The sequence below is a fragment of the Sparus aurata genome, chromosome 15, assembly GCF_900880675.1.
Source record: "Sparus aurata chromosome 15, fSpaAur1.1, whole genome shotgun sequence".
NCBI lineage: Eukaryota > Metazoa > Chordata > Actinopteri > Spariformes > Sparidae > Sparus > Sparus aurata.
Genome location: NC_044201.1, coordinates 754741 through 826829, shown reverse-complemented (window position 1 = coordinate 826829; position 72089 = coordinate 754741). Strand labels below are relative to the sequence as shown.

General features: G+C 42.2%; 1 protein-coding gene across 2 annotated transcripts; it reads right to left on the bottom strand.

Moving 5' to 3' along the window:
• Positions 1–12736: 12736 nt before the first annotated feature.
• Positions 12737–41571, bottom strand: macroh2a2 (macroH2A.2 histone). 2 transcript variants are annotated; one of them, XM_030441830.1, is made up of 9 exons: positions 41298–41561; positions 40150–40327; positions 39222–39328; positions 35964–36161; positions 22474–22572; positions 22234–22333; positions 22042–22131; positions 16329–16503; positions 12737–13283 (listed from the first exon to the last, which is right to left on the bottom strand). In XM_030441830.1, exons 2-9 carry the CDS (start codon positions 40319–40321, stop codon positions 13118–13120), a joined length of 1107 nt encoding a protein of 368 aa, XP_030297690.1. In that variant the 5' UTR covers positions 40322–40327; positions 41298–41561; the 3' UTR covers positions 12737–13117. The 2 variants fall into 2 exon arrangements, with proteins under 2 accessions (XP_030297690.1, XP_030297691.1); XM_030441831.1 differs by lacking the exon at positions 16329–16503 and having other exon boundaries at positions 41298–41571.
• Positions 41572–72089: the final 30518 nt, after the last annotated feature.

Genomic DNA, 72089 nt, shown 5'->3' with positions numbered 1-72089 from the left:
GACAGTATATGTATAACGACTTCTGTTTGTGTTTCTGTTGTATGTCTTAAGTCTGATAATAGTCCTGATGATGTCATTGTGCGTCATAGTGATGTCATCGGGGTTTTTAAATGGAGAGTCTAAACTACAAACTATGATGCATAGTTAAGAGGAAGCTGACACATACCAGACAAGAAGGATCGAATGTTTTAAGAGCCCAACTCTTACTGGTGGCTAAAGTCGGAAAATTATTTTTTGTTGTTTTGACACACAAAGGTAATTGAGCATCTAACAGTGAAAGTGTCATTGAGAGAGTAGCAGGCAGGTGGAGTTCTAAGTTCTTCACACCCTATTCTTTCAAACAAACACAGTAATTATTTACTTGTTCCAGCAGTGCTACTCCTTGACATAAGTCAGAACGGATATTATGGAATAATTTTGGTTCAATGTGTGGGTCAACCACATTGCCTTGACCTGGGCACCTACCCCCTGTGGATAGCATGTGGCTGGTTGGGCTTCCACATAGCAAGGTAACCTATTTATAAATGTTATGAAACTAAAATATACATTAAATAATATTAAAATATATCACAACTACCCTAGGGTACATATCACAACAACTACTTCATGTTATCTTGAAGTTACAGGTTAAATGAGGAAACTATAAACAGCTAAAAATAATTGTGTGTGTGTGTGCGGGGGGGGGGGTTAATGTAGGCAATAGCTTAGTTTTTTCCTGTATTCATGCTCAAGCATGTAGACCTTTTAAAGGTTTTTTTTTTTCTTTTTAATATTACGTTTATAATTCTCAGGGAGAAACAAGTAGCCTAGATCGAGAATATGAACAAAACAGTTTTACCAAAATAAAAAAATGTATGTGGGCAACAGGGTCCAAGTTACAAAAAATGATCAGCATTTTATCAGAGTAATGTCAATGATGGAGGAAAGAAAAGACAGCACTCAGACAAACATACTGATTGAAACATACTCATTGGAAAGTTTTCTGAGCGAGGAGAGGAGAGGAGAGGAGAGGAGAGTTTTGTGAAAGTATTGCGAGCAGACTGCGCACGCTCGAGCTGTTTTTCTCCTGGCAGGCCACAATATTGCTCCAGGGGGCAGAGTTGCAGGATAAAAAATAGCTTGCGAGTGCTTGGAAAAGTGCTTGGGGAAAAAAAATGCGCGCGAGTCTCAATGTGCAATTTATGGCAGTATTCTATGCCCATAGCTAGCCCCCGTCTGACCTACTTGACACCGATTTTCTTTACTTAACAGAAAAATACAACCGTACACCGTATGAATTCAAGTTTCTCTCTTTTACTGAACTCAGAAAAGCTTCATCTCCTGTTGACCCTCCTGTTGTCTTAACATTCTGTATACGCCCCTCGTCCTCTGGGTGAAAAAATGACCCGCTCTCACCGAAGATCTAAAATAAAGCAATTTCATTTCATTTTAATGCCAAATCTATTTAGCATTTTTGTTGTAACACAGCTCATATGTTTTCTTCACTAATGAAAAATAGATTTTATTGTTATTATTTGTAGTGTGTTGGATGCATAGTTGGTGGAGTGATTAAGAGCGCATGCCACATACGCAGGTGGCCCCGGTTTGACTCCTGGGTGGGAACCTTTGCTGCATGTCACAACCCCCTGACATTTCTTGTCTACTGTTGGGAATCGATATTAATTAAAATATTATTATTAATTAATACAATTATTATAGTTAATTAATGAAACGTAGGTAACTGTGGGTTAGTGCTGGGCGATATGGCCTAAAAATTTAATCTCCAAATTTTTCACACCAAATTCGATTCGCGATTTTTTTAGAGAGGAAAAATCCTTCTCTAAAATAAACTTCAAATGACAAAGAAATGATTTAAAGTATTGCATTTATTTTAATGCTTTTATTTTAAACAAATTTGCCCTGCCATTGTAAACAGTGCACCTCTGAACTCACTTGAGGTGATTTTTGATAAATGGTTTTGTATACATAAATGTAACATGTCAGATTGCTTGCTATTATAAAAACAGATCAGTTTCCATATTGGTATTGATAAAGTGTTAACATAACTTTCATAAATACTTTATTTTGCAAAAGGTGCCTTTTGTTTACAAAAAAGTATTTTATATCCCTGAAGTATGGTGGCCCTGAGGGGCAAACAACAACGAAAAAAAAGAAAAACACAACGACATTTACAAAAACACAACCAAAAAATTTACAAAAACACAACAACATTAACTTCTACCGGAAAAGATAGGTACCTTCTATGACACGGATCAATGCTGACTGGGAGAAAGCACGTCCGTATTTTTAACAGGTGGGAAGGGCTACTTTACGTCACACCCGGTAGTTCAGGGCTCGGATGTAAAATTGGGTACCGCCTAAGAAGTTATCAAGGATTATTTTGATGCAGACATATCAACTGACTGTCAACCTTAATAGCATAACAATGAGTGTTCGCACTTTGAAGACACGTTTAGCAGAAGTAGGGTTGTATAACTGTGTTCAAGCAAGCCGTGGTTCGCATTTGCTTGGTCAAATCAGCCGCATGTTTTTTTCTAGTGCACGAATCTACTAACATTTATGGTAATTGTAGTGAAACTGCTCTGAAGAGCTGCTGGTAGTGACTGTGGGTCAGACTGCAGTCTCACAGCAGACCCATGAAAATTATGATAATTTTACAGGAATTATTCCCGGTAATAAACTGAAGGTATCACGAAGGTATGCTTACAGATTTCAAATTAAAGTACGACGTGAGGAAAAAAAAACAAAGTTTGGACTTAAGTTGCATAATATGAAGTACTTTTACGGTGTACTTTTCGAGTAATCCTGTGTCAAAATGAGGACGCAGTTCAGTTTCCTTTCCAGATTACCTCTCTGTATGATTTAATTAACATTATGTATCATGTAACAGTCACATAAGCACAATGAATATCATTTGAGCTCATCTGTGTCCTCATTCCCCTGCTTTACCTGCTTTCTCCCATCCCTGGGACCCGTAACACCTGCATGGACGGCAAGTCATTAAAAATTTACACTGCACTTCCATCATATTGTGAAATCATTATTAATAAAAGCTAATGATTTCAAAGTGATAGATGTACAACATTATTTTAAAGTGTATGTTATTATTGGTGTATTATGAATGTATAATCATTACAAAACCTCCCTCTCAGCCCCATGTGGGGGGTTGGTGTATGTCTTTTTTGGCTTTTTCCTCAAGCTTTGGTCCTCACCAAGCCTCACCAAGCCTCACCAATCTTTGGTCCTCACCAAAGCTTGTCAACTATCACCTCATATGTCCGCATCAAAATACTCCTTGATAACTTCTTTGATGGTACCCATTTTTACATCCGAGTCATGAACTACCGGGTGTGGCGTAAAGCAGCCCTTCCCACAAAAGACGGACGTGCTTTCGTCCAATCAACCAATTGTGTTTTTGTCAATGTCAGACTACAGGAAACACCGGGCATGACTTGGTGAAGTCATGCGAGAACACGGATCCCGAGGTGATGATTCAGATTCAACTGAATCAATATACCTGGGATTCAAAAATGGCAGCATTAAATTTGTCAAAACCAAGGAGATCACTACACATGCGCAAGTTTGAACAAAGATGGCGGTTACGTCGTCTTTGGTTTCGTGTGCAGTTTGATTGCACGCAAGGTGAATTTAGAGGGATAATACCCACAGTTCCAAAAAGCTAATCGTGCTATCGAGAGGAATTTACCTCTGAAGTCTATAAAGGAGACATCGCTAGACACACGTGTCTTATGTTATGGCAGTGTTGCTAACTATAAGTTTCAGACTATAACAGCTCGCTCATAAGACTTTGTGTGTGAGTGTGTGTGTGTGTGAGTTAGTAAAAGGAAAGAAGCTAAGCAGGCGCTTAGCAGACAACAAAGGATGACACAACAACCATGTGGTGCACAGCGGTCGTCACTCCCTCAAACAATGGCCGGCAAGCGAATCGATGTTTGTTATCACCCACTGATTGAGCCGGAATACAACGTACTGTGATCACACACGGCGGTAAGACTATAAAAGCTATCCGCTGAGTGGATTAGCCTGAATGAGATCCTAGCGAGCATAATAACACAGTTAGCAAACAGTACAGTAAACCATAAATAGGAATCGGCAGTCCCTTCACACAAAACATAAGCACAACAAAAGCACGCTATATACTATCTGTTTCTGCCCAAACAAAAGCCTCTTACTTGGGTCAATCGTTGTCCCGTCTGACTCGAAACTCCAACTCGTTTTGGATACGAGCGCGTGGTCAGCTGTAGCGTGCTAAAAGCTGACGAAGGCAGGCAGATTTCACGCAGATATCACAGATATCATGTCGACCTGATGGAAGGACCGGACCTCGGTGGATTCTGTCTCTTTCTGAAGATAACCTCTTCCTTCTGCAGGCGGTGAGGAACGACTGGGTTGTGCAGTGTTCCTCTATGGATCCAAAACAATAATGACAAATTTTCGAACAAAAACAGAGAGTAAAAAAAAAACAGTCTCTGTCTCATCCAGCAAGGAGGGAACTGAAGCTTAGCTCAAGAAAAATGAAAAACATTTCTCAAGGTACACCTGTACGGTAGCAGTTGCATGAAACAGGAGTCTCTTCACAACATACTTGTACCTTGAGTTACAGTCATTCACACCTTTTGGGCCTTGGCCCTGTTCCTCTGTTCTGCAACTCCTCATGTTGATAAGGCCCTAGTAGTTAGGCTTTTGATTTCTCCTAGAGGACTTCTCTTTGTTTGAGCCATATGGCATTGAGGCCCAACACTACTGTCAAATGAGTATGTGCCTAAAAAAAACAAGTCTGAAAAAAAAAGGCCTGAAGACAATCTCTGTCCCCAAGTGGTGTACAGCTTCCATGGAAATATAAATAAAAGCAATATTTCCCGTTTTCTAATGTTGGGGTCACTTTAGGAAAATTCATTAAATATAAACAACATTTAAGGCATTTTCTCTGCTGTTTTGACCCCGAAGACAACAGAAGGGTTAAATCATCGTAATACGCGGTTCATTCAAACTCAACAAAACAATCAGCTCTGGTTCAGTCAAAAAAAATCCTCTATTCAGAATAAGTTTTGAAAATGTTCCACTGTAAATCACCTCTGTACTGTATCCTGTATTCAGACTGACCCAGTGGTGGTTCTAGACCAGTTGTAATAGGGGGGCCAGGTTGGGGCCGGCTTTTTTGTTAGGGGGCACATACAACCCTGGAAAAAAAGATAAGTCCCTCATTCAGACATAACAGTGTTTACAATTTCAGCAATTTTGATTGGGTAGTAAACTGCTGAGACACTTTATTTCTGCCTTTCCCTTCAAAACAAAATCATTGCAAGAAATCTGTCTTTGTATTACTGATGCAGACTCCCTGTCGGGGGGGGGCCACAGGGGGGTCCAGACTCAGAGTTACAGGGGCACTGGCCCCTGTTGGCCCCCCCCTAAAACTGACCCTGGACTGACCTCCATCACTCTCAGAGGCTGTCTATATGTGTTCATTGGGAGGCTGCTGAACCCTGTCGACCAGGACAATTCCCCCTGTGGATAGAAGTTGTGGCCCAGACAGACGCCAGTCAGATATCAGGCCAATTAGATCCATGGCTAACTGAGCTAACCCCAGGTAGTTGCTACAGCAAATGGTGTATTAAGCAGCTTTTGGCCACCAACAGTTTTGGAGCTAACCTTCATATTCTGGCCACAAATTACACCTTCAATTATATGCACATCAGACAATTGACCTACAGTAAGGATGGACACAACTCTTACTTGGGTCATATTTTTGATGACCCAAACATTAGAAAAAGCACTCATCAATCCCCAGCAGTCACGACTACATTATTACAAGTTGCAACAGCGAAGCGGTCTTTGCACAGAGGTAGCATCCCAACCATCCACGATATAGTCACAAAACTTTACAGGTGAGCACTTGAGATCAAATTGAAGGACTAGTTATAGATGGCTTCGGTTCGACCCATGAGTAGTTGGTACTAATGTAATAATGTAGTAATGACTTCTGAGTACTCATGGGTCTGAATGAAACATGCTGGCAGTAAAAAAACAATACGGCTATGTTGTCTTGGCCGGCACATATTAGATAAATAAACATTTCTTGAAAACTTGGTTTACCAGTGGGGTTCTCTCTCAGTAGTAGCCATGACTGCATGTTTCACTATTAGTACAGTATATAAGAACATATCACTATACAGTGTCCTTTCAATATAATGCACTAAAAACTACTAGACATTTCTGCTATATTCCTATTCCTATATATCTTACATAAGTGCAATCTCTAAGAAAGAAATTCTCTCTCTCTAAGAAATTGTGACAGGTGTGTTGTAATGAAAACGATTGGTGTGCATGGATAAAATAATTTTTTTCTGGATTATGAAGAAGGATTACCAAGATACTCAAAGACTATGATGTATGACAGGTTGTAGGTCTTTGGTTTAAACTTAAGCCAGGTGGCTTTTTTTTTAGGCGTTTAGCGAAGGCGAACATTTTTGAGCCATAGGACGAGGGGAGTATACAGTAGCCACCTTTTGCTTTGATGACAGCTTTCCTCATTATTTGCATTCTCTCAATCAGCTTCATGAGGTCGTCACCTGGAATGGTTTTCCAACAGTCATGAAGGAGTTCCCAGAGGTGCTGAGCACTTGTTGGTTGCTTTGCCTTCACTCTCTGATCCAACTCACCCCAAACCATCTCAGTTGGGTTTAGATTGGATGATTGTGGAGGCCAGGTCATCTGACACAACACTCCATCACTCTCCTTCATGGTCAGTTAGCCATTACAAAGCCTGGAGGTGTGTTTGGGGTCATTGTCCTGTTGACAAACAAATGAGGGTCCCACTAAGCACAAACCAGATGGGATGGCATGTCACTGCAGAATGCTGTGGTAGCCATGCTGGTTAAGTGTGCCTTGAATTTTGAATACATCACCAACAGTGTCATCAGCAAAGTCCCCCACACCATCACACCTACTCCACCGTGCTTCACGGTGGGAACCACACATGTAGAAACCATCCGCTCACCTTTTATGTGTCCCACAAAGACATGGCATGTGGAACCACCATCAGACCAAAGTTCAGATTTCCACAGGTCTAATGTTTAAACCTTGAGTTTTGGCCCAAGCCCTTCTCTTCTTCTTGTTAGGGTTAGGGTTAGTAGTGGTTCCTCAGTAGTGGCTTCTTTGTAGCAATTTGACCATGAAGGCCTGATTCACACAGTCTCGTCTGAACGGATGATGTTGAGATGGGTCTCCTATTTGAACTCTGTGAAGCATTTATGTGGGCTCTAATCTTAGTCTGGTAACTCAGAGGTTACTCTTGGTCTTCCTCTCCTGGGGAGGTCCTCATGAGAGCCAGTGTCATCATGTGTTTGATGGTTTTCGGATGCATTCAAAGTTCTTGATATTTACCGGATTGACTGACCTTCATGTCTTAAAATAATGATGGACTGCCATTTCTCTTTACTTAGCTGAGTGGTTCTTAACATAATATGGATCAGAACAGTAGTTGAATAGGTCTATTTACTGTATAGAACTGCGTACCAACCCTAGCACTGCACAACACAACTGACTCTGAGATCAACACTTTGGTTCAAAAACCTTTTTTTAGTAAACTCTGTGTACACGTTGTCTTTCATGTTGAGTCAAGCCTTCTTACTGTTTTAAAAATAGCGATTCTGATGCTAGCATAAAAGTGCCCCTGCACTCCATTGAAATTTAGCTTGCCCGAAAATGAAACTACGGTAAATCTTAAAAGTGCTTCTTTCATCATAATTATACGTTTACACAAAGGTTTTACTTATATTCAATCACAAAAAAAGGCTCGGTTGAGAGTTTCACTTAACTGAAAACCATTCCAAGTGACGACCTCATAAATCTGATCAAGAGAATGTCAGAAGTGTGCAAAGCTGTCATCAAAGTGGAAATGTTTTACAGTTTAAAATGTGCAGAGCTATACAGCTTAGTAGATTTCAGATGTAGTTGCTTATTTTCACCAGCAGGCTGCGCATTCATCCCACACAAATGCTGGCAGTGCCCCTAATTTTCTTCTTTTTTTTTTCCCTGTTCTCTGTCTTTTCCGTGCACCGATGCAGACCAGAGCACCACAGGAGGGACGAGCGAGTTTGCCTGTAAAGTTGTTAAAACTACAATTTTGGGCGCGCAGGTGGTCAAGTGGTTAGAGCGCATGCCATAAACGCAGCTGACCCCGGTTCGATTCCGGCTGGAGGTCCTTTGCTGCATGTCACATCCCCCTCTCTTTCCCATATTTCCTATCTGTCTACTGCTTAATAAAGGTGTCTATGCCGGAAAAAATCTTTATAAAAAAAAACTACAATTTTGTTCAAGTTATCACTTTGGAGGACTTCCGTACAAGGAAGAGGGGTTTTTCTTGCCAAACCTAACCATGTGGATATTGATTTTTATCCAGTGAAAACTTTGGTGAGTAAATGCTATGAACGATTAGTGTAGCATGCTAGTCACGCCGACCACTTCAGACTTCAGACTCATTTTATTGTCATTTCTTCGCCAAGGAACATGAAAAAGAAAACGAAACACAGTGCTGAGGTCCCGGTGCCAAGTTAAAATATATAAATAAATATGTTACTAAAAAAACAACAACATATAAATATGTATAAATATAAACAAATGCGTAGAAAAGTTAACATCCAGACTAAGACTGAAAGTTTCAAGTCATAGCCCATAACTCAAGTGCAACAGCGTGAAGTGCAACCTCATAAAGTGCCATAAAGGAAATGGACATTAAAACCATGCAGCAATCAAGGGTCCGGCATTGTTGAGCTGTTTAGCAGCCTGACAGCATCCGGGAAGAAGCTGTTTTTTATTCTGATTGTTCTTGCTACCGGATGCCGCACAGCCTCCTGCCTGAGGGGAGGGGGCAAAATAATCCATGTGCTAGGTGGGTGGGGTCTCGCATGATGCAGGTAGCTCTGTCAGTGCATCAGCTGATGTTGATGGTGGAGAGGGGTGGAAAGCTGCATCCGGTGGTCTTTTGTGCAGACTACCCTCTGCAATGCCTTCAATCCAATCCAATCCACTTTATTTGTATAGCACATTTTAAAAACAACAAAGTTACCAAAGTGCTGCACAACAGATACAAAACAGTAAAATAAACTAAGTTAAAGTTAAAATACAATAAATTAAAAGCATAACCTTCTTCTCTGCCTCGGTGCAGCTGCAGTACCAGACTGTGATGCAGGAGGTCAGTACACTCTCACCATACATCTGTAAAAGGAGCTGAGGATGTTTGGGTTCAGCACCACCCCCTTCAACTTCCTCGGAAAATACAGTCGCTGATAAGCCTTTTTGACAAGGCTCATGGTATTTTCACGCCAGCTGAGGGTGTTGGAGAGGTGTATGCCAAGGTACTTAATGCCGGAGACAACCTCCACAGCTTTGCCGTTGATGTGAAGATGTAACGTGGCAGTGCTGTTCTTCCAGAAGTCCACTATCATCTCTTTTGTTTTGTTGCTATTGAGAGTGAGGTTGTTCTCCCTGCACCACAGTCCCAGTCCATCCACCTCCTGCTTGTATGTTGACTCATCTCCCTTGGTGATAAGCCCCACCACAGCTGTATCATCTGCAAACTTCACTATGAGGTTACTGTCACAGTGTGCTCTGCAGTCATGACTGAGCAGGGTGTAGAGCAGTGGGCTGAGGACGCAGCCCTTGGGGGAGCCAGTGCTGAGGACGATGGTGGAGGATATGGTGTTGTTAATCCTCACAGACTGGGGTCTGTTTGTCAGGAAGTCTAAAACCCAGTTGCAGCGTGATGGGGCTAGTCTGAGAGTTAACAGTTTATTCACCAGTGTCTGCGGTATGATGGTGTTGAAGGCAGAGGTAAAATCCAAGAACAACAGCATCACATAGGAGTTCTTCTTCTTCAGGTGTGTGATGGATGAGTGTATTACAGCAGCGATGGCGTCAGCTGTGGAGCAGTTGGGCTTGTGGGCATACTGGTGGGAGTCAATTGTTAATATTGATGGACTTTTTAAATGCTCGCCATAACCAGCCTCTCAAAACACTTTGACACAATAGGGGTGAGAGCGATTGGACGATAGTAATTGAGACAAGACACTGCGGAGGCCTTTGGCATTTGGTAGATGTCTTGAGGCATGTTGGAACGGTGGCCTGTGACAGTGAGATGTTAAAAATGTTTGCCATGACTGATGAGAGCTGGTGTGCACAGTCCTTGAGGACCCTGCCTGGAACTCCATCAGGGCCTGCAGCTTTGCAGAGTTAATTTTATGCAACGTCTTTCTTACCTCAGCTGATGTTATACTGAGAGGGGAGTCGTCAGGTGAGATTTCGAACCTGGCAATGGTGCTGGTGTTCGATGCCTCGAAAACGAGCATAAAAGATGTTGAGGGCATCAGGTAGTGATGGATCAGGAGGGCATTCTGCACTCTTCCTGTTGTAATCCGTGATGCTCTTAATGCCCCTCCACATGCTGCGTGGGTCATTAAATGAGAAATGATCCTGTATTTTTTGAGCATAGTTGGACCTTGCTGTCTTGACTCCCACTGTAAGGCTCCGTCGAGCTGCTCTGAGTGCCTCTGCATCCCCTGCTCTAAATGCAGCATCCATAACTTTCAGAAGACGGTGCACTTCCATATTAAGCCATGGCTTCTGGTTAGGAGAGATGGTGATGGTTTTGGTAGTAGTGACATTCTCCACACACTTCACCATGTAGGCCAGGAGTGATTCTGTATATTCCTCTTAGTTTACTGTATTGCCCTCTATAGCTGCCTCTTTAAAAATCTGCCAGTCTGTGGTTTCAAAGCAGTCCTGGAGCATTGAAACAGCTTCAGCAGGCCACACAGTGATGGTTTTCTGTGTGGCTGTCATTCTCTTAGTCACAGGGCAGTATGCTGGGACTAACATGATGGAGATGTGGTCAGAGGCACCAAGGTGGGGGCGGGGGGCAGCTCTGTTCGTCCCTCGTCTATTTGTAGACACTTTGTCGAGTGTATTGTCACCTCTGGTAGCAATAGTGACATGCTGATGAAACGTAGGGAGAGTGACTTGCAAGTTCACATGGTTGAAGTCACCTGCAGCTACATACAGAGCCTCCGGGTGTTTGTTTTGAAGCGAGCTAATAGCTTCATGTAGCTCTTTCAGTATAGCACTGGCATAAGCGTCTGGAGGAATGTATACTGCAGCTATGAACACGGCTGTGAATTCGCGTAGCAGGTAGTGGCCGGAATTTGATAATCGAATACTCCACTGCCTCGGAGCAATGCCTTCCGACCAGTAAACAGTTTGTGCACCAACTTCTGTTCACATAGATGCAGAATCCTCCTCCTTCTGTTTTTCCTGAAAGCTGGTTGCGATCCGAGCAGAAGAAAATCCGTCATTAAGTTGGAAAGCAGAGTCTGGCATGCTGTTACTAAGCCAGGTCTCTGTCAACACAGTTACACAACAGTCCTTCATTTCCTTTTGCCGCAGTCTCAGCCTCAATAAGTCCATCTTGTTGTCTAGTGCACACACGTTGGATAGGAAGAGCGACGGGATGGCAGGTCTGCTGGCGCTAGCCTTTAGCTTGGCTAGCACCCTGGCTCTCTTGCCCCTCTTCTGTTTCTTCGAACACCGCCTCCGCTTCCCCCTGAAGCGGCGAAGTCTGTACCTCCATTCAGATACACTTAATAGCTGTTATCTGCCGAGTTGCGCTTTAAGATCTGATGTTAACGTAGCTGGCTGGTTGGTATTTAGCTCCAAAAGCTCAGCCATGCTGTAGGTTAAGGTTTTTCCTACTCTGACAACATTAACAATATTAGCACCGGGAGCTAGAGAAACCGCTGCACTGCTGCGCGCCGCCATGGTAACAATTAACCACGGCTAATTATTTGCCTAATTTATTGAACATGTCTCCATTGTGTATAATTATGCTTCTGTGATAGTGTTTAAAAAGCCAACCAGAGAGTTGTGTGTTGAGGTTGAAATGTATTTCATTGTGTATTTCTGTGGGAAAAAAATGACTTCTGTGTTAATTGCCAAGACCATGTTATACAGCTAAGAAAGCTGGTTTAAACTGGTTTGAGCTGGTTGTTGTGCTTAAACTTGTTTTGTTTATTATTTTGGGTTCATATTTCATAACTCATACTGTGAAGTGTTTTGTTGTTCTTCAAAGCGATATTCAGTGTAATTTTCTGAGTTGTTTATAACTTCTGATACAAGAAAGGAATTTCAGTCATGTCTGAAATATTTTGTTTTGCACTTAAAGGTGGCACTGTTGCCAATAAAGCTATTTTTGTTACTACTCTTTCCAAACCGTTGTCCTGTTCCATCAATCCTCCTTGAACGTATCTATTTCTTCTGATTGGACTAAATTGAGAGTACATGACAGTAATTTTATTATATTTACATTAGACTGTTATAAAAGCAAAAGGTGGCTTCTTTGAAGAATATACAATATAAATCATATTCTTGTTTGTTTAACACTTCTTTGTTTGCTACATAATTCCATATGTGTTCCTTCTTAGTTTGGATGTCTTCAGTAGTGATCTACAATGTGGAAAATCATAAAAATAAAAAAATACCATGAATGAATAGGTGTGTCCAAACTTTTGACTGGTTGTGTACATTGGTATATGGCTCCCAACATGTTCTAGTAAAATTACAAATTATGTTGTCAAATCTCATGCTCCAATCTCCTTGGCAGTATGTCTGTGAATGTAACATTTGAGATGGACTTTTTGAAATTATTAAAAAGAAACAAAAAATGTGTGTTAAAAGTTTTGTGTAAAACATTGGATTTTTATTTCAAAGCAGAATGAACCACAGTTTTTTAGTAAACTAACTGTATCAGAAACTACAGAGGCCAGGAAAAAAACTGTTATATTTGTACATGGAATGTAAAAACATCATTAAAAACAAGGAACCATAATGGCAAACTGTACGCATTTAAATTATCTAATCTATAAAGAATGCAATCACTTGAAGGGACAGTGGTCCAAAAAAATGTGAACAGCACTCCACTCACAAATATTGTTTTTTTCCTCTTTAACCAAGACAGATTCCACATCAAAGCCCTAATGTCATATCACCTATCTACACCACCTGCAACAAACAACAGTTAGAAAAACAAACCCCAACACAAGAATCCTCACTTCGCGTCCAGCTTGGCCATTTCCTGAAGATATATTCCAATGCTCTCACTGTCAAACAGCACAAAGTAAATGTTTTTCAGAGAGGAGCTGGTGGACGACACAAAATGGTTGGAGATGGCCTTGAGGATAAGCTGGGCAGCCGTCTGCTTTGGGAACCCATTCCTGTGAGAAAGATTCAGTGCGTTAACTCAAGCTGTAGGTATCAGTGACACAACATTATCTCAAAAATTAAAAAAATGTAAAACATGGAAGGATCATCAAAGTCACAATTACAAATCAGAAACTCAGTCCATCAAGTCTGACTTCACCGACACACACACATGACATCACAGCAGTGTGATGGCACACAGTAAACAATTTTTTCAGCTTTTTACTAAAGGGATCATTTTATGATTTAGGGTTTTTGCCTTTCCTTTATTGTGATATGAAGCGTTTTTGTGCAAGCAAAAGGTCTGAAAAGTGAAAAAGCCTAAAGTCAAAGTGAGTTACTGTCTCCCACAGAAAATACTGCACTTGCTCTGACTGAAACACCTGGTCTGGAGTCAAGCCTTTATTTCTGTCACTATCACTACTATCTTACAGGAGTTATATACATATATATTTTTATATATTTATATGTGGGACCCACAGATGAAGTCATTCATTGTGGATTTCAGAATGGACTCTGAACTGAACTCAGTGTCCCAGAATTCCCCTTCACACCTAGGTGTAAAATTCAGGTTTGAGCTACTATTGGTCAGGGAGACAGACCCCCTGCTGATCAGGTAGTCAAAACTCCAGAGCATTCATTGTTCTCCCTCTCTCACTCAATGCCCTCTAATCCTTCAACTTTGGATCTTCAAGGGCTCCTCTCCACCTCCCCCCACAGGGCTGCCTGCCTTCAAGATCCCTTCTTCTGGGCCCAACAAGCTGTGTAGAGCTGCAAGCTGCATTGGCAGCAGGCCCAAAGAACTTCTCCTCACTGCAGCGACACAAGGTCCTGCCAATCTGAGGATCTGAGGAACTCCAAGCAGGTTAGCACTGAGCTGCTATCCTTACAAAGGAAAAGGAGCGACCAGTTTCCTCCTCTGCCGACTTTCATCAAACTTTGCACAGCAAGAACAGCTTGTTCAACATTGGAGCCCCAACTTTCTCCTGCAACCACCAGCACCTTCTCTTCAAAGACTGGTAACGTTGAACTGGGATTAGATAGCAAACCATAGCACGGCTAAGCACAGGACTTTAAACTCTGGTTGATGTAATGTGTTCAATTTATGTGTTTGTTCAATGCTTTGGTGTTATTGTGACCTCAAGTCAAGTTATTGGTAGTTTGCTTTCCTAGACGGCTAACTCCGACATTAGTCGAATTATGCTTTACACAGACTCAGGGTCTCTGCATGCAACTAACCATCTTCTATAACCTGGCACCACGTCACACACACACACATACTCACAGACACACACATTCCTTGAGGCTAGAGCATATCACACCCACATGTGATATCATTGACCGCCATTGTTTCTTTGTTCTGCCAGGCACACACACACACACACACACACACTTATAGTACAGGTTAGTTAGATTGTGTGTTTCCATCTTTGTGTTAAATAAAAGACCTTGAACCTTATTGCTGTCTATTTAATATTGTACAAGAGTGAATGTTGCCAACCTCTACACTGTCAAGAACTCCAAAATCCTTCAACCATTACTAGCTGTTATGGTAAATTTAATTGTAGTTATTAAGTTAATTATTACCAGAGTTATAAACAGTTCAGCACATTTTTTATGAGACTGATTTAGTAAAATTGCTATCTTTTCCCTTCTTCAAGGGTGGTGCCCCGAGGTGATCTAATGCAAATTGGATCATATTATTTATCATAATTAATAATTATCCCAAAAAATCATTAATTATTATTGATAGCCAAATTTAACTTAAATCCCCCTTTTATTGTTGTTAAGCACTCCTTAACTTAGCCTCATGTAATGTGAGGCCCAACAATTTATATTTTATATATATATGGCTTAACTGCAGCCGTGGTTACCAGCTGTAGCTGTGTTATCACACTACCTTGCTCACCACGATTCACCCTACTCTACCTCTAATCGGCTACATCCTGTTCATTAATTAATGGGCATGTGCAACACTCACCAAAGATTAAACAGAGGTGAGCTGTCTCACTCTGTAGCTAAAACAGAGCATGCAAGACAAAGTGTGAGGGGATGTTGTTGCAGCAATGCACCATATGATAAATATAATGTTTTGAAAATCAAATTATGTAAACCTGTTCTACTAGGACCCCCAAATATTTATATATGAACTATACTTGATAGAAGTCTTTACAACCATCCTGTCTCTTTAAGTGCCCTAATCTGTCAAGCAACCAACAGATTAGCCTCATTTACATGAAAGAGGCAACTGCGTCTGAACGCATTACTCTTATACAGTGGTCAGTTAAGCTGCATGTAAAACATAAACCGTATGTACAATAGGCCTTTGAAAGGCATATAATATGTGTGCCTTCATCTGTCTGGTGGAAGTGGGTCTTTATTTGGCTTTATAGTAGTTAGCCAACATGAAATGTGTCTGTATCTGTGTGTGCTGGAGAAAGCAATGTTTAGTGATAAAAAGAGTGTTGTCTGCTATCTCAGGCTGCATCAGTGACTCATGATTTACATGAATGTGACTGCAGTCACTTCAAACGTGCCGTGTTGAGCGGGACCTTTTAGGGCAACTGTTAGGACTTTTATGTTAGGTTCGTATTTATAAAGACGTGATTAACATACTAACAAAACTCTTTGATTGAACCAAGTCCGTAGACAATCATGTGAATGACACTGACCCCAATCCTCTTTATCAAACTGACTGTGAACCCACCGTTCATTTTCAAACTGGGTCATTCCCTGCCAGCAGTTTACTTTTGGGGTTTTCTTGAAAAAGAAAATCCTATTGAATAATTCTAGAATCATACAGCTGTACTCCAAACAATTTAAAGTTATGAGTTTAAGTGATTCTTTGTGTGAGTATTCTTAGCCCTCATTTGTTACTGGAATTGATAAGATAATATTTTGCTTTTTTTAAAGAAAATCCATGACCGACTCTGGGTGAGTTGATATGAAATGACACCAGCAGCAGGGTAATTCTAGAGATGTGCTTCTCACTGTGATCAGCAATACAGATTCACACACACACACAGGATTTGAGGTGAGTGGTCTAAGAGCAGACTCACCGTCCAGCAGGAAGTGAAGGGAAAGCCACAGACTTGAGCTTCTTCTCCTCTGCTGCTGACAGACAGTTCTTCACGGTCTTCTCTAACTGGTCCTCACACTTGTCTGAACCCCACTGAGGGACGTTACAGTGGATGATGAAGCGGGCTGCCATCCCACTGGCCTGGCTCACGGCCACTGCAGGGTGCAAACACACACACACACAACGACTGACAGCTAACCCTTGAATGCAAAAAAGACCTGAGACCATATAACACCCCTGTTTAATTCATTAATTTCACTTATATGAGCCTTTAAAGTGAAACTCTCACCAAAAAGGCTTTATTTGTGAATGAATATGAGTCCAACCTTCGTGTAAAAGCATAATTACGATGAAAGAGGCACTTTTTAAGATTTTCGCTTTCAGCAAGCTAATTTTCAATGGAGTGCTATGGGCACTCGTATCCTAGCATCAAAATCACTATTTTAGGAGTCACATGATCGTTGTGAGGGATGCGGTAGTTTCTCACTACAGCTCTGCAGATCCCCCCAATATTATAACATTTTAACCACATATTTTACCTCTTGGTCGATTGTTTAGTTTATCTAAACGTATTCAACTCTCAATTATGGCGACTTCCTCGAAGATGACTGCTTCTAAGCAGGCAAATTCGCGTTTAGTCGACAATGAAGAGCTAGCTGAGCTTGTTAAGCTAGCGGTAGCAGAAGCTATGAAAGAGGCGATCCCTAAATTCGTGGAGGATGTGGTGGCTCAACTCTCAGCGAAAATGCAAGCTATTGTGGCTGAGCAAATGGCAGAATTTAGGAGTGAAATGCTGACCATGCGAGCTGATACTACGTATGGAGTGTGTGGAGACGAATGAAACCCAGCTGTCTGCAGTGGATAGCCGCCTCTCTGCCAAGGTGAGCAAGCTAACAGCACTGTGCACCAGCCTGGAAGATAAGCTAACCGACATGGAAGACAGATCACGCAGAGACAATGTGCGTGTACACGGGATCCCCGAAAGCACAGAGACATCAAATCTGCTTGCTTATCTATCCAGCGCCATCCCAAAGTGGTTCCCAGAGGTGGGCTCAGTTGAGATAATGCGTGCACATCGGGTTGGCGCGGAAAAGTTGGATGCTAATGGCAAACCTACATCTCGCACCCTTCTGTTGAAGTTGCTACGTTTCACCAATAGAGACAGAATCCTGGGCGCTGCAAGGAAGACTACAGTGGAGGTGGACGGGACGGCTATTCGCTTTGCTCCAGATTACAGTACACGGACCTTCAGACGCAGGCTGGCCATTTCCAACTCGATGGATGCTCTTCAGAAACTTGGCTTCCGCACTTTTCTCCTCTATCCTGCGAGGCTGAAAGCAACGCGTGGACGGACCAGCCACTTCTTCAATGTTCCAGAAGAGGCTAAAGATTTCATGGAGTCTCTCAATGCTGACTAAGAACATTATTTATCTTTCGTTCTTCATTAAAAGCAAGGTATTTTTTTTTTTTCATTCAATACATGTTTATTTAGGCTACTACATAACTCTGCCATATGGTAAATTGAGGCAGTATTGACTAATGCCATGAGCCGGAATATTGTGTTCATCTAGTGATTTGACATGGCGAAAATATGCTCTTATTTTCTTGTGTTTCTTTCATTTTCATAACAATTTTTCGTTAGGCTTATGCTTTACACTGCTTATTGACCAAAATATTCATTTTTTCTTTTATATACTGCGGTATCTGATAAGATATCGATAATGGGGAGTGGACTGCGAGCAGGTGGGGATGTTGCTCTACTCAGGGATTACGGGTCCAACGTTTAGGGGTACATGTACACTACACCTCTTAAGAGTGGTTTCTAATAGGGGGGTTTGTTATAGTTCTGATAAGGTTGGGTGTGTGTGTTTTAATGCTCTCTCCTGTTCTTTGGAGAGGACTGGGTTTATGGCGACGGGGTTATTAGGGTGGGTATGGGTCTCTATCTCTCCTTCTCTACTTACTGGATTATTTACACTTGCACTGTTGCACTGCTTGACATACTGTTTTTTATTATCACTATGCCTTTCTATTTCCAGTCCCATATGCTATGTCTTATTTTCTGATATAGTTAAACATGGCTAATTTACATATCATAAACTGGAATGTTAATGGGCTTAACGGCCAAATTAAACGAACTGCTTACTTAGATTTCCTACGTAGGCAACTTGTGGATATTGCTTTCATACAAGAATCCCATTTAAGAACTGCAGATTCCCATCGCTTTGCAAACAAGCACTACTATGTCGCAGCCTCTGCATCCCTAAACTCCAAAACCAGAGGTTCATTAATAGTACTTAAACGCAATCTCTCATTAAATATATTGGATACTTTTGGCAGCGAAGATGGCAGGGTTGCATACATCAGAACTGTTATTTCAAGACGCAAATTTGCATTCATCTCTATTTATGCTCCATCTCAATATGAACCAGATTTCTTCTCCAATGTTACTACAGTGTTGTCACACCTCCATGATTTCTCACTAATCATAGGAGCAGATATGAACGCCTGCATTAATGTAGTATTAGATAAATCTTCTCAATACTCCACCTCCACACAATTACGTGCTTCTAGGGAACTGCAGGACTTTTTGTCATCTCTTAATCTAGTAGACATATACCGTACAGTTAATCCCACTTTCAAACAGTACACTTTCTACTCAGCCAGACATAAGACCTACTCCAGGATAGATTATTTATTAGCTTCACCTACTGCTTTCTCCGAAATACATAATAGGACAATTATACCCTGAGCATTATCAGACCACAGTATAGTCTCATCTTATCTTACACTTCTGGGCGCTCCTCCCAGGGCACCATGCTGACGCTTCAACACCACGCTCCTCAAAAACGAAGATTTCTGTGCCTTCTTTCGCAATGCACTAACAACTTTTACTGAAATTAATGCGGGATCAGTAGGTGACCCCAGAATCTTATGGGATGCCATTAAGGGCTCAATAAGAGATTCATCAATCTCATTCTCATCTCATCTTAAAAAAAACAGACTAATTAAAATAACTGAATTGAGGATACCCTGTCGCAACTTGAGGCCAAACAACAAAGCACACAAACTGATGTTTTATTAGGTAAAATATCTGCAACAAGGACTGAGTTAAACTCCCTACTGAGGCAGAGGGCAGAGTTCTTGATGCATAGAACCAGGAGAACTTTTATTATTTCAATGGTCCTAGACCAGGCCACCTTTTAGCTCTGAGACTAAAACAAAATGAAAAACATTCTAACATTTTGGCTATTAAATCAACCCATCGCATGTATATGGGTATGTATGTATGTGTGTATGTATGTATGTATACATATATGTATATTTTCATTTTCTTCTATTTTACTTTTTATTTTCTTGAGAGGTTGAGAGGTCAGGGGCAGGGGTTGGTAAGGGGATCGCCATGGGCTGGGGGAGGGCGGGGACGTTCTGTTCTGTATATGTTTCTGTAAGGTGTAAGATTCTGTGATGTTTTAAATTTCAAACTTGTACTTTTATGGAATCTACACATATATTGCATCAATAAAAATTTGATCCAAAAAAAACAAAAAAAAAAAATCACTATTTTAAAACACTAAGAAGTGCTCGACACAACATGAAACTTTGCTCGTAGTTTTAAAAACAGCGATTTTGATACTAGCGTACGAGTGCCAGTGCAAGTGCCTTTTTTGTCGTAATTATGCTTTTAAGGTTTGACTCATATTCAATCACAAAAAAAGCCCAGGTCGCTTTTTGGCAAGAGTTTCACTTTAAGACCTTCTATTAAGGCCGCACTGTTTGATAATAGGGCTGCAACGATTGGTCGACATAATCGATTACGTCGACAATAAAAATTTGTCATTTAAAAAAAAAAAGATTTGAGCCGGAGCAAATCGCTTTAGTACCACTACTAGAATGCGCACCACAGTGTGGTGTAGAAGAAGAAGCAGAAGCAGCAGCAGAAGAAGAATATGAATGATGGCGGAACAAGTTGAGGAGGGCAGGAAAGCGAAACCAAACACGTCCAAAGTGTGGGAACTTTTTTGGGCAGTAACCTCCTATATTTTCACTATATGATATTAAATTTTATGTGTGACTCTGTAGTAGAGCTTAGATCGGGCCTAAAAAATCAAGCCCAACCCAAGTTGAGTCCTAGCCCGGCCCAGCCCGGCCAGACACATAAGCTGTATTTATGAGCTGACCACTTTTCTCAGTAACGAGTAATCTACCGCGTTAATATTTCCAAACCAGTAATAAGATTAAAGTTACATATTCAAGTCACTGTGCGTTACTATTATTTTTGTCAATTGATATGTTTTGATATTTTGTGTTTCAAATGCATGTTTCATGAGTTTTTAAGTTGCTCTGAGAATATGAGGTAAAACCAAAGTCGAAACAGATGCTGTCAAAATAATCGTGACTAATAGAAAAAAATAATCGATAGATTAGTCGACAACCAAAATAATCATTAGTTGCAGCCCTATTTCATAATGAAATTATCTGTATCGACTGAATACCATATAAGATACGCATATCAACAACGAATGAAAACTGTGCCAATACAACATAAGTACACACACACTCTTCTCCAGTCAGCTCACCCAGTACAACTTCACAACCAGCATATGTGGGTTGTGTAAATTAAGAACGTGTGGAAAGAAAGTCAGTGGCCGCTCTCATACAATCGTTACACTCCATATCCTCATTGTGAGTCCTGATCATGATGCAGGCCACCGTAACTAAACCCCATTAAATAAATTCATTGTGTTCAATTATCAAACTTCCACTTTCAAATGATATCTCAGGCTGAGGGATAACACCGATCGTCACAATCATTTTGGCAAGTGAAACAGTCAGTCTAATAGCTGTATGCATATAAATACTGCCGTGCCACTCATTTGTAATGCTGCATGGACTGTCACAACCCTAGCAATGCCAGAGGACCAGAGGATGAGAATGAACAAGAGGACGAGAATTATCAAATACAACATGTTTGTTGTGACCACCACCTCACAAACCAACACCTCGTTCTCTGTGCCAGAAATATGTATTTTCTTAATCTTTCTCTTGTTGTGGCCATGATTCGCTCTAATGAACTATCGATCAGCGGCTCACTTCCAGGTATTAACATTCATGTGGCACTTTGCATTAACCATCGATGGTTGAATGTGGGTGTGGAGAGGGCGGCTCATGAGGTAGATCCGTTTGCGCACATTTCCAAGTTGATCTGGGATTTATTAAAGGAAATTGTGCATTGTTGGGTGTACACCAGGTTTTATAAATCTGAATATTTTTTCGCGCAAGCAATTTTTTGCATGCGCACGTACTCTTTCAGTATGGATCGTGCATTTCACAATCTTTTTATGGTTTACAAATGAGACCTCTGAGCTGTGCACAGCTTTCTCAGTTACAGGTTGTTTCTAGACATAATAACACAATACTGTATGTATTAAGTCTTCTCAAGGAGTAACCACTGGCAGATCCATGTCAAACCTAGTTGTCACTCAAAGCTGAAGAAAGACCAGGAAATGTTACATCACATGACTTCTAACTCGATTGTGGACAGTAATGTCTGCCCTCAGCCAGTGTGGAAGCCCAGTTCGCTCGGATAACAGTTAAAACCACTGGAGATGTGTACATATAAAGAAACCTCAAACAACATCTAAAAACACAGTTATCCTTGTAAGAAGATTGGCCCACGGGACACTCCGTACCTGATGCCACCTCCAAAGGCCCCTGAGCTTTTCGCAGCTCCTTGACTCCATCAAGAAATTCTCGGCCTCCGGCTTTCTCTAGGGCGTTGCCTGAAAACAGTAGAGCATGTGTGAGCAAAAGATGGGACGGACAGAAGAAGTCTGTAAAATAATTAACAAGAAATAAAATAGATTCGAACAAGTCTCCCTCACCCACTCCGTCTTTGAGGTCCATCTCTGCATTCGTTGGGTTAATGATCCCTTCCACTTTGATTGTTCCGATTTTGCTGATTTCACTCTCTGTTAGTGAAAGCTGTGGATTCACAAAGTCACCAACACTGTGTGAGAAAAGTGCTACTGTGGTTCTCGTACTTGTCATGGTATGTTGGTTGGCCTTTTATCAGAAGTCACATGGTCGTTACTGTCATGATGATCAGTCTGACAGTCTGTTACCTTTTGTCCAAGAAACAGGCTCTTTGCTGACAGAATGGTGAATCCATCTCCCGGACCGTCTTCCACTGTGGAGTTTGGTATAGACTCATTGTCTGTGCTCTTTGCCACATGGGAGAAAAAAATGGCAGATTTAAGCCACACTTACTTCAGGTTGGAGTGTACAGCTTGAACAAATAATAACTGTGTTGAGTATCAAACCTCAGTGCCAAGTGTCAAGGCTCAAAAAGTGGTATCTTGTGGGTTTCAGGATGATAACCAATAATTATCCTTTTCACCTATCAACAAGTAATGTCACATTTCTGTAGAGATTTGTTGTGGTAAAACTTGTTACCCTTGTGGAACATGTGTCACAATCATGTTTTTTTTCGTCTGAAACTGTAAAAAACACCCATCCCAGTGATGACATGTCTGACTCTAGTCTACACTGGTGCAGCAGTTTGACGTCATGAGCACAACAGCTATGTTTATCTTATTGTTACTCAGTTTCAGTTTGTTCATCCTGAATTCCTTTTCCTTGCCTCCTCTCCCCACATCCATCCTACGTCAGATGTGAGCAAAGGAGGGTAAGGCAGAGACATAGAGAGGAGTCAAGGCAACAGGTACAACAAAAAGAGACACCCATGTTTCAGACCATTGTTTTAAAGTGACCTTAACTAAATGTGACATGTGGTACCGCTGCATCACCAGTCCATTGCTGTGTAATAGTCTACTACTGTATTTCATGATTTCTGTCAGATGAGCAGACATATATGCCAACATATCAAGGATATCCCGAGCCGATCTGCAGGGGTCGGGGCCGATATGGACATTTTTCCACTGATCATGATCGGCAATTTTGAACGTGGACCCAAGCCCATTTAAAAAATGTTTTTACTCCAGAGCTCAATTTGCAGCAGACGCGCACGTAATATTACTCTGGCAAACCTGTGGATAAAATGTCTGCAGTGTGAAAATATTTTAAATTACGACATGTAACATCTGCAATACAAGACAGGGTTTCGCGAGAGGGTAACAAAAGATCCATCCTTTTTCTTTTGCTTATCCGGGGCCGGGACAAGGGGGCAGCCGTCCGTGCAGGGACACCCAGACTTCACTCTCCCCAGACACTTCCTCTAGCTCCTCAGGGAGGATTCCAAGGCATTCCCAGGCCAGTCGAGTGACATAGTCACTCCAGCGTGTCCTGGGTCTTTCTCGGGGTCTCCTCCTGGTGGGGCATGCCAGGAACACCTCCTGGGGAAGGCGTCCAGGGGGCATCCGATACAGATGCCCAAGCCACCTCAGCTGGCTCCTCTCGATATGGAGGAGCAGCGGCTCTACTCTGAGCACTAATAGTAACAAAAGAGTTGCATTTAACACTACAAATTTGATACGGCAAATAAAAAAACAAACACTCAAAGAATACGAGTTCACTCAGGCAATACAGGCAAAGGCACCGAAGCAGCAAACACTCGCGGATACTTTCAAAAGGAAATAACCTTGAGACAGCGACATGGCCAAAAATATTACAGAGAGGGTCACTGAATTAATCGCTCTGGATAAGCAGCTCATCTCCGTGGTAGAGGATCAGAGTTTTTTTCGTCACCTGGAGTTTTTGAATCCCCGGTATGCCCTGCATTACATTACATTGACTCCACTTTCAAGTTACAACGTGCCAGTATGCACACTAGTTTTGTGGGTCTCATACAGCAGAGCATGTAAAACAGGCAATCCAGGAGATGCTGAACGCATGTGAAATAGACAAGCAATGTGTCCACGTCATTTTACGTGATAACGTAAGGAATATGAAAAAAGCAATGGATGATATGGAGGTACCAAGCGTGAGCTGCGTCTCACACACTTCAGCTGGCTGTACACGAGGGTCTGCTGTCACAGTGCAGCGTCACAGACTCACCTGCTAAAACAAGGAAGGTGGTAGGCCAATGTTGCAATAGCATATGCAGAATAAGAAAGAGCCATAATTTTTTATTTTGTTGAAACAAAGTATATACTTTCAGTATATACTTTGTTTCAACAAAATAAAATAAACCTATTAAGGAACATCTTGGATGCAGGTACTTTTTTTCTTAATGCCTAGAAAAAAAGCCAATAATACAGGAAAATATTAGTTAAGGCTAAGTATTGGATCGGGACTCGTTATTGGCATTTACTAAATATCAAAGGACTCGGAACAGGATCGGGGTAAAAAAAACCTGATCAGGACATCCCTACAACATATATTTACTTTTCAATTTACAATGTGGCATAATGTGATATAGGTGATATCAAGGTAAAATGCTAGCAAGGACTGTACAGCAGTGGCTTATTCAGAGCTACACAAACAGTGATGGGCAGAAGTTTGATCCAACTTCTTAAATAACTCACATATGTTATGAACGCAAAGGAGTGTGTCACGCCTCTTTTGGGTGTCGAACAGATTTTTTACAAAGATTACATCTTTGCATCCTCGCTCATAGTTCCTATCCACCTTATTTCTGACTTCGCGAGTTTACCCTTGGTTCATAGTGGAAGTCAGTTATGCTCTTCTGGTTGAACTGGTTGAACTCTGTGTTTACGTTAGTGTGGCTGTCATGCTTGCTCTAAGACATGGCTTTTAACACAATGAAAGTGACAGAATGGACAAAAATCGGATGGATGTTTTAAAAATGGATGTGGGCAGATGACATGAAGCAATGGTCCGATGTTAGCTACATCGACATAGGTAATTATATGGTACTTTCTGAAGGTGTTGACGGCGAAGAATCCCTAACCCAGCAATGCACGAGCAAGTCATGTAGTCATGCAGCAGCTATTCTGTGGAAGCTGTTCATAAACCCTAATATTCATTTTAGTCTCAAAGCCTCGAGCCAAGCCAGTCTCTTGTTTCTCCTTCCTCGGCATGGCGCGCAGGGCACAGACATGTTTGTCAAAGTCGTTGACGTTCTACACAAGTTTCTGAAAAAAACTTACATTTTCTTGAATTGTTGTAGCAACCAACAACGGCACGTGTTGTACCTGAGCTCATTTTAAAAAAACAATTTAGCATTTATGACATAACGCTACTTGTTTTGGGCTAGCTTAAATATCACCAGTTGCGAGGCACCCGGAAAGAGAAAACGACCGGCGGTTGTAGATATCTGTCATGGCAGCACCCATAGGCTTCTGAAGAAACGGATGAATAGTCAGCCTCCTCACTCCTCTCTCCTCAAGGAGCATTTGGGGAATTGAGAAATCTTCATGGTGCACTGAGATCAATTTTCTGGGTCACAGGCAAGAGGACGGAGGAGTGAGGAGACAAGGCAGCTCAAAATAGAGAAAAGAGAAGGGCTTTTTTCTATCTCTGCTCCACCTCCTCCATTGAGTGGAACCTTTCTAGCTTTACTACATATTAGTTTGGCAAAGCTTTTGATTTAACACGGATGCACTGAACAGTTTGTTAGAGAAAGAAGGGTTGTAACATGTGAAAGGTAAAACCCTTGACCCTGGACACCATTGATTGACGAAATACTCTTAACTGAAGTTCCACTAACAACTAGAGGTGTATGAATCGCGACTCATTCGAACCTTTAACCCGGGTCATTAAAATAATCTGTGAGTTGCGAATCTCTAGTATCGTTAACTAGAATCACTTGAGTCCTACTATAATCAAATCTAAAATGATAAATAGCGTCACGCAGAGCCGTATACATAGCAAGCTCATAGCCCACTAGCCCTGGGCTTGCTACGAGTGTGCTACGAGCTACTAGCTACGAGCTTGCTACAAGCTACTAGCTACTGGTATGAGGTACGAGTCGGCTGTGTTTCTGGCATCGTGACTCGCAGGCTACGAGTCGGCTGTGTTTTTGGCATCGCGGCTTGCGAGCTACGCGTCGGCTGTGTTTCCGGCATTGAGGCTCGCAAGCTAGCCCGCAAGCCGATGTGGGAAACAATCGTAGCTAGTAGCTCGTAGCAAGCTCATAGCTAGTAGCTCGTAGCTCGTAGCACATTGCTGGAAAGTCAGCCGACTTGTCATAGCACTAGCTCGCGAGCTGGATGCCAGAAACCCCCGCGACTCGAGTCAGAGCAGGATAACGCAAACAGCCGGCTACATTCTGAATGAGTAGCAGATGAGCGAGTGAAGTCTCTTCCTTGAGCCTGTGTGAAAAGCACATCTCTGTCATAGTACAACAGAAGCCATTTAGTTGGGGGCCTTAAGCACATTTTTGCGCAAATTCATCTAAAAGCGCCAAATTTGGCACAGATGTAGCTCAGGTCATACTGAAAGGATTGAGCTAGGGTGCCGGAGCCAGCGAAGATAGCGGCCAAATCCAATATGGCCGCTGCCCGAAAAGGGTTCCGACTATAACTTTTGAACCACATGAGCTACAAATACAAACTTGATATCTTTTTCAGCTTAATTAATCATGGGAAACACATAGGAATGTTAATATTTATGACCCGGTGCATCTGGACCCCTTAATCTTGCAATCATCACCATGGCAACTGGATGCGAGGGGACGCTGGCGTGAATATCGCCGCTTCTCCATCCACAACAAAACAACTTTTTCTGCTGAAATATGAAAGCCAAACTGTCTTTACAAGCTCTAGAGCTGCGCTACAAACTTTGAAGACTGCACACCTTAACAACTGGCTCTGGTGGACTCACCTTTCTCCGCTGGTCAGCTGTTAGCCCCGCTGGTCAGCTGTTAGCCCCGCTGTTTAGCCAAGCTAATTAACCGTTGGCAACGCTAACTTCCAAACCGGCGTTCTCAGTTCTCTGTGGGCTATCCAGCATTACTCCATTGGTCCTCTCTCCACTACAACCTCAGGATTGTTCACCGCCTGGCTCCTGTATCACTCTCCTCTGCTACTGTGGTCTCCCCCGACCTGCGAAGATGTTGGTTGGTCGCTGCTCCGCCGCTGCTGACGGGGTCTTTAAATACTCGGCGCTGGAGCTCCTGGACATTTGCTGTAACTTCTCCCCGAACGCCATCACAAGGATTAAATCTCTTGGTCTCCTTCGTCGCCCCCGCCATATGCACAGGGCCTCCAGATGCAAGTTTATGACGGACAATGCTTTTCCCTGCAGCCCTGACAGCGGTGCTGCTATTCCCTCCATGCTGACTGACAGGCGCTCCATCGCACCGGCTCAACGTCATCTAAACCAACCACAGGTGAGCACACTAAGCTATCTGAGACCCTTGGCTTGTGTGAATGGTGCTGTTTCCTCCACATCCACTGCATCAGCATCTGTGAACAACACTGCCGCTTTCATGCTGCTAAATCCACGTTCACTAAACAACAAAGGACTACTCATCCATGACATCATCACAGACAGGAAAATTTACTTTCTCTGCCTAACTGAGACATGGCAGCATCAACAGGACTTCTTTACTCTGAATCAAGCCACTCCCCCAGGCTATGGTTACATTCAGAAGCCCCACTCTGAGGGCCGTGGTGGTGGGCTGGCAGTCATACATCGAGCCGACATCCTGGTTAAACAACTTCCAGTGCTGAATGTCACCTCATTTGAATGTGCAGCCTTCTCTCTGGCTGGGCATACACAGCTGCAGGTTGTCCTCATCTACCGCCCTCCAAAAGTCTCCTCCACCTTCCTGTCTGAGCTGTCTGAACTACTCACCTCCATCTGCTCTATATCTACATCTACACTCCTGCTTGGTGATTTCAACATCCATGTTGCTGCCCCTTTGCCTCTGAATTCCTGTCACTCCTGGATTGTTTCAACATCACTCAGCGTGTTAAAGGTCCCACTCATGTCAAAGGCCACACACTGGATCTGGTGTGCTCCACTGGCGCAGCTCCCTCCCATCTACAATGCCTGGACCTTGCTGTTTCTGACCACTATGCTGTCCTCTTCACTGTTCCTGTCCCTGTGCCCAAGCAGCGCATAAATCGAAACATCACATACAGGAACATCAAGACAGTGAACACTCTGGCCCTGACCAACATCCTGGAAACCCACCTGGCCTCTGATCCCCTCGACTCCTCACTGGATGGACTGGTGGCCCACTATAATGCTTCTGTCTCCTGGGGTCTTGACTCCCTTGCCCCTCTTAAAACCCGGACTGTGTCTTTTACCCATTCTGCCCCCTGGTTCACCATTGAACTCCGCACCCCTGGAGAGGCTCTATAAAAGATCTGGCCTCACCGTCCACCATAAAGCCTACAAAGACCACGTTAGGTCTTATAAAGAAGCTCTCTCCAAGGCTAAAACAAACTACTACACTACTCTCAGGAGACCAGCAAAATAACCCCAGAATGTTATTCTCCACCATTAACCGGCTCCTTAGCCCTCTCGATGTCCCCCAGCTTTCTGGTGCCCCTGACCTCTTTTTCAAGCTCCTGGACTTCTTCCAGCTACCATTCACCAGCAACTCCTAGCATCTGCCACCACCCTACCACATACACCTTTGACACGAATATCTGATCCTCCCACTGTTCGCCTGCCCCAGTGCTCTCTCTCCTCCTTCTCTCCTGTGGACTCTATTTCTGTAGCTAAGTTGGTCTCCCAGGCAAAAGCCTCTACCTGTTCTCTGGACCCCATGCCTGCACTATGCCCCCTCATAATGGAAATTATCAACTCATCCCTAGAATCTGGCATTGTACCGTCCACCTTCAAAATAGCTTCTGTCACCCCCATCCTCAAGAAGCCAGGTCTGGACCCAGATGACTTACATAACTACCGGCCAATCTCCAACCTTCCTTTCCTTAGCAAAATCCTGGAAAGAGCAATTGCCGCCCAACTGCAGCAGCACATGTCCAACCATGAGCTCTATGAACCCCTTCAGTCTGGCTTCAGGGCACACCATAGCACAGAAACTGCCCTCATCAAGATCACCAACGAGCTGCAGATTCCAGCCAAATCAGTATTCTGATCCTCCTGGACCTCTCTGCAGTCTTCGACACAATCGCCCACACCATCCTCCTCACCCATCTATCTGACTACCTTGGTCTCACCGGTACAGCACTCTCCTGGTTCCAGTCCTATTTAACAAACAGGAAACAGTTTGTCATCATTGGAGACTCCAGTTCCACCACAGCTTCAGTCAACCAGGGCGTGCCTCAAGGCTCTGTGCTTGGACCCCTCCTCTTCACTATCTACATGGTCAGATAATTCGCAAACATGGTCTCAACTTCCATTCTTATGCTGATGATACTCAATTATATCTCTGCACCAAACCATCCACCCAGCTACCCCCACAGTCACTCGTCAACTGCCTACATGATTTAAAACTCTGGATGACACCAAATCTACTCAAATTAAACACCAATAAAACAGAGCTCATGGTTGTGGCCTCCAAGGCACTGCTCCAGAAGGTTGGAGATCTTCTCCTGGACGTGGACGGCTGCACTATCTCCCCATCCACGGAAGTCTGCAACCTGGGTGTCATCCTTGATTCCACACTATCTTTCCAATCACACATAAAATCCATTACAAAATCAGCTTTTTACCATCTCAAAAACATCTCCAGACTCCGGCCCTCTCTCTATGAACCTGTGGCTGAGACCCTCATCCATGCCTTCATCACCTCCCACCTGGACTACTGCAATGGAGTCCTGTCCGGGCTCCCTTCCAAAACCCTGGATAGGCTCCAGTATGTGCAGAACTCTGCTGCCAGGGTTCTCACCCACACCAAGCCCTGGCAACACATCACCCCCACTCTCATCCGCTTTCACTGGCTCCCAGTTAAATCACATATCAGCTACAAAATTCTCCTCCTGACCTATAAATCTCTCCATTCCCTCGCCCCCCAATATCTGTCTGACCTCCTCCACCCCTACACCCAGTCCCGGACACTGCGCTCATCAGGCACACACCAGCTCTCCATCACTCACACCAAACTACAAACCTTTGGTGACAGAGCCTTCTGTGTGACAGCCCCCACTCTCTGGAACACTCTCCCAGCTGAAATCTGCAAACAGACTTCTCTGGAGACTTTCAAAAGAGACTTAAAAACCCATCTTTTTAATAAGGCCTATGAGCTCTAGATCCAGCTAAATCAATCAACTTTTCTATTTTTATCTTTTATGTATTTTTTTGTTTATCCATTTATTCTTTGTTTTGTTTGTTTGTTCCATTTTGTTAACTGTCCTTGGGTACCCTGAAAGGTGCAATAAAAATTAAATGTATTGTTATTATTATTATTACTAATCCTCCAATTCCAATATGGCTGCTGTCCAAAAAAGCAGTTTTGGCTGTAATATGGGCCTTACACCCAATTGTTCGCGCCAATTCATCTACAAGCACCAAATTTGAAACAGATGTAGCTGAGGGCATACTGAAATGATTTAGCCAGGGCGCCCGAGCCAATGGTCCCTGAGACCAAGATGGCGGCCAAATCCAATATGGCCGCCGCCTGAAAGGGATTCGGTCATAGCTTTTGAGCCAGATGAGATACAAATACAAACTTGATGTCTATTTTACCTTTTTTGACCATAGGAAACCCATTGGAATACTTACATTTATGATTGAGTATATCAGGACCCCCCAAATTCCCTAAATTCAATATGGCCACTGTCCGAAAAAGGGTTTTGGCTACAAATATTTAACCAAATGCGCTACAAATGAGGATGTGGTGTCATAAAATAGACACCACATCCTCATTTGTAGCGCATTTGGTTAAATATTTGTAGCCAAAACCCTTTTTCGGACAGGAAAACCACAGGAAGTCCATTGGCATATTTATATTTATGCTTGTGTAAGTCTGGAACCTGTATTCTTTTCAAGACTGTGGTTGAAAATCCTTTTTTTTACCACAACTTTGAAGGTTATTCTCAATTTTAATAGGTCCTCCAAAACACCAACTGACGCCCTTTGCGAGGACTTTACAGACCACTTCAGAAGTAAAATCAATGATATCAGATCAAGTCTTTTACCTCACCAGATTTTAAATGTCTACACACCTGGATCATTGACTTTACCCGAGGAAACACTGGAGAGTTTTGCCCTGGTTGATACGAGGACACTTGGTCGAGTCTTCTCCCAAGTAAAGCCAACAATTTGCCTATTAGTCCCAATTCCCACACCGTTTTTTTAAAACACTTTGTGGATTCTTTGAGGATCAGCTGTTATACATGGCGAATTGCTCTCTTCAGACGGGTGTCTTCCCCGCCTCCTTTAAAACGGCGGTGGTGAAGCCCCTCCTGAAGAAGAGCAACTTAGATCCCAACATCTTTAATAATTATCGGCCTGTATCCAACTTACCGTTTTTACGTAAAATTTTTGAAAAACTTCAAGTAAATGACTTTTTAATCGCAAACAACATTTTAGAGAAGTATCAGTCTGGTTTCAGGACGAACCACAGTACTGAGACAGCCCTTTTAAAGATTTTAAACGACATCAGGTGCAACTTAGATAACCATAAACTTACAGTCTTAGTACTACTAGATCTAACCACCGCTACTGATGTAATAGACCATCACATTTTATTAAATAGACTGAAGAACCTGGTCGGCCTCTCTGGTACTGTTCTTAACTGGTTCGTCTCTTACCTCACAGATCGACATTTCTTTGTAAGTATGGATACATGTTCCTCAGAAACCCACTAAATAAAGTGTGGGGTTCGCCAAGGGTCAATCTTAGGTCCAGCTCTTTTTAATCTTTACATGCTTCCACTTGGGGACGTCTACAGGAGGCACGGCATCAGCTTTCATTGTTATGCTGACGATACGCAACTGTACATCGCCATGTCTCCTGATGACACAGGGCCTATTGATGTCCTTTTTGACTGCATTTTAGATATCAAGACATGGATGGCAGCTAATTTCCTACAGCTCAACCAGGATAGAGTAAACCATCACAATCTGTAAAAAATCTGGATGTGATTTTTGACTCTGAGCTCAGTTTTATTCCACACATCAAAAATATCACAAACATAGGTTTTTACCATATTAAGAATATAGCCAGAGTCCGCCCGTTTCTCTCTCAGGCCAGCACGGAGGTGCTGATGCATGCTTTTATCTCTTGTCGCTTAGACTACTGTAATGCCCTGCTCTCTGGCCTTCCCAAAAAGAGCATGCATTGGCTCCCCGTTTGTTTCAGGATTGATTTTAAGGTTCTTTTACTAGTTTTAAGTGTCTAAACAGTCTTGGGCCTTCTTACTTATCTGACCTGCTTTTACTCTATCAGTCCCCGCGGACCCTGAGGTCCTCCGGCACTGGCCTTTTAACCATACCAAAGATTAGTACAAAAAAGCACGGGGGAGGCGGCTTTCAGTTATTATGGCCCCCAACTGTGGAACAGCCTGCCAGAGAACGTCAGGGTCGCAGAGACTGTTGAGGTTTTTAAAAAGAGGCTCAAGACCCACCTTTATAACCAGGCTTTTAATCAATTTTTTAATTCCTTTTAATTCCTTTTATGCTGTGCTAATCAGAGCACTTGTATCCTTTATCCTTTTTTACTGTGTTAATCTCTCATGTTTTTAGCTTCTTTGCATTTATGTTTTAGTCTCTTGTGTTTTTAGCCTTTATGCTTTTATGTTTTAGTCCCTCGTGTTTTTAGCCTCTATGCTTATTGCTTTATTTTACTGTTTTAGTCTGTCAGTTTTTAATCTCCAGTGTTTCCTCATGGGGGCCTGCCAGACTGGGAGTTGTCTCTGGTCCGCTGCTGGGGGTGCTGTCCCTTAGACGGTTTCGGCCCGGGTGGCTGGAGGGCTCTGCACCTTGGTGCGGGGCCTCCTGTCTGCCCGGGGTTGGGGTGGTCTCTGTGGCGACGCTCCCTGCAGCCTTGGACCGAGATCTCTCTCAGTGTGGTTGGCCCCCCAAAGGTAGCTTCCTCCGTGCCTCAGGTCGCACTGCCCAGCCATGTCTCTTTAGTGACAGCTAGTGTATGTGTGGGTGTGAGTGTGTGTGTCTGTGTGTCTGCGTGCGTATGTGTGAGTGTGTGTGTATTTATGTATGTCTCTGTGCATGTCTGTGGAGGTGGGAGGGCTGGGTTCTTTTGATTTCTTCTCTGTAAGGCACTTTGCGCTATTTTTTGTATAAAAAGCGCCATACAAATAAAGATTGATTGAGTGATTGAATGTTGATTCATTTCCTTATAAAATTGAAATGCTTTCAGTGTGCCACAGGTGAATACATTTTAAAGTGTAATCATATAAGAAAGAATAATACACAATTTCTATTGCAAGGCAATATCTATATTATGTCAAATTGTTAAAAGAATAATATAGTCAATTTGTCCAAAACTCTTAGAGGTTTGCTTAGCATAACAAAAAAACAGCAATAACATAAAAAACAAACAGCTGAATTCTCATGGTCTCTCTCACATGAATTATCATCATCACTCACAATCACCGGATCACTTATCGTCTCCACCATCATTGTTTGTACAAGCACCCTCACATGCACATATAGAAGTGCAACGAACTCCGGCTTTACAGCACTTGCAGTGCCCTCTACATGCTTTCTTGCAGCCACAGTGGAGGAAAAAGTCCAGTAAGGATCCCAAGTCTTGCTCGTGGAGTCCCGATACCATCCCCATGCATCGAACTCTGGGATATCTTGCTGGACAGCGGTTACCTGATTCCAGTAGAAGCTGGCCTGCAGCAGTGCTCTTTTAATGTGCTGAATCAGTGCAGCTTGGGTGGGAGGCAGGTTCTCAAAAGACTTGGTACCATTCTAGAAAAGGTGATGTCTAGCTTTATCTACGCGGCTGGAACCACAGCTCTTGCTGTGAATTCAACCATGAAAATCCACTGTTGTTTTATCTTAGTGCTGTTTTTTGTTATGCTAAGCAAGCCTTTAAGAGTTTTGGACAAACTGACTATATTATTCTTCTAACAATTTGACATAATTTAAATATTGCCTTGCAATAATAATTGTGTCTTATTCTTTCTTATATGATTACACTTTGAAATGTATTCACCTGTGGTACACTGAAAGCATTTCACTTTTATGAGAAAATGAATCAACATTGACAATAACCTTCAAAGTTGTGGTAAAAAAAGGATTTTTAAACACAGTCTTGAAAAGAATACAGTTCCAGTTTACACAAGCATAAATATAAATATGCCAATGGACTTCCTGTGGTCAATAAACATAAAATAGACACTACATCCTCATTTGTAGCGCATTTGGTTAAAAATGTGTAGCCAACGGACAGTGGCCATATTGAATTTAGGGAATTTGGGGGGTCCTGATATACCTAATCATAAATGTAAGTATTCCAGTGGGTTTCCTATGGTCAAAAAAGGTAAAATAGACATCAAGTTTGTATTTGTATCTCATCTGGCTCAAAAGCTATGACCAAATCCCTTTCAGGCGGCGGCCATATTGGATTTGGCCGCCATCTTGGTCTCAGGGACCATTGGCTCGGGCGCCCTGGCTAAATCATTTCAGTATGCCCTCAGCAGCATCTGTGCCAAGTTTGGTGCTTGTAGGTAAATTGGCGCAAACAATGGGGTGTAAGGCCCATACTACAGTCAAAACTGCTTTTTTGGACAGCGGCCATATTGGAATTGGAGGATTAAGGGGTCCAGATGCACCGGGTCATAAATATTAACATTCCTATGTGTTTCCCATGATTAATTACGCTGAAAAAGACATCAGGTTTGTATTTGTAGCTCATGTGGTTCAAAAGTTATAGACAGAACCCTTTTCGGGCAGCGGCCATATTGGATTTGGCCGCCATCTTGGCCCTGAGGGTCGCTGGCTCCAGCGCCCTAGCTAAATTATTTCAGTATGACCTGAGCTACATCTGTGCCAAATTAGGCTATTATTATCTCTATTTGGGAACTTTATCCATTTACACCGTTCCTACCTCAGTACTCTATTATTTTTTTGTTTTATTTTATTTTATTTTAATTTAGTAACTCTTATTTTTCCAATCATGTATATAATGTTTTATTGCATTGTGTTTTTTACTACGTTAGTGGTTAAGAGACAATGGGCTAGGACTGAGTTTCCATGGTGATTAGACAATACTGACTCAAGTGACTCGCACAACCCGGTTCAATATAGTGAGTGACTAATAATGACTCGAATCCTTATAAGGAACCATATTTACCAGCTCTATGAACAACTTTTCTTCTTCTTTTCTTCTGAGACGTGCTTGAAAGCTCCAGAACCAGCTAATAGGTTACCCTTGACTAAACATGTTTCTATTTCTCAACTAAGGTAAGGAAAAAAAGTGTCGAAGTGTATCAGCTGGTAGGGAGACTTTTCTTCCTGCTGTTGATAATTGATGTAAACCAGTTCTAACTGTTTGGATCTGTAGCATGGTGCAGTAAAGGTCTCAGTATGCTACAAACAAACTAGTTAGTATGACATGTGATTCAAACACAAACTGTTTCTACCTGTTCAGATAAACTGAACAAACAGGGATGATGATGCACACATCCAGTGGGCTCCTGCCTACTTTATCACCTCCACACAACCTGGCCAAGACTGTGTAAAGTGGACGACACTTATTGTTTTCGAGAGGTTAAAGAATTGTCAGTTCTGTTGTTGGAAAGGTGGCTTCTGTCAGTGTTCATCAATCCCCCCCACCTCCCTGTGAATCCTGTCTGACTAACCTTTGGCTTGCGACCTCGTTTGCCTTTAACCTTTTTGAACGACTTCACGGGTTTCTTGCTCTTTGAGCGTTCTTCCTGCTTCTCGGGGACAGACGCTTGGCTGTCCACTTTCACGCGACCTCCTCTCTTCTTGGAGAGAAGCTCTGGGTGGATACGAGGCAGAACCCCTCCATTGGATATGGTCACCCCCCGCAGAAGCTGCGGAATAAAACATTTCAGAAACAAGGACTCTGACCATGTCCTGTCTTACAACATACAATAACACACCTTATATCTCCATGAGAGTGTGGTTCTCTTTAAGAAATGCAGACTTGCCTGAGCAGATGTAAAATGACTGACTGTTCCCAGATACTTCATGTCCTCTGAAATACTAACCGCTACATACACCATCTGCTGTCAGTTGAAACCTCCACAATCATCATGCATATGCCTTATACGCAGTCAAAAGGTCTATAAATTGTTACTCTTTTATTAATATAACATTCATTAGATAATTAAAACCATTACCAGGGTTTCCCCTACATGTAATTGACTGAGGCGCACCGCCACGGCAAAATAAAAGCCGCCACACCTTAAAAATTCAGGCATAAATAAATCCAGTGTTAGAGAAAGGAAATATTTTACTGTCATCTTCCACCACAGTCTTTGATGTTACCTAGCATGTTGGATATTTAGCTTGATAATTAGCTAGAGGATTAAAATGTTCACTTAGAGCAGAGTCCTGCACGGGTCACCGCATCTGACCCATTTTCCGACAGTAGCACAAATTACATTCCGTACCTGAGGCAACCCGCTATAAATTGATACTGACGCCCGAAGGAAAATTTGACGGACGCAATTTTTAAAAGTGAAAGTAAGACAGGGTGGGGAATGGGAGTTCTGGGAGGGCGCAAGCGCGCATGAATGAGCTCATATGAAATATAAATGCTCATCATTTGTGTCGCTAATAATGACTGATAATAAGTGAAGCCTTGAAAATGGCAATCATAAAACCCGACCCGCCTCTCCAGGCGTCCGACCCGATCCGCATCTGTGTCCGAACAGTTCATTATTTTTCACCCGTGCAGGACTATGACTTAGATAACTCCTCTCTTGAAACAAATAATAAAATTTGTATTTCTTTACAATATTAGAGTTCATGATGGCTGTGTGAGAGCATTATAACCAGACATGACATATGTATAAATATTACAGTATGATGACCCAAACTGCGCCCCCCCCCCCGCCGAGCGCCACAGTCTCAGAAAAAACTGGGGGAAACACTGATTAACGAAACCAAAATACTGTTTGTTGTGGCTGATTTGTGGTATTTAAAAGAATGGTGTACATGTCTTGTATATGCATTGTCAAAAAGTACTGCGACATAGTATCTGCTGTCTCAAACTGTGCAATCTTCACCAATGACTAATGTTCTTGGGGTCTGAACAGAACAGCTGTTACAAATGATTCTGTTGATTATTTTCTATATTCATCAATTTGTTGTGCAGCCTTTTAAATTTAAATTGTGAAAATGTGGATAAGTAAGACGAATCAAATGATGTCCACAAATGTCGTTTTGACGGCAACTCGAAGATATATAGTTTACTAAGAAACCAGAAAATATCCACATTTAAAGCAAAACTCTTGCCAAAATGCAACCCGGACTTTTTTGTCAATGTATATGAGTCAAACCTTTTTGTAAAAGCATAATTACGACAAAAGAGGCACTTTTAAGATTTACCGTAGTGTCGATCTCAGAATGCGACGTAACCTGGAGGACAGTTAAGGTGGAACACTCCTACGCATAGTTGCATATAAATGCAGATAACTCGTTGTTTTTTCTTTGGCAATAAACAAAATTGACCTTGAAGTTGAAAAAGGAGCCTCATATAAGAAACAATACTAAAATAAAAAGTGGGAAAAGTCACATGAGATATCGTGTGGATTGTTGTTGCCGGAAGACAGTAGCGTTCCACCTTAACTGTCCTCCAGGTTACGTTGCATTCTGAGATCGATATTTCTCAGCTGCCATGACGACTTGGAGCGGAACAAGCTACTGCTAAGGTGAGTTGTTCAAAAACTTTTTAGCAAACTCTGTGTATACAAACAATGTTCTCAATGCTCGTGTTCCTGAGCAAAGTTTCATGTTGTGTCGAATCTTCCTATTGTTTTAAAAATAGCGATTTTGATTCTATCATAAAAGAACCTGGAATCATAGAATTTTGACCTTTTTTCCACCAAATCTTTTTAAACAGATAAGTGATTCTAAAGATAAGTGTTGATTTATTTAAAAGCATTATCATTTAACTGTTGCAGCTTTAGCATCACTCAGCTGTACATGTGTTTGCAGGGATGAGCCAAAGACATGTCTGGCAGAATGGATGAGCTTAAAAGTGCACCAGGCAAACTGATCCACCGTAGGCCCCAGATGGAAGACACAAATACTGTATGTCTTTGATTGTCAACATCTTCTATATTCAGTTGTCATACCGGATGGCATCACTACTTCTGGTGTACAGAAACTTTCCAACCATTGACCAAGGTTGGAAAGTTGATTTAAAGCAGCATCAATATATTTATATTGACTTTGGATTGAATGGCTGTGTGTGATGTAAAAGATGTTAATCATGGTAATGAACCCATAGAAGTTATCACCACCACTGCAGTTCCCCTCAGTGCTGCCTGTTCTGACTGTTTGGTCTATTAGCCAACAAACTCTACTATCAGCAGCAGCAGCTCATGTAACCCCAATGTACACTACCTGCTCAGCACCAAACAGCAGAGTTTTAGAGACTACCTGCTAAGCACAGTGGAGCATTTAGTAGTTAAAGAGACAGATATTTCCCTCAGGAGTTGCTGGAGATCAAGAATGAAGTTCTTATAAAAGGCAACCTGTATGCTTTCAGACTGATTTCAAGAGTGTATTGTTTACTTACAAATCACTGAGTTGCCTCTACATGTTCGGCTGGTCTCTTCACTGCCTGTTTTTAAATCCTGTCTCAAACACATTTTTATTCCTTGGCTTTTGATTCAGTATGACGGTCGTCTTTCTTGTTGCCGACTGTCTTGTGTTTTATTGTGCTATTTTTTATGTGCTATCTTTGGCCAACTATTGTTGTTTTAAATGTGCTTTATAAATGAAGTTGCAGTGTGAATATTACACTTACAACACAGCTGTACATTTGGTACAAATGCTATCTAAGTAGTAATATAACCACATGCAATATCCACAGTTCTACACACAACTATCAGCCAGCCCCTTGTACAGCAGTGTGTTACCTGGTTGAGCTCCTCATCATTGGCCACCGCCAGCTTGATGTGCCTGGGAGTTATTCTGCCTTTCTTGTTGTCCCGTGCTGCGTTTCCTGCCAACTCCAAGATCTCAGCTGAGAAGAGAGAAAACACAGACAGTGTGTTCTCAGATTTAAACTTTTGTGAACTCCAGGACCATCAGGAACAAGAATCCTAGAACATCGACCTAAGTGTTCTATGAGGAGAAAAGTGAATTGTTGCAGCATTGATGTGGACAAAGACAAATCTAATGAACAAGAAATAAAAAGTCTTCTGTTTCTCTCTCTCTTCTGCAGTCTTCTTTTGTTTCACTGACTTTAAGGCCACGCAAACTTCGTCCAGTCCCTAATCAAAAAGATGTAGGAGGCAAAAATTATTTAAAAAGTACTTAATTGTATATATTAAAATTAAAACCTGTGCCATAATGAGCACTGTCTGTATTATAATTCATATTGTTTAGGATCATAATGCTTTTTGGAAGGGATTGGAAATGTATTAATAAGGGAGTAAGATGCCAGACACCTGTTGTTTATTTAGTAGTTGTCAAAGGTTTGCCTGTCAGGCATAAGTTACACTGTTACTGTTATTCACATCATGTTACACCATGTAACGTGATGTGAATAACAGTAAATGTTTATAAAAATGTACACAAAAACAAAACAATGGTGCAAGTAAGGAGTATCGAACAAAACAATCAGGAATAATTATTTATCGTAAACACAGCGATAAAATACATTAAAAAATATATGCAATCTAAGATAATGGGAAACATGAAATGACTAATTATTTAAATGTTATAATAACTTACTTTACAACAAATATGTTGTATTTTCTATTTACAATTTCTCAACAGCTAGAATTATTAGCATATACTAAATACACTGTTCCTGACAGCGAATCATGTGTTGCCACCCACCTGCCAGGTACTCGATGACTGCTGCCATGTAAACTGGTGCCCCCATACCGATGCGGTATTTGTGTGTGCCGGTGCGCAGGTACCTCATCATCCTCCCCACAGGGAAAATGACACCTGCCCTGGATGAACGGGACAGCTTGGTGGCCTTCTTTTTTCCTCCTCTGGCTGACATCCTGCTCTGGATACAGAAAACAACCACAGCGAGTGAATAAGAAAAACGACAACAAAAAACAAAATAATGGTGGCCAAGTGAGAGTACAGGGAGTCTGTATTCATGTGAGACCTTCGGTGACCCGTCCAACAGCCCTGCAGGCCGCACGGGCTCAGTGAGGATGTGTTAACCTGATGTGTATAGGATCGTATAGCATTGTACCGCAGACATAGAGACATTCGTCACGTCCACTTCTTGGATCTGGGGAGCCATAACGACGGCCGGTCGTTTTTTTCCTAATTTTCCAATAGACCATAAGTTGACCGAGGATGTTCACCCCCCCGGGTCTCCATGTAAACAGTGAGCTTGCCGACTGAGGCCTGCAGCAGCGCCGCTACAACCCACACAATTCACATGTAGGCACTAATGAACACAGGAGATGCCCGCCGGCCCTGGAAGTGGAGGGATATGATGTGTGAGTGCGCTGCTTGGTGACCAGCCGAGCGGAAAAAGACGGGACATTACCGCGGCTATGTTAGCTAGCCTTACTGTACAGGACCGAGCGTTACAGTGAAGCAGGCAGCTCTGACAAGGAGCTACGCAGACATAAAACTGCACTTCTCCGTGGTTTTAATCGTAGAAAAAAGCCTGACATGGCGGTATCTGCTGACAAGGAGAAGTGTATTTATGGATTCGTAGTAATGTGGCTGAGGACAAATAAAACTCAAGCTCAGGGTTAATGTTAGCTACGCCAGGCTTCGCCCAGCTAACGTCAGTCAACATGAGACATTCCGCCGGGCTCCGGGCTGTATTGTACATGGAGACATTAACCACGACGAGACGTTTCTTCTAACAAGCCCCCCGCCCCCTTCTCTTTTCATGAAGCCTCCAATCCTCTGCATGTGTGTAATCACATCAGACATGGAGAGTAAAGAGTCTCCGTCAATCCGGATATGCGTCGAGGCATGAGAAACGGAAAAACCCTCCAAGTTTCTACCTGTTAAGTCCTCCTTTCACGCGATTCAGCGCGGGCCAGAGATGCTCCTGCACCGAAGACAGATGAATCCCTCAGTGAAAGACGGCGCGCTTTGTTTTGCTTCTGTTTATTTGCTCTTCTTGTGTCTGGTCTTTCTTCCCAACCTAAGAAAAAGCCCACAGAGAAAGCAGGAACAGCGTCGTCTGGACGGAGGCAGGCTCTGTGCTACTGATGCTGCAAAGGGGAAAAATTCAGGAGAGGGAAAATCCAGAGAAAACGCCCCCCTGACATGAAGAAAACACGTTGGAATTATGTGCAGAGGGATTAAGGTGGCACATTGTGTAAAGCAATTATAAATGTAATCTGTAATAACAGAACTATTTTTCGAGCAGGTCCTGTAGTAAGTAAGTAGTAAGTAATAGGCCTACCCTAAATGACATTATATGTGGCCTTACTATAGTTGAGTTCATATCTTCACCCTCATGGGCAGCCCGCGATTTACTGTCTGCCATGTGTTAAGAATGAAAGGTGCAGGACTCCAGGTCTAACAGGTAGGGAAACAGTGAGGGGACATGTGTCCTCCTTACTCATGCAGACTGTGGGGGCTGAATCAGACAGATGAGCCTGTTTGATAGTGATGTCTCGGTTGCAAACGAATCTCTTTAACGCGAACGAACTGACCTGATTCCCTGTTTCACTTCTCTCTCGTTCCTTCGTTCTCACAGACCACTCGCTGTGTTGTTCACTGTTTAGTTATCAGAGTGGTGAGGAGGACTGAGAGCTAGCCAATCCTATGCTGAGTCTAGGAAACTGTCGTTGAATTTTTGCCAACGAGAAACAGGGAAGAGGATTAGGGCCATATATGAATTTTTTTTTTAGTTCTGACTTTAAAGTCAGAATTCTGACTTTTTTTCTCAGAATTCTGAGATTATAGTCAGAATTCTGACTTTTTTCTCAGAATTCTGAGAAAAAAGTCAGAATTCTGAGACTAAAGTCAGAACTAAAAAAAAAAAATGTACATGTGCAGACTTCTGACTTTTATCTTGGAATTCTGACAAATTCACGTGGCCATAATCCTCTTCCATACATAATCATGAAGTTGCAGCCATGTATTTTAAGGTGACCAGATTTCTGATATGAAAATTGGGGAAAAAATCGGTCAAAATTCAAATGTTATCATTATGAAATAAAAAAGAGGGGCAATTACATGTTCATGTTTTTTTTAATTTTAATGTGTATTTTTAATGTGTATTAAAGCAAATGAGTAGCCAATTAGAAGTTTCAGTAGTCCTGATAGTAGTAGTTTGGTAGTATTATAATTAAAGAATAACCACCTCTGTTAAGGCTGCATGAGTTGTTTATTCTATCACATGTAGTGTCCGACCGATTTTTTGGCCCGATAACGATAGCCGATATTAGAGGGGGTGCAATCACCGATAGCCGATATGCAACCGATATAGTGAGTTTTTGAGCTGGAATGAAAACAGGCCTTGGATTGTGCATAGATTTTCCACCAGTATGATTATGCAATAGTACAGTCACAGTGACAGTAGTACAGACAGATGCTTTCTTAAACTAAAGTCTTTATTCAAGACTTTTAACATTTAACAGATTTTTTTTAAATGACATTTAACATTTGAACTTGTTCGGTCAAGCTGAGAAAAAGTGCAGATTGGCACACAAACAAAAATAAAATAAATAATGTATCAGAACTTTCCATAAATAAATAAAAATAAATAAACAGATCAGCTGACTGGTCAGGTGGTCGAGAGGTTTCGTGGTGTAGAGTGGGGGAGGGACTTCACTGAAATGTGAGCTGAGCCAAAGTCTCTGGCTGAGCTCAGTGCGCCCCACTGGACAAAATAAATCAGTACACCAGCGCATGCTTTTGTCATTGTCACACTTTTTTTTCTATCGCCGCAACATTTCACCGATAGGATAGAACCCCCGATAGAAATTGGGCCGTTCTATCGGGCCCCGATATATCGGTGGCCGATAATCGGTCGGTCACTAATCACATGTCTGCAGCATTTGACATTAGAGCTGTAAAAACCAGAGATAAAACAAAAACAACAAAACAAATTCTTAGCTTATTAAACGTATTTATTATTTAGCTGATGGATTTTATGACCATATCTCACACCACTCTTGGGAATTTTGCACTTTTCAAACACAAAAGCTCTATGGTTTCTGGTCCTAAATGTCTGGATCCGTGAACCCAGCTGGTTCAGCAGGTCCACCACAGTCCTCTCCCTCAGTAGCCTCAGCCTCTGTGGCCTGCAGCAGAGGAGAACATGAGCAAAACTGAACAGATGCAATAGTAAGTGAATTTTGTTTCTTAACAAAGAAACCTTTGGCGACAGGGGCGTATAAATGGAAATTCGTCTTGGATTTTTTCAGTAAAATGACATTTGCGTATTTTTGACAGAGCCATCTTCCTGTCTGCTCATCTTCCTTCACCTTCTTACTCCTTCCTTGTCTCACTTCTTATACTCTTAAATTTCTTCTCCTAAAGTGCTTTTCTTTTCTTTTAAAGATTTCTTCCGGCATAGACACCTTTATTAAGCAGTAGACAGATAGGAAAATATGGGAGAGAGAGGGGGATGTGACATGCAACAAAGGACCTCCGGCTGGAATTGAACCGCGGTCAGCTGCGTATGTGGCATGCGCTCTAACCACTCGACCACCTGCACGCCATGCTATTCTTTTCTTAACCCTTCTTTCTTCTCTCCTTACTCTCTCTTCACTTTACCTTTTCACATCACTCCTTTACTCTCTCCTGCTCCTGCTTACCCAGTTTGCTTCCTCTTACACTCTTCTGCTGTTTTCCTAGTCTTCTCTCTCCCTCACTCATTACTCAGATTACATTACATAGACATTACAACAGAGCAAAATTAAGTAATGCTATTGTCACCTCATGATTATCTAATCACACATTACAACTTCACCAACACCAGTGACAGTTTGGCATTAGCATAGTGGCTTCAGTTCAGGTCTTTAATTCAGATAAACAGACGCACTGTACTATAATCATCCTTATTTTACCTCATCTAGCCTACACACAGTCAAGTCTAGTTCAAGCTCACAAAATAAATGGGTTCATACTACACAACTTACTTAACACTTAAAGCGAAACTCTCGCCAAAAAGCAACCAAGGCTTTATTTGGGATTGAATATGAGTCAAACCTTCGTGTAAAAGCATAATTACGACGAAAGAGGCACTTTTAAGATTTACCGTAGTTTCGGTTTTGGGCACGTTAATTTTGAACGGGAGTGCTAGGGGCATGATACACTAGCATCAAAATCGCACTCTGTCCCAGTGTGAATTGTCCTTCTGCCGTCTGCGGCTTCTGCCGTCTGCGGCCTCAGCCGCCCATCCTCAGTACGCTCCTAGTCATTTTAACTGCTAGCTTTAATAAATTGCCTCTTTTAATATTATTAATTGATGTTGGCAGCTCTGTAAATAAAACTGTAATCTTGGTGGGAAACACCCTTGTCTCGGTCCATCATTCTTTTTGATTTGTATCAGTAAAAGAATCTGTGGCATCTTTATCAATCAATCAATCAATCAATCAATCAACTTTATTTATAAAGCACTTTTCATACATGAGTATGTAGCACAAAGTGCTTTACACAGGAAACATAAAACAATAATAAAGAAAGCCCCTCCCTCCCACCCTCCGTACTATATACATGCACACATACGTACACACACATACACACACACACACACACACACACACTCTTACTACAGGAAATAAGGAGACATGGCAAGGCACTGAGGATTGAGGAAACGCCACCTTTGGGGCCGTCCACACTGGGAGGAGTCACAGGCTGTGCCACGGGGGGCACCAGTGTCCAGGCCCCCCGACCCTGACAGACAACGACTGGCTGGGCCAAAGGGACCCAGGGACAGCACCCCCAGCAGCATCCCAGACACAGCTCCCAGTGTGGAGGACCCCCCTGAGGAAACTCTGGAGTTAACCCTTAAAAACTAAAAACATAAGATAGGATAAAAACCCTGACAAAAGATAATTAAATGAAGTGAACAGTTAAAAGGATAAAATGCATAAGATAATAATAAATAAAATAAAATAGTATCGAAGATAAATAATTAAAAAAAAAAAATTATTTAAGATGAAAATTGTTTAAAAAAAAAACAAAAAAAAAAACACAAGATAGGAACAACAACATAAAATACGATAGAACCACATAAGAATGGAATAAGAATTTAAAATATTAGTTAAAAGCCTGATTAAAAAGGTGTGTCTTTAACCTTCCCTTAAAAATATCAACAGTCTCTGCAGACCTGAGGTTTTCCGGCAGGCTGTTCCACAAGCGGGGGCCATAGTGGCTAAATGCCGCCTCACCGTGGGTTTTAGTTCTTGGTTTTGGTAGCGATAAAAGGCCAGAGCCGGAGGACCTCAGGGTCCGCGAGGGTTGATATGGTAAAAGCAGGTCAGATAAGTAGGAGGGCGCAAGGCCGTTAAGACATTTAAAAACCAGTAAAAGAACCTTAAAATCGATCCTGAAGCGCACGGGGAGCCAATGCAGTGACTCTAAAACTGGTGTAATGTGCTCCCGCCCTCTGGTCCTCGTCAGCACTCGTGCGGCTGAGTTTTGTAATAATTGGAGATTTAGAGTACTCTTTTTGGGAAGACCAGAGAGCAGGGCATTACAATAATCTAAGCGACAGGAAATAAAAGCATGCATTAGCACCTCCGTACTGGCCTGGGAGAGAAACGGGCGGACTCTGGCTATGTTCTTAAGATGATAAAAACCTATTTTTGTCATATTTCTGATATGTGGAATAAAATTCAGCTCAGAATCAAAAATCACGCCCAGATTTTTTACTGATTGTGTTGGTTTAAAATGTTGTAGTTTTGGAAAAAGTTTCTCTCTCTGGCCTTCAGGACCTATAACTAAAACCTCAGTTTTGTCCTGGTTGAGCTGTAGGAAATTCACTGCCATCCATGACTTGATGTCTACAATGCAGTTAAGAAGGGCATCGATTTGATCTGTTTCATCAGGAGACACGGCAATGTACAATTGTGTGTCATTAGTGTAACTATGGAAGCTGATGCCGTGTCTCCTGATGACATCCCCAAGAGGAAGCATGTAAAGATTAAAAAGAAGTGGACCTAAAATTGACCCTTGGGGAACCCCACATCCAATTTCATGGGTTCCTGAGGAGCATGTATCCATACTTACATAAAAGCATCGATCTGTGAGATAGGAACAAAACCAGTTGAGGACAGTACCAGAGAGGCTGACCCGATGGCTGAGTCTGTTTAATAAAATGTGATGGTCTACTGTATCAAAAGCAGCGCTTAGATCCAGTAGAACCAACACTGTGAGCTTTTTGTTATCTAAATTCTATCTGATGTCATTTAAAATCTTTAAAAGTGCTGTCTCGGTACTGTGGTTTCTCCTAAAACCAGACTGATGTTTCTCTAAGATGTTATTTCTGTTTAAAAAGTCATTAACTTGGTTAAAAACCAGTTTTTCTAAAATTTTACTTAAAAACGGTAAGTTGGATACAGGTCGGTAGTTGTCAAAAACATTGGGGTCTAAGTTGCTCTTCTTAAGAAGGGGCTTCACCACTGCCATTTTGAAGGCGGTGGGAAAGACACCCATCTGAAGAGAGCAGTTCATGATGTTTAAAAACTGTTCCTCAAAGAATCCATAAAATGATTTTAAGAGTGATGTGGGAATTGGGTCTAAAGGGCAGGTTGTTGGGTTGACTCGGGAGAATACTCGACCAAGTGTCCTTGCATCAACCAGGGCAAAACTCTCCAGTGTTTCCTCAGGCAAGGACAACAGTTCAGATGCGTTAACAGATAAAACTTGATGGGATAAGAGGCAGGATCTGATGTCCTTGATTTTGGTTCTGAAAAATTGGGTGATTGAAGTATTTAAAGTACCAATAACGGTCCGGTCACATTCTGGCGTTGTTGGCAGGACACAGTGACTGTTTTGGTGGATTTTGAGACAAGGTTTTTTTTTTGTCTGGTTTTTTTTTTGTTTTCTTTTCCCTCTCCCTTCTGCCTTTTGAGTTACACCAACCTAGTTTTTGATTTATTATTTTTTTGTTCAAAACAAAACAGCAGTGTGCACATCAAGGGACCTGTCGAATGTGTTGCTGCCTCCCTGTTGGTCTTCTCAATCAAGTCTGAGTGCTTAAAGTGACTGTGTACTCACTGACTCTTTTTCATCTCAGCCATGGCCACTGAGCTGCAGGAACTGAGGGAGCTCGTCCAGCAGTTGCGGGCTGAAATGGAGCAGCTATTGCAGGAGCAACTAGCAGCCAACTCTCTTCCTTCGGACTCAGACCCGGGTCGTCCCGCTAGTTCACAAAACTCTGTTTCCAACAACCCCCTCCCTGTTGAACGGTTGCTTTATATACCTAGGGAGCGAAAATGTCCGGACGACCGGTATCCCAGTAGAGGACTGGAATGAGGAGATGAGGGCGACCTTAAGGGCGAGACAGTTAAGACCTATTGATCAAGCTTATTTCATATATGACCATCTAGAGGGTGAGGCTAAAGATGAAATTAGATACCGGCCTAAGGCAGAGAGGGAGGACCCAGAGCGAATCTTTGCTATCCCCCAGGATCTATATGGTTGCCCTAAATCCTATGTGTCCCTGCAGCAGAGTTTCTTTTCAAGAAGGCAGCTAGATGGAGAGTCACTCCAAGAGTTTTTTTGGGCATGAATGTGATAAGAGAGTGCTACCACCAGTTGTTGGCTCTGTCCTTATTGATCTCCCGTTTGTGCAGCAGGCTCCCCCATCATGGCAACAGGCTCTACAGCACTGCCACCAGACCCAGGCTCATGCAGCTCGAGTCACGAAAGGGTTGGCGCGGGTGAGAGGTAGGCGTCCTGTTAATATCCCAGGGGGTACGGTTAAGTGGGCGACTGCTACGTGTGCTTCTTATTTCAGTGAGTCCTCAGGTGCTGCCTTGATTGAGCCCCTGGATGACAGTCAGTCCCTCCCTGAATGTGTGCTCATCTCCCCAGCCATGGTCACCATCACTAATGGCACAGTGTATGTGCCAGTAGTAATCGTAGGAGAGGTAGATGTCCTGTTACACCCCCACCACCCCATAGGGCTTTTGAGTCAGGCTCAGGTCATTAGCTTGCCAGAGGGAGTCTCCACTGTAAAGCAAAACTTGGGTGGGGTTATAGCTACGGTTTCAGCCCAAGAAGCCCAAGCCAGCTCAGTCAGACAGCACATTGAGTCAATAGATTTATTGACACTTTCGGAGCCGAATCAGGGAAAGGTTAGGTCCATGCTTCTTGAACATGAGACTGTGTTTGCAGCTTCTGACTTGGACCTTGGTTGTACTAACCTGGTGACGCATGACATCCCCCTACTTGACAGTGTTCCGATTAGGCAGAGGTACAGGCGCATTCCCCCCTCTGACTATGATGAAGTTAGGGCCCACATACGTCAGTTGTTGGATAGCCAGGTCATAAGGGAAAGCTGTAGCCCCTATGCCTCCCCCATTGTCCTGGTGAGGAAAAAGGATGGCACCTTGAGACTGTGTGTAGACTACAGATTGTTGAATGGCAAAAAACGAAAACATGCCTTCCCCCTCCCACGGATTGAAGAGTCACTGGACGCCCTTTCAGGAGCACAGTGGTTCTCCACTATAGATTTGGCTAGCGGCTACCATCAGGTTCCAGTCACTGAGCAGGATAAAGTGAATACGGCCTTTTGCACCCCTTTTGGCCTTTTTGAGTTCCAGAGGATGTCATTTGGTCTATGCAATGCACCCAGCACGTTTCAACGACTGATGGAAACGAATGTTCGGAGACCAACACATGGGACAAAAGTTGTCTGCACCTACTGTCAACATGAAATGAGTTACCACTGAAGTACGTTGAGTCTCAAATATCATTTGCAAGCCAAACACGCGGCAGATGCAGAGAGCCCACCGCCCCCCCTCGCCAAAAGCAGACATCACCATGTTTTGATCCCTTTTAGGGTGAGGGGATATTTTTTGAGCCTTTTATTTGAAGTGCATGATTTTAAGCGTTGAATAAACATTTTCATAAAGCAAGCATATTTGCCCTTTCTTATGTTGCTAAAAGTATTAAGAACATGAAAAAAATACATTAAAGGGATAGTTCGGGTTTTTTGAAGTGGTGTCATATAAAGTACATATCTATAGTCGATATGTTCCCTACCGTAATCACAGATCTGCGCAGTCTCAGTTTGGAGAAGTAGAGAGCCGCTCCAGCCCAGATGCTCAGCTTTGTACTGCAGTGAACGGGGTCCAGCAAAAAAGCGAAATTAACCACCTAAAACAAGGCTCACCTAAATATTTTTACATCAGTTCAAGTGTACGTTGTATATTCACACCGCTTTTCATCGCTGTCATACGCTTTCTTTTGGCACTACATTTTCTCAACCACAGAACCTCCGTATCCCTATGCACTAGCTTAACTGGGCAACAGCTGATACATGGAGGGATCTGCAAGCGGCGGAATACAGCGCGAGGCCCAGCTGCTGGACGAGAGGTTTACTTTCGATAAAAACGAAACTTAACTCTCTGTATCCTTCCGCAATAGCGCTCATGCGTAGGGATACGGGGGTTCTGCGGTTGAGAAAATGTAGTGCCAAAAGAAAGCGCGGTCTGACGGCGATGTAAAGCGGTGTGAATTTTACCTACACAATGTACACTTGAACTGATGTAAAAAGTTTTAGGTGAGCCTTGTTTTAGGTAGTTAATTCCGCTTTTTTGCTGGACCCCGTTCACTGCAGTACACTCTTAGAAATAAGGGTTCCAAAAGGGTTCTTCTACAAGGGCTGAGGTTCTACCTGGAACCATTTGCTTCTGAAAAACCCTTTCTTCTGGAAAGGGTTTTTGGTAACACTAATGGTTCCAGCAAGAACCATTTTGATCCAGAGAACCCTTTAAAACCCCTTTCCTGAATAAAGGGTTTTAAAAGGGTTCTTGGTAACACTAAGGGTTCCAGTAAGAACTATTTTGATCCAGAGAACTGTTTTTGGAAGAAAGAGTTCTTCAGGGATTGTTGAGAGCATGGGTATAAGATCCTGTGTAACCAGGGACATACTTCCTGATAACACTTAAGAATAACGGTGCAAAATATAATTCCTTGTGACTACTGATACAAATACTTTTCATATCCATTTTTTTGTTTTGTTTATTTGTTTTATTAAAGCAAGTTCTTCTTCTCCAGATCCTGTTGATCAAACTGTAACATTATTGCCCATCTTGGTATTTGAACACCTGCCACCTAGTCTAAAGTCACTGGCAGTAGTGACGGAGGTAACTAGCTAGCTGCATTGAATTATCAGGTCCACCATACTAGTCTATTACCTTACACCTTCTGATCAGACATATATGGCAGTCCTATAACTGAAATGTTCTGTTACCAATTTATTTTCACAACCATTAATTATAAGAAAGCAAGATCTTCATCAGAAAATCTTGTTGACCCAGGCAAAGATTAGGTGTGACTGGGATTTTAACCCACACCCTTCAAATCTAAAGTCTGTACCATTACCCACTGAGCTATCAAGCAGAATGTGTAGATCAGGGATCTGACTTGCCACACTCACTCACACAGCGAGGTTGACAGCTCCTTCATTGTCAGTGGTCAGACAGAGTGAGCTGATCATGTGTCTGTTTAGCTCTGTCTGTATAATGTGTGACTTCTGCTTTGAGGTCACAGGTTCAATTCCCATGTTGACGGATATCATACCTTGGCAATGCCCCAATGGCAATCTCAGAATTTGTGTGAGGAATTGCAGTTGTGCATTTGAAGCACCAGTGTTATAAATGAAACCTGCAATCTTTAGGGTCCGGGCAGCTAAGCTGCCAGGACACTATTGTAGGAATTCTTCTTCTTTCTTCTTCTTCTTCTTCTTCTTCCGAGATCATACTTCCCATGGTTGAAAACTCACCAAACTTTACAGAAATGTCCGACCCCATGCCAGATTTACTCAACTCCAAGGACATGGAGGACCATTTTTGAAATCTGCCTTGACAACTGCGGGGGGGACAATAAGCATTTAAATTTAAAAACTTGACCTGACTTCACTTCCAGACAATTAGCTCAGTTGGCTAGGAGCTGGTTCTTGGTGCTAGACGATGTGAGTTCAAGCCTGAGGGTGATAATGGTAATACACAAAATACCAGATAGTCTTTGTGAAACAAAAGTTTAGAGTCATGTTTGACAAAGACATATCAGAATTTTACCTCAATAACAGATTTAAAAAAAAAAAATTTTAACAGTGGTTTCAAAGGGTTAGGAGCAACTCCTAAAAATAATGGGCGTGTCAGTCGTAACTTTAGGACTCCTATTTTTTGAAAATAAGAGTTATTCACAAAACATTTTAAGCCTAAAAGTAGCACCTAAGTCTGGGAGACCTTAGAAGTAGTCCAGAGGACTCCTAACTCGCTAAGACCTGGTCACAGCCGAATGTTTTGGAGATGCTAAATAACAGGGAATTATTAAAACGATGTCGGATGGACCGTGAAGGCATTGAAGTTGTGGTTAAGTTGGTGAGGGACGCAATAACGTTCCCAATCAACTGAAACAATCCCATAACGCCGGAGTTAAATTGTTTGGCAACACTCCGGTATTTGGCTACGGGGAAAATGCAGCTCTCCGCACAGGACTATTATTACCTGGGGACCTCAAGTGATTTAGAAATTATCCCACCACGTCTGTGTTTGGTGAGGCGCATTCGCACGGCATAAGCAAAGTCTGTGTTTTAACTCAAATTTATTGACATTTTCCCCGGGTTGATCGTGGTGCGATCAACCCGGGGAAGCGAGCAGCACGACGGTTAGATATGGATATTTTTAATATAATAACTGGTGAGCCTGTTGAAAGATGGAAAAATGTTCCTTACCGCATGCTGCCATGCATGTAATCCATCTAATCATCTTTCGAGATTTCGCTCTTCTGATGAGCCTCCTGAATTTGCACCCAAAATGCTGTCAAAACTTTCATTCATTATTCCCAAAGCAGCCTCCATAATTCTCGACCAGGAAAAAGGCAGGAAAAAAGTGTGGAAAACACAAAAAACCTTAAGAAAAACAAAAAACGACCCCAAATCACAGAGATGCCGATTTGCATGGGACTAATATAATCACATGACTTCTGTTTGGTGAAATATGGTAGGAAATGTGCAGTGCGTTACGGACATGGCAGATTCGCATGGGATTAAGATCACAGACGACCTCCACAATTATTACAAATTACTGGAGGTCCCCAGGTTATACTAGTCCCGTATGGTACGAATAGGGCTTTTGTCAGTCGGAAAAAGTTGCATTCCATCAATACACAAATTGTCTTTGACGCATGTTACAATGTACTGAACATTGTTGGGAAATGGCCCGGATCAACACACGATTCCCGAATTTTAATGGAGAGTGGTTTGACGCAGCTTTTCGAGCAAATGCCGCTTTTATTGGCAATTCACGTTTTTCATCGCAATCTTCTATTTTGTAATTTTTGTCCAAATAATTATTTGTATTTTTATTTATTTTTTATTTTTATTTTTTTTTGGGGGGGGGGGGGTTATGAAACAACTCCTACATAAAAACTTTTAGTCCGATTTAGGAGTACTCAGAGAATCAAGGTGAGCTAAATATAATATCTTATTTCAGCATGCTTGAGCCTAGCTGAGGACTTTTATGGTGAAAGGTGGACTAAGCATTTGTTTCTTGTTGTGTTTTGTACGTTTGCTTGTTTGTTTGTTTTCTTGTAGAAATGACTTACACAGCTTGGACGAAAGCTGAAGTGTGCCATTGGCTTGAAAAAGAGGGTTTTGCCGAGTACTGCAACACATTTTCTGATGGGATATAATGAGTTATCAATGTCAACGTTGTCCACTTAAAACCAGAACACAAAAGAGATACCTGAAACATCTAGAAGTATATCATCAAAGTGAACCTAACTTCGTTGTTGAATGCGGCCAAAATGGATGCCCCAGTACTTATACAAAAATATCATCCCTTCGAAAACACATAAACCGGAAGCACATAACTACAATCCAAGAGGAAAACTCTGAAGTTCAGAGAAACATTGAAGATCATTTTGAAGAAGAGCCCGACATAGAGACTTCTCCCTCTTTTTTAGAGAAACTAGCAGAAGTGAAAACAAAACTGACCCTAACACCACAGTGGTAGCAGGAAGTTAACACAAGACGAAGGTTAAAGAGAAGATGATTCTTCCATATTATATAAGTTTTTAAAAACTATCATGTACACCTCATCTTAATGGTTACCTCTTACTATATTGCTTGTGTCATTTTTCTTGAATGCATATAGGCTCAGGAGGGTGAAGAATGTAGAGAGGATGAAAGGAGCATTGAAGCTCATATCAATGATATGTCTACAGAGATGCTTAAGGTACACCCAGATGTGAAATCTTTAAAGGAGAGAATGAGACGAACCTGTGCATACCGAAAGACCTTCATGGCAACTGCCAAGGCTGAGGAAATCACCGAAAAGTTTCCCGTACTGAAGCTTCCTAAAATAGTTGGTATCTTCAAGCATTGAATTTACCATATTTAATTTGATGTGTATTATTTTATTTATGATCATTAAGTATTTTGAGATGACACTTTTTATGCCCCCTTACAGCTTCTGTGGGAGATGAAGGAGCAATTCCTTGTAGAAGCTGATCGCAGAATGGTCACAGAGCTGGATCGAATGGCAACAAAGATTGTTCAAATAGCATCCATGTGTGACCTAAAGGACTGCTGCCAGAGAGCAATCAATGACTGCCTAGATGATTCAGTAAGACGAGGTATCTAGGCCTATATGTGTATCTATAGGAGCCACAATTTGTATTTCTGAAATATTACAGAATAATTTTATTTCCTCAGGAATCATTAGGGATGCAGCAATTTTACTGCTACCTTCCATTTTCAGAGAGGACTCATCCTTTCTATACACTCTACAGGAGGTAAATACTGTATTTAAGGTCAAAATTTTGGAATTAGCATTATCCATATTATGGCAACATTGTGTCATTTTGCTGTTTTCACAGCAGGTTTTATTTACTGATATGTATCTGTTTTTATTGCATAGGAGCCAAACGTGCCTACTCCAGCAACACATGCTCCATAACACACAAGAGGGGAACCCTATGCAGGCACAAAGGATAACCCTATACCTGGATGGTATACAGGTTTTGACTGAGGACAGCAGCATGGACATATCATATGCTATGAGTGCATTAATGTCACTCTATTTTGTTTTTGCTGTCCAGTACCCAAAAGAACTGAGGAAAAACTCTTATTTTCATTGAAAGATTTATGTTGGGGATCAAGGACCACAGTGTTGTACCCATTTCAGTGAAGAGACTATACAACTGTGTGGGAAGTGGGGAGTAGTGAGTAGATGTGTTGCAGCATGGGATTTCATGCTTTATGTTTTTGTTAATGGTTCAAATTCCTGCTGCTGCCCTTTATGTTAGTACATATTGATAAAAAATATCCCTTATTTAATACATATTTTGGACCAATACATTTTGTTTGATGTTGGCATACTGACGTCTCTAGATTTCCATTATTGTTACAATACGTAACATTTTGAGTACTTGTTACATAAGACTGAAAAGTATTTCAACATTATTTAAATCAATGTGAAAACTTTGACATGATTCTGTTACACTGTCACAATTATTACGTACAGTATGTACTCTGATTCCTTTCATTGGACCATGCATTATTTTATTGTTTGTAGATAGCTTACAATAAGGCACAGTAAATGCAGTAAGTGCACCTTGGATTGATGGAACTAAAACTCTTTTTTGTCTCCCCTTTCTGCCATGTCACCATTGCTGGAGATTACACAAATTCACCTACTGAGGACAGCATGATGTGTCTGGCCTGTCATGTTGCTGATTCCACTGGACCTATGTTGACTTTTGACCTGTTCTCCCCTGGGACCTACACAGCCTCTCCTGTTCTGTTGGACTATCTTTAAATAAATGTTTTTCTCATTAAAATTTTTGAATGTTTGTTCAATGTCAACATGATATAAATGACCACAATATAATATGAACTAAGCTGATCTGTAGAATACAATATGGTTCTTTATAGAACCCTCACAAGACAAGATGGTTATTGGTGAAAACCTTTGAAAAGGGATGTTTTTAGAACCCCCTGTGTGAAGTCTAGATGAAACCCTTGAAACATGAAAGGGTTCTTGTGGAACTCCTTGACAAACGAAAGGGTTCTTAGTGGAACTCCCTGTGTGGGTCCTAGATGAAACCCTTGACAAACAAAAGGGTTCTTAGTGGAACTCCTTGTGTGGGTTCTAGATGAAACCCTTGAAATACGAAAGGGTTCTTAGTGGAACTCCCTGTGTGGGTTCTAGACGTAACCCTTGAAAAATGAAAGGGTTCTTAGTGGAACTCCCTGCGTGGGTTCTTTGTAGAACCTCTACTGAGGGGTTCTGGGTGGAACTCCCTGTGTGGGTTCTAGATGAAACCCGTGGAAAACGAAAGGGTTCTTGGTGGAACCCCCAGTATGGGTTCTTTGTAGAACCTCTCATGGGGGGTTCTGGGTGGAACCTTACACACACAGTTCTAGGTATAACCCTTTATGTTGGGTTCCACCTGGAACCCTCCAAAAGGGTTCCAGGTGGAACCTTTATCAAAGGTTCTACCTTGATCCAAAAAGGGTTCTCCTATGAGGACAAGCCGAAGAACCTTATATGGTTCTACTTAACACTTTTATTTCTAAGAGTGTACAAGGCTGAGCGTCTGGGCTGGAGCGGCTCTCTACTTCTCCAAACTGAGGCTGCGCTGATCGGTGATTAAAGTAGGAAACATGTCGACTATAGATATGTACTTTACATGACCCCACTTCAAAAAACCTGAACTATCCCTTTAAGGTACATTAATTACCTTTAATCGCGATCAAAAAAAATAAATGTTTGACAGCCCTATGTAAAACTCTTCTTAAAACCCACCTCTTTTCTTTGGCTTTTAACACCACGTAGAGTGTTGATTTTATGTGTTTTTATGTGATTGCATTTATTTTATGTGTACACATGCATTTCTTTTTTAAATTTATTCATTTATTTATTTTTATCTCTGTTTTATCCTTTTGTGCAGCACTTTGGAAACCTTGTGTTTGTTTAAACTCTTGCTATATAAATAAAGTGGATTGGATTAGATTGGATCACTTAGCCAATGAAATTTCAAATCTGGCAATATAAAGTTTTTTATGTTTTTTTAAGGGAAGAATGCAAGTTTTTGCAAGTTTATAGAGTTTATGCCTTTTGCTCTTTATATAGGCAGTTTTCCCACCTGAGCACTTGTTTTTTTATTTATATTTATTTGTGCTGTCAAGCGATTAAAATATTTAATCACGATTAATCGCATTAATGTCATAGTTAACTCATGATTAGTGTCCCTTGATTTATTTTTGGTCCATTATTTTTTCACATTTTAATGCTCTTATCAACATGGAAAAGTGGATTGGTTTGCTTTATGCAAATGTTGTTGTTTTTTTTATTGAAAAACAACATTGGCGATACAAAAAAAATTATTAAGTGCACGTAAGGTAAACTAAGGCTCAACCTATAGTGCAGTTAAACCAGGGCTTAATACTTTTTTTTTTCTTTTCTCAAGTTTGTTTTCACCACAGGCTCATCAACCAAGCTGTCATGACTCTGGATTCATGGTCTTTGTGATGTTTCTTGTATTTGATTTCCGTGTCTTTGTATCATGTCTTGTCGTGTCTTATGTTTTGATTTTCCATGCCCTCATGTGTCTCCTATGTTCTTCCCTCTGTCTCCATCTGTCTGTCAGTGTTCTCATCCATGCCTTCCCCTCGTTATCTCACCTGCTCATGTTCATGTTTCTGCCTGTTCCTACCTGTCTCCAATCTCCCCATGCTATGTGTTTTTGGACCTTGAGTTTTGCCTTTTCCATTGGTTTTGATTTGTACTTTGCCTTTTTCAGTTGTACTTTGTCTTGCCCTTTTTGTTGCTATTTTGTCTGGCTGTTTTGCGTTGCTACTTTGCTACTGCTGCTTCTTGTCCATTTTTGTCTTTTTGGTCCTGGCTCTCGGTTTTTGCATTCATCCATCCATCCATCCATCCATCCATTATCGTCCGCTTATCCGGGGCCGGCTCGCGGGGGCAGCTGCCTGAGCAGGGACACCCAGACTTCCCTCTCCCCGGACACTGCCTCCAGCTCTTCCGGGAGGATCCCAAGGCGTTCCCAGGCCAGCTGAGTGACATAGTCACACCAGCGTGTCCTGGGTCTTCCCCGGGGTCTCCTCCCGGCGGGACATGCCAGGAACACCTCCCCAGGGAGGCTCTACTCCAAGCTCCTCCCGGGTGACAGAGCTCTTCACCCTATCTCTAAGGGAGCGCCCTGCCACCCTGCGGAGGAAACTCATTTCGGCCGCTTGTATCCGGGATCTTATTCTTTCGGTCATGATCCAAAGTTCATGGCCATAGGTGAGGGTCGGAATGTAGATTGACTGGTAAATCAAGAGCTTCGCCTTTCGGCTCAGCTCTCTCTTCACCACGACAGACCGATACAACGACCGCATCACTGCGGCCGCTGCACCGATCCGCCTGTCAATCTCACGCTCCATCCTTCCCTCACTCGTGAACAAGACCCCAAGATACTTAAACTCCTCCACTTGAGGCAGGAACTCTCCTCCCACCTGGAGGGAGCAAGCCACCTTTTTTGTATTCAGCTTTTGTTAAATAAAAGCTTGCCTTTTGTTCCCCATATCCTTGCCTCCCGTGTGTAACTGCATTTGGTTCCAACTCTTATCTTTAAAGCCTTTTTAGTTTTCCCCTTTAACCCCAAACCTGACACAAGCCTCTTATTTCAGAAAGAATGAACAGAAACGGTTAGTTACCAGTAAAAGGTGAATCTCCTGCTTCTTTGCTTTGAGCCAGTTACTCAAACAGCTGTCCAGAATTGCCACAGGCCCTTGTTTTTGTGAATGAAATAGCTGGGTGCGGGTCGGTAAGGTAACATGTGTGGGCGGGACTCCTGGGCCTCTGTAGACTCTCACTGGGCCAATGGGCCAGGTATTCTTTAGACAGACAAGCCAATGGGCCAATCGTCACCTCTCTGCTGTGTCTGCAGCTGAGCACTGTGCCGATGCACGTCTCTCTCCCCAGGCCGGGAGAGTTATCATAAGCCATTTTTAGATAGGGCACCAATTTGCCCGTCCTTTTGACGGCTCGGTCCGCGGTTTTAGACAGAGGCCGGCAAACTGAGGGTCAGTTTTTGTCCGCCAATTTTCCGCCTCGGAGGGTGCACTTGTATCCGCCTCGCCTGCTATCTAAAAACGAGGCAGCAATGTGCCGGCCTCTGCCTGAGGTGGGTGGAGGTGTCAATGACCTGGACTGTTGTGCGACCCACAGCCGGGGAGTTTTAAAACCAAGAAACAGCTGATCACAGCAGTTGTCCATCATTTCATCCGCGGACGTTAAGATGAGCAACTGGACAGCCGCTGAGATCAAGGAGATGCTAGCGTCTCCCTGGTCTCTGTAGCTGTTTGGTTGGGTTAGCTTGTTGTTGTGTTGGCAAGCTAAGACTGGTCGCTACTTTCAAATTAAAAGCCCCCCGCTAAGAACCCACTTCTAAACTCCAATGGGGTGCAATGTAAAGGCCCCCACACACTGGCCCAACCGTTAGACGTCTTAAGCGTTTGGAGAGACTCGGACGAGGTCGGGAACAAATATGTTTGGTGTGTTCAGGTGCGTCGGAAGCTTTCGGAGCCGCGTGGACATTGTCGGATCCGACTGAGCATGCGCAGTCTGAGGAGGTGGGCCGTCGGACGTCTGAGCCATTGGATTCTCTGATTGGCAGTGTGCTAGCGAATCAGCGCGGTGTGTGGGAGGGGCGGAATACTGTGTTCACATTGGTTTTCTATGCACTCTGTTCCGTCTTTTCTTGTTTTCATGCTTTGGAGTACTGGCACGAGACTAGCTGTTATTATGTCCGTTCAGGACGAATTAATCTGTGTTCATTTAGTAATGCCTCACTGCATGTTTAGTATGCAGCTGTTTTTGTCTGAAATAGTTAAGTTTCATAGTTAAGTTTCATTTTCATTTTTTTCACTCTAAGTTTCGAGAGTTGCGTGCATAAACCTCTAGTCCAGTGTCTTTAACACTAGAGCCACCGGCTTATTGCATCTCGCGCAAGCGCAGAATGTACACGCTACTGTGGAGCTGGCAGAACATCGAAGCGGTGTGTTCAATGCAAGTTTTGTGCCGAACGGGTCAGACAAGAGGCAACAGAGTGGTCGGAGAGTGGTCGGATAAGGCAGTTGGACGTCTGGGCGGTGTGCGGGGGCCTTAAAGCTCTTATTTTGAAGACAAATTCATTGTCACGGTTCACAGCCTAACTTCGAGCTTCACGTCACGTCACATGTTTACGCCTACCTCAGAGGCGGCTTTTGGAAAAGGAGTAATATTACGCCTCTGTTTAGAAAGACAGGCCGGCACATTGCCGTCCTTACCTTGGAGCAAATGTGCCGCCTTTTCGATCTAAAAGGGGCTATTGTTACCAAGGAAAGAAGCAGCAGAAAAAAAATGCGCGCTAAAGTGCCCTTCTTTTCGCCCCTGCCCTTCAAAAAGTCTGTGCACGCCACTGGTGCCTACTACTCTTTGGCCGGCTCGCAAGCCCAAACAGCGTGCCTGTCATTTTGCTTCCGGTCTAGCTAGATCCGGTGTGGTGTTGTAGTTTTTCTAACGTTACTAGTTGTCGCAACAGTGCGTGAAAAAACTACAGTTTGGTAGACCAAAAAGAACGTTAAACTTGCGATAAAAAAAATGGACAGCGCTTATATTTATATTTGATGCATTTATTAAGTGTATGTAGAAAAACAGTGACTTTATGATTCTGTTATTTTGTGGTTAAAAAAGTGGCTTTTTTGTCAAGCACTTAGATATTTCTTGAGGAAAAGATTTGTTAATTTTTCATGATATTCTTATGAAATTTGAACTTGGATCATGTAATATTTCGTTATGTGGATCCATTGCAGTTAAAAGGGGAGATCATAGATCATTTGCAGGCTTGTTTAATAAAAAAAAAAAAAAAAAAAGCTATTATAACTGCTATTATTAGTAAAATAATAACACTTATAAAATAATGGCACATACAAAGCTTCTGACTGTTTGGAGTCAAAATTTGGACTGTGAGTTGTCAATATAGCCCAAACCACGTCTGAACTTCAAATGGTTCAAGAAACAGCTGTTTTTTATTATTTGAATTTTTTTTTACTGTAAGTATTTATTTACTTTTTTGGCCTGTCATGGCTGTATGGAATACGACAGCTGAGACGTGACAGGAAACAGGATGAGAAAGAGGGAGGATGACATGCAGCAAATGGTCACATGTTGACTTTTTTAAAAGGTGTTTCCTAATATATGTCTTACACAGTACTGGGAAACAAACACCTGGCAGAGCTGGTGTTCATTTTGTGAATAAATTATATATGATGTGAATATTTTAGGCACAATTATTTCTTTATAAGTCTATGGATGTCTATGGATAACATTATTAAGAACTACACATTTTCATGGTGAAACTGGTGAAGAATAGTTCATATTCTTTTGTTGGTATGGACATACTTTGTTGTTAGATTAGTTTGATTCTCCACAATTCAGGCATTTATCTAATTTTACAGAAACCAGTAGAACAGAAAATGCATCCATTCAGATTTGCCAGTTTAGTAAACAAAAGACACAGAAAAAAGAAGTCATAAAGTCCTAATATGTGTCCGTTCCTAGACAATTTGTATTCCATTGTTGAATAGCAAGCTTAGTGTCTAGGGGTGCAACGGATCAAAAACTCACGGTTCGGATCATTTCACTGATCAGAGTCACGGATCGGATCATTTTTAAGATCAGCAAAAAAAAAAAATGCTCCCATACAGGAGATTTAAATGACATAGGGCATTCAAGCTCCTCCGTTCCTCTGCTCGCCATGATCACGCTGCACTTAACAAGTGTGTGGATTGAACATGCGCACAACATTTTTTTTTCATAAATCAATCCACGGATCATGTGCGTGCCGAACCGAAGATATAGATCCGAATGGATCACGGATCAATGATGATCCGTTGCACCACTATTAGTGTCTGTACTGCAGGCACAGCACATCACTGTCATCGCTAACCCAACCCAACCCAACCACCTCAAGTCTCACTCACACAAGACATAGTGTATTGCCATGAATGCAACAAAAACATGGCAATTGTGAGCACTCATTGCTGTCACGCTAACATGTCCATTTTGGGAAATTTTGGCTGCAATTTCTCTAGCCTTCATGTGGACGCTCCCACACAGAGTTTAAAAGCCTGCAAACTCCTCTCCAGCTAGCTAGAACTGAAGCAGCAGATAGATGAGAGGTGAAATGTCTTCAGCAAACTGAAATAAGTCCAGTTGCCTATGTACAGCACACAGAATTGTTACGACCTCAGAAATTGTATAAACATTTTTATATGTGCTTTTCACTGCCTCTGCTTAAATATCCCTCTTCTACCAGAGTGTGTGTGTGATTGGTTGCAGGTGTGTTTGATTGCAGGCTGTCCATAGAGCTGATTGGTTCAAGCCTCGCACCCAGTAGTTTAAAGGCTCGGTCTTCACCAGTTCCTGGGGGTTCTCCTTGGTCAGTCAGTCTACCAGCATTTTTGATTGTGTGCAAGATGTGTTTTTGAATAAAACCATTTAAAAATGCTTTGCTGCTGGTGTTGCTTTGTGGACAGGAAGAGGGCAAGAGGATTTTCTTGTTGCGCCAGGGTTTCCCCTAGGCCCTGGTCGTAACAATTCGGGGCTTGTCTGAATGTCTATGAGGTGAGGTAGACGTTGTTCAGTTTGCATCTGTATTAGTTGCCTTCAGTTAAGTGTAATGGTCATCTCTTTTGTTAATTTGTTGTTATTGCTGTATGTTGTGTTTCTGACTGGGCACCCTGACCAGATAGCTACCGGGTAAGTTCAATAATTTGCCACTTTATTTTGCCTTATTTCTGGTGGTAATCCTGAGTGGGAGCATGCTTCAGTGTAGAGCTCTCCCAAACAATTATTTTTCAAACGATTAATCTAGCAATTATTTTTTCGATTAGTCGACTAATCTAACAATTAATTTAAGGTTACATGACTAAACCAAGGTAACGTAGTAACTGTAACTGTCATTGGTAACTTATATGAGGAAAAAAATACCGCAGTTGTAGGCGGAGCAGTCCTGTCCTCCCGCCTGTCCTACCAACTCTTGGTCACATTTCTGCCCAAAAACAGCGTCTTTCACTGGCTTTAACTCACTCAAGTGGTTGTGTTGATAGAAATCACCGTGATGGTCAGCCCTCCCGAACGAGACTTCAAGGAACCTTCCCCCAGAAATTTAGCATGAAAAACCTAACTCTTTCACCTTCCAGGATGTATAGGGGGCTGGGTTCTCAATCACTACTCATTATTAACAGTCTGCGGGTTTAGATTGACAGGGGAGACACCTGGGAAACACCCCGACGTCATCATCATGACGTGCACCTTCATGTCTCTTTAGGAGCGGCAACGCAGCTTTCTGTGTGAATTACATGGTGGTTTGTCTTTATTCCAGCGGTGCTTCACACTGTGTGACGGCGGAGAATTGACGAGCTGCTGCTGCGGCATTAATGCAGCGTCTCTGTGTGAGAGGGGTTATTCTCAGCCTCCGCAGGTACTACCACTTCCTGTTTGGGATGACGCGTAGACACAAATTATTCATGTCGACAAATTTATGTTGTCGATTACGTCGATGCGTCGTCCCAGCCCTACTGTATCGCAGTTGACTAGATTCCTGGTCTTCAATGTTGCACTGAATGGAACATTTAAAGATGCCTCAAGCTCGGCAAGTCACTGAAGACTAGCTAGATGAATTAGCCATGTTGGTAGGCAAGTCAAGTTTGGGTATCTCTGCAGTTTGTTTCCCTTACCTTAATTTTATACTTTTGCACATCAATGTTTTGTGTGACATGGCTGCTTTTTTGTTTTGGTCACATTGTGATGTGTGGCTGTATGTAAAACTTGTGTGCAGTCACTAGTTGGTGACCTTTTTGCTTGTGGTAACTGCACACCACTTTTGTTGGGTCACCTGTGGTTGCAGCTTAAGTTTAAACTGGCCAGTGTTGGGAAAGTTCACTTTCTACATAAACTAGTTCAGTTCACACATTTAAAATGAACTAGTTCAGTTCATAGTTCATAATTCAAAATTTTGAACTAAGTTCACAGTTCCAAAAATGAACTAGTTCACAGTTTGTTTGTTTTTTCCAATATGTTGCTGCAAGCTAATATTTTTCTAAATTATTGCCACAGCCCATATAGAACCATAGACAGCAATTATGCTATCAGTTTTAACACTGAAACTGCAGCTCTCCGACAATTTACTGCAAAACCAGGTTGTCCAGCTGCGGCTGGGAGATAAAGAGCCCCGAGATGAAGAGCCACATTAATGGAGCCGCTACTCTACACCGTTAATGTGATTTGGGTGGTAGAGAATCTGTTTTGGCTCGCCGTTGCCATGTCTTTGGATTTTTTATTCACTCGCACATAGCTTAAAAGGCTCGTCGGGTGCTTTAGTTCAATGTGCCATTTCAGGTTTGCTGTTGACGTTGTTGATGTACAGAGTTGCTTCTTGAAACCCGGCGGGCAAAGTTTACACAAAAAGGTCAGATCTTTCCCACCTGGATCATCACTGACCTTTTCATAAAATTGTTTTAAGTAATCATACAAAGATGCCGTATTAATGGTAGAGGCGGAGTCTGAGGTAGTGCTGCTGTCGTCATTTGTTTTTGCCTCCATGCTTAGCATGTTGATGACGCATGCGGCGGCGCGACTCTTGCTGTGCTGCAATTCAGGGTCTGCACACTTCAAGGACCCGTCCTTTGCGGTCTTACCGAAGGAGTGTACTTCGGTGTGCCCTGCAGGCCGCGTCAACTTTTGTTAAATGGGACAGTTTTTTTTTTTTTTTTAAGTGTACAAAACCACAAGGTATACAATAGCAATCAGCACATTGGTGACGTAAATGATAAATAAATCAAAGAGTACAAATGAAATAATAAATAAATAAATAAAATAATAATAAATGAATAGCTAGTTCATACAGAGGTTTCAAGGAAAAACTTTTCATAATGACTCAATAAGGTACTACTTTTTCTGTTATTTAACAAAGTCAGGGATTTAAGCAAAGAGCTCAATTCCAGGAGAAAAGGAGCAATCTTGTTAAATGGGACAGTCCCTTCGAAGCATTTCCTGGTTGCGTCACCAGATGTTCCCGCCCCTACCCGTACGTCACTCTTAATGCAGACCAGGTCCGTGAAAGTGACAAGAATGGTAAAGTTTGACTGTCAGATCTGTTTGAGCTTCAGGAATTCCTGATTTCCTTTTTAATCCTCCTGCTTGTGGAGGAAGAGGAGAAGCGGCTCTGGTTTATCTCGGGCTGAGAGGACCGTGGAGAGGTAAACCTGTTACTGAACCCACAATAATGTTATCAATATTATCATTAGCTAACAGTTTGGGGTCATTAACATACAGATACATTACGTTAATGCTGACATATAAACTGCTGATCACCACATATGGTTTTATTTAGATTTTAAAGGCACTATTCCTACTTAAAGTGTTTGGTAGATAGGTTTGTTTGTTGTAATAATCTATTATTATTATTATTATTATTATTATTATTATTATGAAATTAAAATTCTTGCCTCTTTCTTAAAACATTCTTAGTACATGGCAGCCGTCGATTGAGTCAGAACTGCAGACCCAGTTGATAGACGATGTGGTGGACAGAGGAGACTGGAACCCCAGACACCCTGAGTACCGACCCAGATGATGTCCCACTGACACCATCCAGCCCAGCAGCACTGCAGGGACTCCTGCTTAGCCTGTTACTGTACATCATCTGTAACTGTTTTTTATATTGTTATTAATAATTATTTTTTTTGTTGATAATTGTTTTTGTTAAAAGTGAATAATAATCTGTAAATAGTTATTTATGCTGTAATTTTGTAAATAGTTGTAAATGTTAAGTCCTTAATAATAAAACAAAACATTCAATCCCTTGTTGTCCCTGAAAAGTAGCACTTGATGCCGTATGCTATCATAAATTACACTTAAGTTGAAAATTATTTCATTTATTCATTATTTCATTATTTCATTTATTTATTTATTTCAGTATATAAAATAGACGTTCTGTGTTATGTCAACAGACAAAAAGGTTCTAATACAGTAAAATAAAATAAAAAAATAAATAAAAAAAGTTTGTCTATTTATTCATTTATTTATTTATTTATTTATTTATTTTTATATGTACAGGGGCGGCTGTAGCTCAGTGGGTAGAGCTGAGGACTAGTAACCGGAAGGTTGCTGGTTCGAATCCCTGGCTCCCTGGGGCGGGACTGAGCTACATGCCAAAGTATCCTCGAGCAAGATACTGAACCCCAAATTGCTCCTGATGTGCAGTTGGCACCTTTGTTGCAGCCACTGCCATCAGCAAGGGCCCTGTGATGAGCTGGCGACTCGTCCAGGGAGTACCCTGGCCTTCGCCCATAGAGTCACTGGATAATAAGTAATCCCCTCTCCACATTGAAAAAGGTGGTATAAAGCGGTATCACCCACCTTTCTCATGGAGAAAGCGGAAGAAAACGAAACAAAATATATATGTATAGACCCAATACTTACATTTAAATACGAGATCTGAGGCGCGCAATGAATCTTGGGATACTTGAGACAACGAAGTGTCTGGTAGCGGTGCATACTCCAAAAACAGGTCAAAGCGGGGTGCATTTGGAGAACACTTTGGATTGGGACACCCTTTGCGCAGTGTTGTGACGTAATTGCACTTCAAATGCGCACTCGAAGTGTGCAGACCCTGAATTGAGACACAAAGCGGACGAATTAATCTGTGTTTGTTTGGTAATGCCTCACTTGCATGTTTGGTATGCTGCTGTTTCTGTCTGAACTAGTTAAGTTTCGTTTTGATCGAAAGTAAACCGAGTTTACGGTGTGTTTTAGCCGGGGTTCCGCCTGGAAGGCTCGATGGAAATGAACAATTCTTGAACAATTAAACTTTGAGAGCGAGCCATTCACAAACACCAGAATAAACGTGTTCACAATAACGTTCATCAGGCAGAAATACGTACGTTCAGTTCACGTTCGCCCAAAATATGAACGAGTTCATGAACGATCGACCAGCGCAGGAATTTCACGAGGGCCATGGCCTCGTGCCCTCGTAATTTGGCCTTGTGCCCCTGAAAAAAAATAAGGTGCCGATGCATGCCAGGAGGTGCCACTGGATGCCGGGAGGTGCCACTGCGTGCCGGGAGGTGCCAGTGCGTGTGCCACTGCATGCCGGGAGGTGCCACTGGATGCCGGGAGGTGCCACTGCATGCCGGGAGGTGCCAGTGCTTTTGCCACTGCATGCCGAGAGGTGCCAGTGCTTTTGCCACTGCATGCCGAGAGGTGCCACTGCTTGTCTTGCTACTCGTGACATCTGCCATGGCATCTAGGAGTGCCAGGAGGGATGTTGCGGCAGATGCAGCTGTTGGGGGGAGATGTCACTGCTTATGCCGCTGTATAGGCGAGACAAGAGGGTCTGGCTGCCTCCAGCGTGAGGCTGCTTCCCGTACAGACTCCGCTCTTGGACCGCATCCAGCATAGACAAATACATAGACGCCTCATTCAGTGTTGGACCGTACGTCGACGTCGCCGCCATATTGGATGTGGCAGCTCCGCCCCGTGAACTAACACAAGTCAATGGAGTGAACTTTATAAAGCGCCTTCTACACAGTGCTATAAGTTAATGCCTCATTTACACATTCACACATGTACGGGTATATTCAGGAAACAGAGAGGAACCAAAATCTGATGATTATAAACGTTAACTACTCCTCATATGTTCTGTATACAGGTCAGCACCAAACCATTTTATAATGTTTTCATGAGCTGCTAATATATGTAACGCTGTTACTGTGATGATACATGACAGTTAAATATTTAATCTGTGTCCATAATAACCAGATCCTGACATGTAAATGTGATGTCTGTCTCCCATACTGTCAACTTGTTTCATTAAATTTAAGTTTAAATATGGACATATAATATATCAATCAGAATCAGACATATTTTATTGATGCACGACGGGCAATTGCAGCGTAGATGCTCCCATTCAAAGTCAAGAAAGAGCCAAAATATGTTTTGACCGGCCACTTAAGTGTTCACAATCACGACAAGATTTCCTGTAGGAAACACTAAACAGCATAGGGATAGCTGTTAATTGCCCACTGATTGTTTTTTTTAGTAGGGAACTATCTAAACTACTACTTCTTCCTCTTCCTCTACTGCTCATAGGTGTGATTGGCAAAGGACAAAAGAGCAGGAAAATATACGGTTCCACTATGTCTCTCTTTACATTTAGTTTGTCCCGATGTTGGCTGCAGCTAAGAAAGAATTAGTTGGCCCCACACGTCCAACATTCTTAGAACACAGTGTCCTCCTGCTGCTGACACTGGGTGAACATAAAGTCGCAGCTGGACCCGAGTGAATATCCGCCGAATTTCCAACCTGAAACTAACTTCATCCCGGTTCGATGGGAAGCCTGTTGCAGCCTTTGAATAGGATGGCGAGGATTTCAGTCACTCAACTTAAACGGTGATTTGTAGAAATTATACAAATAGCGACAATAATAATTGATTTAAGACAACTTAGGGTGTAGTGCTTTCACTGTGCAACTTAAATTCGCCATTCGCCCATGATATTAAACGAAAAAAAAAAAAAAGTATTTTTTTTTAATGTGTCAGCGCTGAATATCCCGCAGCAGCATGCATGTAGGGGAAACATTGACACATCAGAGAACCTCCCGCAACGATTGCAGGCTCTTTGGTGGAGCTCTGCTTTGAACGAAGTTCCATTGTGACAAATAAATTGTCTTCTTGCGGAGCGACATGAAGACATGAATCAGAGACATAAAAAACGTTGACAGCGGTGGCCGGTCATGATGTTTACCAATACCCGACCCGTGCCTTGCGCAACTTGATCAATTTTGACGGTGGACAGCGAGGGGCAAATCTGAAACGCAATCAGTAGATCTGCTGTAGCTGTAAACTGTCTGTTTTACTTTTTGGCATTTATGTTGAAAGTTATATAGCAAAGTCGGCAAATATGAGCAGCCTGCTAGGTTATGGTCATATATCATCACAGTAACAGCGTTACATACATTAGCAGCTGTAAACACTCATACATTATAAAATGGTTTGGTGCTGACCTGTATACTGAACATATGAAGAGTAGTTAACGTTTATAATCATCAGACGTTGTTTTTGGTTCCTCTCTGTTTCCTGAATATACCCGTACATGTGTGAATGTGTAAATGAGGCATTAACTTATAGCACTGTGTAGAAGGCGCTTTATAAAGTTCACTCCATTGACTTGTGTTAGTTTACGGGGCGGAGCTGCCACATTCAATATGGCGGCGACGTCGACGTACGGTCCAACACTGAATGAGGCCTCTATGTATTTGTCTATGCTGGATGCGGTCCAAGAGCGGAGTCTGTACGGGAAGCAGCCTCACGCTGGAGGCAGCCAGACCCTCTTGTCTCGCCTATACAGCGGCATAAGCAGTGACATCTCCCCCAAACAGCTGCATCTGCCGCGACATCCCTCCTGGCACTCCTAGATGCCACGGCAGATGTCACGAGTAGCGGCACAAGCAGTGGCACCTCCACCAAACAGCAGCTTCTGCCGCGACATCTCGCCCAAACAGCGGCATTTGCCGCGACATGTGCCGCGACATCTCTGTTGGCACTCCTGGATGCCACGGCAGATGTCACGGGTAGCAGCACAAGCAGTGGCACCTTCTGGCATGCAGCGGCACCTCCTGGCATGCAGCGGCACCTCCTGGCATGCAGCGGCACCGGCCGGCATCCAGTGGCACCTCCCGGCATCCAGTGGCACCTCCCGGCATCCAGTGGCACCTCCTGGAATGCAGCGGCACCTGCCGCGACTGCTAGCGGCACCTAGCTGCGGCATCTTGGGGTGCCACCAGAGATGCAGCAGTGGGTGCCGCTGCCGCAAATTGAGCCACCTACTGAGTTAATTAGCACTGACCTGCAAAATATGAAATGATTAATTTGAGACATAATGTTGATCAAAATACGACTTTATCGATAAATTGTGTCAATTTCTGTAAAACAGACAGTTGCTATAGACGCCGGTCTGATCAGAGGAGCACAGATGGAAAGAGGCTAAAAATGAACAATGCGGGACATTTGCCTTATGGTTAATTTTTGCGTTAAACAGCTTCAGAGTAATAGTGCTGGTTAAATTAACGACTTGTAACTTGTTACATGGAGAATGGAGCCTCCGACCCGGTGTCCCAGCTCTCGTCTCTGCAGCACCGCCACACAAACGCGCCCCGTAACCCATAATCTGTTGTTTATGACAGATACGACTACACAATATACACATCATAATGTGTGTATGATAATCCATCGATCCACTGATTGATTTCCCGCTGGCTTCCTTGTAGACAAATGCACATGGCCGAGAGGAGGGTTTGCAAAGAGGAACAGAAACCGGACTTATATGATGGACAGATTTATGTCAATTTAGCTTGCAAGCTAAAGCAGTAAGTCTGTAAGTCCATGAACTGTATATTATTTGAAATGGTACAATTTTATGAAATAAATATTGGATATATACGTTATTGATTTCACCTGAGATGCTTCACCGGAGCTGGCAGCTCCACCCACAGTGCCGGCCCTGAGTAATTTGGTGCCCTAGGCAAGATCTTAGCCGTCAATTTCACAATTAATGTTCATACACTCACACAGAAACTGCATATATGTGTTCAAGATTTTATTTATTTTAAGTCAAAAATATCACACCAAATAAAAACCGAAGAAAGAAACAAGTGATAAAAATACAATATAAATAAGGCATTGCACAAACATATTATCTCTCAGCCTCAGAGTGCCATCTCTCTCTTATCTATTGGCAGCCGCTTTGCAAAACGACCTCCAACTCCTCCATGTTGCCATGTGGGTATTGTGCTCCTGGCTATCCTCATGAACCTTCATCAAGTGGCTTGCATTTTTCCAGTCCTTTAGTCCTTCCTTATTAAGTCTGTATTCTTTTGGAGGAAACATTTAGCAGCAGAAGCAGTGCAAGCTATATTTCTGTTTGAGTAAATCAGCCAGCTTCTTTTGATTTTTTTCAGCATTGACTAAGACTCTGTTACAAAAGTCATGTTGACACTCTCCCATCTTTGTTTTTGGAAAATGCGTAACTGCTTTTTTATTTGAACTGGTCCTCTGTGAACTAGTCAGAAGAGATGTCCAGTCAGCAGGTCTATTGGTCCAGCCTTTAGTCCTGATGCTGTGTCACTCTGCTGTGCTGAGGTAGAGGGACAGGAGCACCTGATGTTGTGTCACTGGGCTGGTGAAATATTTTAAAACTGCATCTGAAGAGAGAAGAGAAGTATATGTGACCACTGCATGTTACATTTTAATAAAAAAAACAAAAACAGACTAATAACGAACATGTGATGAGATTCATTCAGTTTATTGTCATTGCAATACAATTAAGTCTAATCAGAGTACAAGTGCGTGTGTGTGTGTGTGTATATATATATATATATATATATATATATATACACCATGGTCTGGGGGAATACTCGATTCTGATTGGCTGCAGGGTGTCCATTAACCCCTGATATATGGACACCTACTAAGTAGTTCCAGTCAAATTGACTGTTTACCGCTGTAAAATTAATGCGCTACCTGGCATATCAAATCTGAATATTATATTTCCAGCACTGAGTGCAGTCCGTCAGTCCTTCAGTGTCTTATCCTTTGAACACCACAGGGTGGCGACTGTAACACACAAGCTGCAGAAAGTTCACTTCCCCTCTAAATTTATTGATACACGAATAATCTCACATCCCGTTCGCTGTTCAGCTCTCTGCTTCAGGCTGCAGCCACAGTAACGTTACACACGGCCGGTCATTTGTTCGTGAAAATCTTGCTATTGATTTGGGGACAATGACATGACTGGTTAGCTAGCTAGCCTTGTTAGCTAGCATACTGTCAAATTATATTTACTGTTTGTCATCCGTGCGCAATGTTATTGACTTTGAATCTTGCTAGCATAGCGTTAGCTTGCTGGCTCATCGCTGAGCGGACTAGAATATCTCCCGTTGCCAAGTCGTATCTATGGTCCGTCCTATTTACTGGAGGAGTGAACAACGTCTCCGTTGCATAAGAATCTTACGGGAGAGTAATGATTGTTCCAGGTATTAGTCAAACCCTCAGGCATTACCAGGGAAACGAAGTTATGGCTTGTGAAAAACTTTATATTTTGGTTGTAAAACGCATGAAAATGTAAATTAATGGTCCGAATTTCTTTTCTTTGGCAAGTGACCATGGTATAAGCGGGATAATGCCCTTCGAGGTGTCCATAAACAGGAGTTAATGGACTTCGCGTCGTCCATTAACTCCTGTTTATGGACACCTCATCGGGCATTCTTCCTTACTATATATATATATATATATATATATATATATATATATATATATATATATATATATATATATATATATTAGGGCTGGGCGATATGGCCTAAAAATTTAATCTCCGATTTTTTCACACCAAACTCGATTTACAATTTTAAGCGATTTATTTTTCTCTTCTCAAGAACAAACTTCAAATTACAAAGAAATTATTAAAAGCATTGCTTTTATTTTAATGCTATGATTTACAACAAATTTGCCCTGCCATTGTAAACAGTGCAGCTTTAAACTC

What these genes read in the sequence shown, in the direction of transcription:
- macroh2a2 (XM_030441830.1), bottom strand. Translation starts at nt 40,321, where the DNA reads ATGTCAGCCAGAGGAGGAAAAAAGAAGGCCACCAAGCTGTCCCGTTCA. An exon ending in AGTCATCGAGTACCTGGCAG is followed by an intron (nt 39,329 to 40,149) that starts GTGGGTGGCAAC and finishes CTCTCTTCTCAG; the next exon opens with CTGAGATCTTGGAGTTGGCA. An exon ending in GCCTGTTTCTTGGACAAAAG is followed by an intron (nt 22,334 to 22,473) that starts GTAACAGACTGT and finishes GTGAATCCACAG; the next exon opens with CTTTCACTAACAGAGAGTGA.